Source organism: Gouania willdenowi, chromosome 12, assembly GCF_900634775.1.
Source record: "Gouania willdenowi chromosome 12, fGouWil2.1, whole genome shotgun sequence".
NCBI lineage: Eukaryota > Metazoa > Chordata > Actinopteri > Blenniiformes > Gobiesocidae > Gouania > Gouania willdenowi.
Genome location: NC_041055.1, coordinates 10,502,209 through 10,574,297, shown reverse-complemented (window position 1 = coordinate 10,574,297; position 72,089 = coordinate 10,502,209). Strand labels below are relative to the sequence as shown.

The following is a 72,089-nucleotide window of genomic DNA, read 5'->3' as shown; positions in this document are numbered from 1 at the left end:
CAGTATGTTTTAAAATAAGTAATTTATTACTTTTCTGCCAACAGTTACTGAGTATTTTTTTATTTTAAAATGATCAACAGACTTTGTAAAACTACAAAAAATGAAATGACCAGACAACAATCAAATGCATCACACCATAGTCGACCAATCAGATTAAAGGTAATGCACGGCAACAAAACAGCATTGAATCCTGGTTCTTTTCTTAGTTTCAGAGTTCATAAATGTAGTTATATTTTTTTTATTATTATTTTGAATTGAATTAATTTGTGTTATTTAATTTAAAAAAATAATTGTTCATTTTGGCAGAACATTTATTTCATACAGATGCCTTTGTGTAAAAATAAATTAAGTTACAATTGCAATATTTCATCTCTTCCTTTTTAAGTTTATGTTTACTGTATGCAAGGTAATCATGGCAAGATTTATTACGGATCAGGTCTGTGAAAGGATAGGGCACTGCATGAGTACCTCACATAATGGTCTAATTTGTGTTTTTTGCAAGTTTATTATTACTTTACTAATGGTAAAGTAAAAAAGTACATGCTACTAAATGTACTGTACTGTAATTAAAAAGTAAAACAAATGTTCCTTCAATTATAAGACAGGGTTTTTAAACCAGCAAATTCTATATTCTTTATTTTTTTTAAGAACTTGTAGAATACTGGTTTATGAAAACAAGTAAAATCTGTTACCCTTGAACACCTGGAGAATTTAGCACTCATAATGAACACAATTTGTAAATAAAATGTGTCAAGAAATAAAATGTTCAATAAAACACAGAGCAGCTTTGAGTTTAACGTCCTTAAGAACTTGTGTTAAACTGGTACATGGACATAAATTAAATCTGTTACCCTATATGAACACCTGGAGAATTTAGCACTAATTATAGATTAAAATAAATGTGTAAATAAAATGTTTCAAGCTTCTCCTCCAGCTTCACGGTTGTTGGTTGTGGAAGATGACGTCACGATGTAAAAAGAAGCAATTGTGACGTCATCTTTAATGGTCATAAAATTAAGGCCGTAGCTATGGATACGTTAAAACCACTCGGCCATCCTGGCACGGTGAAAACATAGGCATATTACACTTATGTAGTGTTGGAATGGATTATTATTCATGGTTTCTTTTTGTGTGTAATATTATAATTATATATCTTTATAATCAATAATCCTGTTAATAAAATACATTCTCAGTCAATCCAACTTTTTTTAAAGCCCCACAGGACAAGGACAAACAATTTCAGAACATCTGATTTTGACTTAATCTAAATCTAACAATAACAACCATGTACGTACAAATCAGATATAAATTACTAGGAAACTCAGATTAACACTAAAATGTCAGTTTGATCCAAAATGCACAAAGTCTAAATCATTAACAAATACGAATAATTATATTTTAAAAATTAAACTTATTACACATTAAACATCTCATACATACCTAATAAATCAAATAAACAGACACAATAAACCACTAAATGCTAAATAATATTAATAATAATATTGTTTTAAATCACCAGTAAATAACATCTTTAACTAACTAAAATAACTGATTGTTTAATTTCTAAATGTAAAACATCTTCTTTTTAAAATAAATATTGTAAGATTTTAATTTTTGAAAACTGTGCATTGACATACATTTCTTCCTGCATGTACAGTGGGCCATAAAAGTGTTTATTCAGCCACCAAATGTGATTTTACCCAGTTAATATCAAAATTAAACATAGAGATGAAAAATTTAGTTGCTGTATATGTTCATCAGAAGGTATTGATCATTCAGGGGACAAATTGAGTCAAAACTTTTGCTTCAAAACATCCTATTTATTATTTATTATTAATGTTTTTGCACATTTTAACTTAAATAAAGAAAATACAGTATTACACACTGCCATCATAAAATAAAGTGCAACACGTTTCTTTTCACTCAAACTACTGTGTAGAAGTCTCAAAGTAACCATGACAACATAATGATGGCATTGGAACAACTGTAAGTGAGAACATTAAGGATAAAACACCCTGAGTTACTGATAATGCACAAAAATAAGAAAAAATTATCCTATTGTATCAGTTTAAACACTGATCTGAACAGATTATATGAAAATAAAATGCCTGTGCATACATAAATATTGCAGGAATTACACACTGCCATCATTAAATCATGTGCATCAAGTAACCATTGCACACATTGTAATCCATGAAATATTGCAAAAATACACAAAAATATTGATCAATGACCTGTGCCTCGGTTTGACTAGAGGAAAAATAAAAAAGATTAGTACAAAATTCAAAAGAAAAACAAGTTGATCTCTATGTGCGTGATTGGTTTCACAGTGCAGTTACTCACTGTTCTTTGTTGTCTGGCTCCTGGCTCAGGTATGACCCCGTAATGTACGGATGCTGAAGAGCATCAATGGGAGAGATTCTCTCTTCCCCATCCAGAGTTCTTTCAGGAACTCAATGAAGGCCTTCCTGTCTTCCATTGTCTCATTATCCTCTAGTAACAGTGAGTAAATTCATCTTATAAACATGTCTAAAGTAGGTTATATTTTAAAGAAGAGATCTCTAAGTATTTGAACTCAAATATCATAGAGAACACTTACATAGAGCAGGTCATCCAATGATGACAAATGTGGACGATATTCAGGCCACTCCTCAGCTTTTCTTCTGTTCCTAGAGGTGTACTGTTCTGGTGTCGGAGGAAACACAATGACAATGAAAGGGGTTTAAGATAAGTTTAGGGCAACAATCAAGGTTCAACAACAATAAAAACTATGTTTTACCAGCATCCTCCATCTTGTGGCCAATTCATCCACCTCATGACAAAAAAACCTCTTGTTGTATAAGCCAAAGCGGAGCTGGTATTTTGATGGCATTCCCAGCATCTCCATGCTCTTCATCTGCAGAAACAACATACAATCATAAACATTAGGGGCATTTCTTCAAGACTTTCTATACCTGTGAAAAAGAGCATGTGGGTAATTAAATGAATGGAGGGATGATGTATAAAAAAGACAACCTACCATGAGGTATTCACAGTGGACAGGAAAGAGGTTGTCATTTAGGAAGAGGAAATGCAGCAAAATGAATGAAATACACTTTAGAAATCTATATCTTAGCATTAAGTACCTACACTATAATAACACACGTTTGTTAAAAAAACCCAAAAGTCATTCAGAGTGACACCCTCATACCTGTAGCCGATGGGCTGATGTATGAGACCGGGCATGGCAGCAGAGATGGGAGAAGCCGCTCCAAAATCAATGAGCTTTACGCTGAATGGACTTTCATCAACGTTGACCATCATGATGTCTGGCTTGATGTCAGTGTGCATTACTCTTACAGCTTTGAGTCCCTGTAATGCCACCATCAGCTGCAGGGACACAATGAGAAAAGACAGGATGAGAATGGAGTTCCTCTTATGGAGCTGTTTAAGCTCAGCTTTGAACTCAAGGCTTTCTTCATCATTCAGCAAGCAATAAAAAGATTCATACCTGCTTTACAATAGGACGGATGTGGCTGACGTTTATTGAACGGACCAGGTGGAGCAAATTCACGTCCAACAGCTCAAAGACAAGGCACTTATAGCCCAGGTATTCAAACTGCTCATAGAATGTCCCCAGATTGAAGTGATCAGCATTCAGAGAGCTGATGATCTTCAACACTGACAGCTAGAGGGAAAAAAGGACAATTAAATAACCTTTACTGTATATCACTTTACCACAAAAATTCATAGTTAAAGTTCTGTTGAAGGTACTAAACACTTACTTCGTCCTCCACATCTTGAAAATATTCCTTTTTTATGATTTTTACTTTCACCAATTTGCCACCTTTATATATTTTTGGCAGGGGAGTTTATATCATCTGTGTTTTGAATATGAACCAAAAATTTACTATAACTTTTTCCCATTTTGAGTGAGCCTTTAGGCTAATTTCTCTGGGCGTCATACTATTTTTCTCTGTCATATTACCTTTGTCTTCAGTTGAAAGTGTTCACCAGTAAATGTAAAATGTATATTATACAGGTACAGATAAAAGATAGATAGATAGTGGTGGGTTGGCTCATCAAGTATTCTCCTTAGTTTAAATACTTGTGACTAAAGTGTTTTACTATTGACGTTCACATTTTGTGAAAAGATACAAAAGTTCCAGATTTAACATAACAATACTGGAATTGTAACAATGAACACACATCAATTTAAACAGTTGCAGTTAACAGAGGTATTGCACAAAGAAACTATTTAGTAAAAGTCATTTTCTGGTGGTGCTTTATAAAGCATCTTTAACCAACACAAGCTAAAAAAAAAGCCCCATCCATTCTATGGGGAAAGATTTGTCTAAAAAATATTCACAAATACATCCACAATTTACATGTGTTTTATCATGTATGTGTGTGTATTTATCGTGAAGTATCATGTGTAAATCTTCAATTGTGCTTGTGAATTGTGTAAAGTACGTTTGTGGATCGACCGGTGTGTGCATTTATTTTTGAGACAAACGTATCGCAGCTTTGCTCAGATTCACACACAGTCAAAATGTTGTAGTTTGATCAATAGGAGACAGTGGAAGGCTACAGTGATTTTGGTGACAAATACCAGTGACTTTATTAGATATTCTTGTTGCTTGTATCGGTAAATGAAATTAATATACACCAGACTTCAATACTGCCCTATAGTGGAGGGTGGGGCTGCGTGTGTGTGAATCTGAGCAAAGCTGTTACGTTTGTCTCAAAAATAAACGCACACGGCAAAAATTGTGGATGCATTTGTAGATTTTAAAAAACACGTGAAAGTCTAAAAAACACATGTAAAAATTGAGAATCTATTTCTGAATATGTTTGAGAAAAATCTCTCCCCATACCATTCATCCTTCCATCCAGCCTTACAAGTTTATTCTAGTGGTTTTTCTGCCAGTGAAGTCATCGACGACATCGTCACATTTCCTCAGTGAATCAGAAGGGGGAAAAAAAAGAATGTGAACCCACTCGCTAGTCTATCAAGCAAACCAATTCATGGGATATGCATGATGTGATTAGAAATTGATAAATAAAAAAAAAAAATATATATATATATATATATATATATATATATATATATATATATATATATATATATATAAATAGAAAAAAAAGCTGTACAAATTTTAAAATTAGATGAAAGTTATTTATTATTTTGACAATTGAGTCAAAAGTTTTATAAAAATCTAAGAAAAGAACAAATGAATCATCGCACACCAGATCAGAATAGTCGAGAATATCAAGGACCATTAGAAATATGTCTGTTGAAGTTGTCTTAGTATTAATTTATCATCTTTTGTGACTGACTCTGGTGGTTGTTGATAGTATGTGGTGATTTTATTTATCAAATATTCCTCCTCTGCAGATCTAGATTGAGTCAATTTAGCGCCATATTGTCTTAGAAATGTACTTGCTTCAAATATAAGAAGCTCCCAATTTGGACCAAAACAAATCTCATTCTTAGCCTTAGTGTAAAAATGACTAATCAAATTTGAAATCTCAAATTTTACAGAAGAGTGCTCTAAGAGAGCTATTTAGTTTTCAGTACGAGAGCCTGTGCGGATTATTTTCAGAAGTAAAAAGCTGCAACTTAATATAAATTGCTCTGTGGTCAGTAAGAGGTGTTGTAAGGATATCGACAGTGACCCTATCCGCCAACATATTATTGGAAATCAACCAAAAATCAATACGTGACTTGTGAGAACCTGATCGGTTACTCCATGTAAATGAACTAACAGTAGGGAACTTTTCCCTCCAAATATCAATAAGATTAAATTTATCCATAAATTTTTAAATTTGGTGATGAATTTTGTCTAGAAGGCCATCTGTCCAGTGTATTGTTTAAAGTGAGATTAAAATCTCCTCCTATAATTAAGATAGAATTTGGATATTTAGTGTTAATTTAGTCATATATATTGACATTGATAAAGGTTAAATATACACACTCAATAATTAGACAAATATAGTGACTCAGAGAGTCACATTCTGAATGTAAAAGGTTTCCACCAAAAGTACCTTGAGAAAACCATGAGAACCATGTGAAAACCAGCCATCATTGCCCCATTGGGATTTCCAGAAGTATACTGCAACTGTAGAGTGAAACAGAAATCAGCTTTAAATTTTTTGGCAAATAAAAACAAGGCTTTACGTTTACAAAGTTGTCTTAACCCCCTGGCATTAAATGGTAAATGGTAAATGAACTTGATTTATATAGCGCTTTATCACCACACTGAAGCAGTCTCAAAGCGCTTTACGTATCAGCTCATTCACCCAATCACGCTCACATTCACACACCAGTGGGACAGGACTGCCATGCAAGGCGCTAGTCGACCACTGGGAGCAACTTAGGGTTCAGTGTCTTGCCCAAGGACACTACGACACATAGTCAGGCACTGGGATCGAACCCCCAATCTTTCGATCAGAAGACAACCCTCTACCACCTGAGCCACGGTCGCCCATTAAGGGAAACTAGTGACAGTGAAATTCAAACAAAAAAAGAAAAAACACAGTTTAGAACACAAATAGAAATAAGCAGTTGGATCAGTAAGGGACCAAGCACTGCAACATTCACAAATAAATGTAGCAAGAATTTCATAAGCAAGCTGCAACTGGCCATTAATGGTTTGGAGATAAAATATAAGATTAAAACTGAATAATGATAAAAGTAAAAATTTTAGCAGCATAAAACAGAACACCACAAATATTAAAACTTGGTTTTAAACAGAACAGTCTAAGAGATATTGAATGAACCCTCTTTATGTTGACATCAGGGAAATCTCCAAGCCCTCGACAAATCCATGCAAACCCACGAAGTACGCCTTCTTGCCCTCCTTACGGGCCTTCTCGATGATGGGTTAACCCAGCTTACTGCGACGTTCTAGATCTTCCTTCGAAAGGTCCTCAGCAAATTGCAGGTGTCTCTCCTTGAGGAATGTTGAAGATTTTGCTGCTCTCCAACTGGAATCTCTAAAGAACCGTGAGGTGAACTGGATGATGATTGCTCTTGGTCTGTTGTCGTTTTGGTGCTTGGGGCCAATACGGTGCACAGTATCCACCACAGTGAAAGGGAGGCTCTCTCCATCTCTTTCACTCCAAAGATCCGGAGGTTTTATCTCCGTAAATATCTCTCCACCTCAGTGACTCTCTGTTGACACACTTCTCTACGGTCTTCCTCTTTAGTGACTATAGCTTCCAGCTTGGTCACTCTTCCTTTTACGTCTCTGATCTCCTCATATACAAAGTCCAAAGTCTTTTTAAGCCCTTCAAGTGCCATAGCAAGAGAGTCGGAGCTTGCATTAAATAGCTCAGACAAGCTAGCAACAATGTCCACTTGCTCTGCTTCAGGACTACTGTGCATTGGTTTCTTTGTTACTGGAGACTTAGGGTGATTTCACACATGCCTCTTTGCTCCGCACAATGCTTTGCTTCCTCAGATACTCCAGTCTTTATACGATATGTGAAAGGTCACTGGAACTCTGGTGCGGAGCAAACAAGCAAACTCTTGTCCTCTGAAAAATGTAGGTCTCGGTTCGGCTCAAGCGAAGCATGGTGCAGATTATATTTTATTGTGTCTTTTATTGAGTTGAAATCACTGGAAATTTCATTGTACACACAAAACTGAATGTAAAAACTGAGTGCAAGTGAAGAAGAGAGGGGAAAGTCAGGCCACGCCCACTTTACATCTAAAGAGTGATTTTGTGCAAAAGTAGTTTTTCTGTCAGCTTGGGAGATGGTAGAAAATGGCGTACAACAAGGCAGTTGGATTTAAAGAGCTTTGTAAGCAAATAAGTGAAGCTAAGACTGAGGTAAAGAAGGCTACGTTTGTTTCTGTGGAAATCGCGGAAAGCAGCACGGCAGTAGTTAGTGTAGCGAGTAGCAGCACCTGTAGCGATGACGCTAATGCAGGAGAACCTGCCTCCAGGGAGCATGAGAAGGACTCAGGGACAGAGAGAAGAAAAGGAAACATGGTGAAAATTCTGATATGGACATTGAGACATAGGCTTAGTTCTAAGCCAAGATGAGCTGCTACTCTTGGCTTATCAAAGACAAGGCAGGCTTCGGCGGTCAAATATGTAAAAAAGTTGCAAGGGTACAAAGGGCTCCATGGCTATTTTTTTTGGCTGTTTACAAATAAATGGTATTTTATTTTCATTTTCTGCTGTGCTGCTGATTCATTAGAGGGGTCATGGCCTTATGGGTGTACCTTTATGATGAGTGGATAAATTAGCGTTGATTTTGCACTGTCCTTGGTGCTGAAACATGGCAGATTTGACAGCGAGAGAGACGGATGCACTCCGTAACGGGTGATTGTCTGTGCTTCTTCAACCACGTTCAGATTAATTGGTTGGTGTTCACGTAATATTATTGGCCCATTAAGTTAAGACAGGCTATATGCAGAAATCCTGAGGTTAATTTCAATACTTTTTCAAGACTTTTTTTTTTAAAAATCTTTAAAAAAAAAAATTTAGGACCTTGTCGCCATTTTAAGCTGTTGTTAGCAACACATCTTTAACAGTTGTAGTTTGCAATTTAACATAAATGATGTACGCTGAGAAGGAATAAAACTAAAGTCAGGTTTATAGACATTCACAAACAAGCCAACTGGCAGAAAACAAAAACTTATTACAACATGATAAAAATTTAGGGCATGTGCCTGAGATTGTGTGATTTGATTTCCATCAGCTTCTCTATGTCCATCAGCTCTTTGACAAATTCGGCAATTTAACATTGGGACCACCCATACTGAGACAACCTGCCTCACATTTGGTTTTGCAACACACTCCTGTGAATTGTCATGGCAGTGTGTTAATTTATGACATTATGCCTTGAATTTCTTTTGTTTGTTCTTGAAATACACAGGCATTCAAATCAAATGTATCTATGTAGCATGTTTCAAACATAAAATTGCACCATAAATGCTTGTTCAATTTTCAAACCAACACACACACACACGCACGCACGCACGCACGCACGCACGCACACACACACACACACACACACACACACACACACACACACACACACACACACAGTGTACTTAGCTCTTTTAGCATTAGCTCTTTTAGCATTAGCTCCTTTAGCAAGCCCCATGTATCAGAAATGCCTTCGTTTGAGTTCAATGGGTGGTGATTCACCGCTGTGTGGAGACACCAGATAAACCTCTGCACGCAGCGTTGGCGTGCCGCCCATAGCCACCCCTATGTCAGCAGTCAATAAAGCAGAAGTCGTGGTCGTAGCTGTGTTGGCTAGCTCACCAGTCACGTTACCAGATGATTGTGTTGCTGGTGGACAGAAGGTGGACAGAAAGATGCTATCGACAGCTACCGCTGTCTGCGGCCAACAGCAGTCATCTTCCCATTTTTGTTTTCTTCTCGTCTGTTTTAGCACCAGAACATTCACGTAACGTTGCAACCATACGCGTGCGGTCCAGAGGTAATCTGTTTTAATTAAATACCTCATAAAATCGCGATTAAGACTTTTTAATACTTTTTAAGGGCCTTAATTTTTCTACAATTGATTTATCAACTTTTAATACTTTTTAAGCCCCCGAGGACACCCTGTACTAAAAGGTGCTTTACAAAATGTATTCCATGACATTTCTGTCTCTCTTACTGCCAGAACAACACACGGCCGGTGTTCCGGGACCGGATGATTTACAAAATAAGCAATGAGTAAAACTATTTTGTCTCTCCTCCTTGCAGCAACAACAGTTTTACACTGATAAAACCCTTTGGTATCAAAAATATCCAGAGACAAAATACCTAATATAGAAAAGCTAATCAAGATCTGCTCCCAGACATGAAATTACATTCATGAAAACTACCATAGGATCGATTTTATTTAATTGGAAACCTGTTTAACTTCATGCATGGAAGAAAAAAGACGATCATGCCAAGCTTAATAGTAATTAAATTAACAATTTACAAATAAAAAGGTTATCAAAAAAGAATGAATGTAGTGCCCTATCCCTCCCCCTGCACCACGCCATTAGTCTATCTGACATCATATCCCAACAGACAGTATCTAATGTTCAGTGGTGAATGGGGTCAAGCTGTTGTACATACTGTTCTCCTGCCACATGCTGTCATGTGGCAGAAGGAGGTCAGCATGACTATACATACATTACATACAACTGTGTGCATTTGTGTGCCACTGATTGTCCGTCTGAAAGCCCTTGGATAGACCTGAGATGCCAAAAAATTACTGCAGAGGTGCTTCCTTAACCACTCTAACCTGTATCTGTCTCCATTTGAGCAATCCCAAACCCCACAGTCATCTTTGCAGGATTCATCCTCCAGTTTGTCTTCTTATTCCCTCACCTAGCTTCAGAAATATTGACTTTCATGTTTAGGCAGTAACCACAGTATTTGAAGTGAGTTATCTAACCAAGACAACTAACATGCAAAACCCAGGACAATGTGTTTGGATTATATTCCTTTGACCTCTGCTTTGAGTGTCTGTGGAGTTACTTTTGACCTCGAACTTGACCTCAAAGGTCCATATTATATCATTTACGAAGACCAACTTGTTTTAACTGTAATATTTTCAATGTGCTGAAAGATTAATACATTGGATGCTAACAGCTAAACTAGTACTGACAGGAACTCTTTCTATCCTGATTACTGCCCTGTAAAAGCTCCGAACAAGCTGTGGTCAGAGTGCTGGTTTACTGGAGTGTGTCAGAGTTTCTAAAAGGAGATTGTAAGCAGAACCTAGAGCGATCAGGTTCCTTGCTTAGCACTAGCATCAGGTTTCAATTTAAGAGGCTGACTTTTCTGCACTTTTAAGACTCATGCAGCTGATCTCTGCATTCACAAAGAAAATTGTGTTTTCCTGCTGCAATAAGACACGGACGGACACAAACTTGTTGTCTATTTGTGTCTGCTGTCTGTAGCCATGTTGTCTCACTCTCTGCAAAACTTGTAAGTCAAAGTGTTTGATATGTAATTATTACAGAACTCTCTCCTGGTCAGTGCTGGTCAGACTGCCCTTGGCAGTCCAGATACCATTGTACACTGATAGGACACACCAAGGCCTCTGCCACAATCAGCAACATACATAACCCTGAGAGCAATGAACAGCAGACAGATTCACAAAGGCGCACCTGCTTGAGGGACATTATTTGCGCACTCACAAACACGTGCATACACATACAATTACAGGATTACATATGGTTTCGAAACACTGCGTCTCACACACCATCTCCATCGCATGGGCTACTGACACATATTTGGTCAGTATATAGAGCAGCATGCCTTCAAGGTGGAGGGAGGTTTATTTCACATACAATTGCAGACTGCAGCGCACTCCTTTGCTCCACAAGGAGAAGTAGAATCTTAACTTCAGTCGGAGTTTTCCAAAAGCCTCGTTACTCACTCAGTGCCATTGACGAGATAACTCGTCATTTCAAATCCAAACGCTCAGTGCCATTGACGAGATAACTCGTCATTTGCGTTTTTTCACGGGGATTACTAGAAAACACCCTGGCGGAGGTTCCTCATCAATATCTAAGCTGTAGGGTGTTGTAGTGACCAACTGTGCCCTGAAAATGGCAGTGGTGCACCTTTAGATGAGAGATTAGCCACTGATGCTACCATTAGCTGGGGGGGAGAAGCAGGGACGAGTGAGATTATGGCGCTACGGAGTGATATTGTGATGTATCCAGCAGCTCACAGCACCACATACTAACAGAGAACATGTATGGACCTTTGTGGATTATTGATAATGTCGCGATGGTGAGATAAAACCATCAACTAACCGGGCTAAACAGGTCATTGCTGCATGTCGGGAGGAAGAGGAAGTTGCGTGTGTGCAGACTGACGGGAGAGAAACTTGAAGGAATGCCAAAATACAGTAAGAAATCCATTCAACTCTGACAAAGATAGGAAAATGTCTGTTTTTTTTTTTGTTTTTGTTTTATATAGGGAAACAATGTTCAGATGTTAGAGTTGTCACTAAAGCAAAACATAGCTTTAAAGTCACTCACTAAAAAAGCCTGTTTTCTCAGCTTTTTGCTCTGAAACTGAAGATTTGTGTAAAACTTGCTCTATTCAACGGCTGATTACAAATGAAGGAAACGAGCCAGAAACAAATTCTTTATTTTAGAAAGTATAGGCTTCAATCTTTCAGAATCTGGTGTCATATTTCAGATAGTCATAGTAGAAAATATTATGTGGGTCTTTAAAAATCAGTCAAAATGCTAAAAAAAGGGCTGGCACTGAGGGGGGCAGAAAATTTGAAAATGGCTGGCACTGAATGAGTTAATGACATAATCCTGCATTTCGTGTAGATGACAGGCCAAACCGTAAAAATATATATTTGTTTTAGCAGATACCCAGCTACGTGTGGACAGGGCCTAAGTGGTTAAAAAAACAAGCGACTGTACAGAAGTTACACAGTGTTCTGCATATAGCAGCTGTATTTCCAGTCTTGACCTTTCAGTTAAATAGGTCACTTCCTCAGTACTTTAATAGGACATAAAGATGGTTAAGGAAGTGGGCTTGTTATCAGAGGGTCACCGGTTTGAATGCAACTTGGGCCATCACTGTAGGATGTTGAGAAAATCTCTTAATCCTAACTGCTCATGTTGTACGCCACTTTGGAGAAAAAGTGTCTGCTAAATGAAATTGTAGAATTGTAATATAAAGATCATGACCAATATTTTCAGGGTACAGAACACATGGCATAGCTATGGCTGAGGAAGCAGCTGAGCACACACTATCAGATGTCATATAAGTTAGCAGGGCTATATATGACCGACTGACTGTACATTCATCATATCTTGGCTCTCATGGACAACAGAGAACGAAGTAAAAGCACTTCAGTCTGATAGAGTTGTGTTTAAGTGCTTTTAGATATATTTAGAAAATGTTAGAGTTAAGAAATAAGCAATTATAGTATGTCCACCTCAGAGCAACAGGGTCCTGTTTTTGAGATGAAAATTCTGATATTATATGATCTACGACTCCAAGCTTCTGTCATTTTTTAATGATTTTTCTTTATAAATCAAAAATCTGTGTGGATCATTTGTGTTGGATAGTCTGAAGATGTGCTGTCATGTGGCAAGTTCTTTTTTCCCAATTGAGCAATTTGTGTGGGAAGAAATAGGTTTAATAAGTTTTACAGTGTTTAAAAAAAATAAATAACTGAATATTGGGCTTTATAATTTTCAATAGGTTTGAGTGTAGAAAAGTTTCTTTTGTGTTGGGGCTACATTTTGCTGAAAGTTGCAAATATGTAGCTCATATGGTTGGTTTGTTAAGATATTTCAAAATTCTGAACTTTAGAGGCTTGCTGTTGCACCACCTTTAAAATGAATGGCCTGTTTTTGCAGCTGAGGAAGCATGGGAAGTAGGATGTAGGACTTCTTGGAGAAAGAAAGAAAGAAAGAAAGAAAGAAAGAAAGAAAGAAAGAAAGAAAGAAAGAAGAGCATGCAGGTTCTGCTGCCTGGCCCCTAACAAGACAGCAACCCATCATATGGAAACCACAGACACTTGCACTTATTCAGTCCATCACAAAAAGGAGAGAAACTTCAAAAACAATCTTTGCTTTGGGCAAACATAGAAACCTTGATTGATTAGTCTAATAATATTTAAGCGAGAAACTATAACTTTCTAGCTCCGAGGCAGTGTTACCAACCACTACACCAATAGCAGCTCTTTGATAAGTTCCGCTGTCTCTAAATGAGACGATGCGCACTGAGAGAAAACATGCAACTCTAGAAAGTCAGGAGAGCAAACCAGTCCCTTTGTTTGTGGTGTTTCTAGTGTAACAATACATCTTCATCTAAGTTGAAGAACATAAAGTATTTGTGGTACTTGTGGTTGGATGTATACAGTATGTAGCATAGATAGCCATGCTATTCTTAGTGTGTATGTGTATGTGTGTGGAATGAGGAGTGCTATCTTTGGAATGACCCTCCCCTCAACAGCAGGTTAATGACTGTCCTCTGACAGTATATAGGCGCAGACTAGTCTGCAGCTTCCATGCAAAAGTTCCACTCATCACTATAAGGTACGGCAGCTTGGAAGCACCACATAATTTATCTGCCTTCAGAAGTAGAGAACTTTGACAAGTATTTTTTTTCCTCTTCATGCAGGAATTGGGAGGCCAATTGATGATGTCAAGTGAGAAGAACCCCGAGGTGGTTGGCTGCGATGCCTTCATCATGAAGAATGTGTGGGAGATCAGAGGGCGGGAGTATAAGTTCAAGATGCAGCAGGAGAGAGAAAGGCTGGAGAAGAGCGCCCTACCCGCGTAAGGACTGCCAACAAAACCTGCATTTTCACCTGTGTCAGTTTCACCATCAATACTTTTCTCATTAGGTAGATAGCAGCTGTTCCTAAACAAATGTAATGTATTTTCACCACCTGCATATCAAACTATGATTAAACGAGCTTGACAGCTATTATTTTTATTGCTTAAATAAAAGTACCCATTAATTACATTTTAAAAATAATTCTACAAAGCTCCAATTTATTGTTGGCTCAGACCTATTTTTGGTAAAACTTGTGATCTGGCTTTTTAGACTTTGTGAGGTTTTCTTCAAGCTATTCACAATTACAATTCTCTTTATGAATCTAAATTGATTCACATGTCAGTTCCACAATTCCGTCCTGCACCATGAGACCTTAAACAGGTGCTCATGAAACCATTAACTTGGAGATCTTTGTGCCAACACTCTATCAAACCTTCATCAACTCTGCAGGCACGCAAGTAAAAATTTGCTCATGTAAGACTTATCAGCCCTTTATAACATTACAAGTTACTGCCTTAAGTGTTTCTTACATCTACTCAAAGTGCAATGCACTGTGTTCTAACACAAGCAGGTACAGCATTGACCTACAGCAGCAATGGGCAACTTTTATCACAGCAAGGGCAACAAAAATGTGATTGTATCTAATCAGAGGGCAACATTAACAACATTCATGTCAGCATTTAGAATCATGACCAATCTGAGCATTAATACAGAAAAAAACAAAGGGTTTGTATATTGTGGTTTTTGATTTGTTGTGTATTTTTCTGTAATTTTTGTAAACTTCATTTTTGTCTTCTTGTGTATTTTTGTTATTTTGTATATTTTTGTAGTCATTTTGTGTATTTCTCTGTCATTGTGTGTATTTCTCTGTCATTGCGTGTATTTCTCTGTCATTTTGTGGATTTTTGGAGTCATTTTATGTATTTTTGTAGTCATCTTGTAGTTATTTTCTGTTTTCTAGTTGTTCTGTATATTTCTGTGAGTCATTTCTTGCACATGTGTGGCCTACAGTTTTTCATCTTTTTGATCTGACCCTACAAGCCAGTTTTTGCAATTTTTTTAGTTTTTTCTTATTGGACCGACTATTTAAAGTGATCACTGCAGACCTCACATATGCAGGTATATCGACTGAATTAATGGTAATTGTTTAAAAAGACTATAACCCTATCAGTGACTTGCCGTGAGCACTAGGGTTGGGTAGGCACGTTGCAAATCGAGACCACCAATGACAATTTCATATGTTTTTGCTGGCAAGTGTTAATTCAATTCAAATCAACTTTATTTGTATAAAGCAATTTTCAACAAAGTCATCTCAATGCGCTTATCAAAATATAAAATTCATATTAAGAAAGAAAAAACCCAACAAGATCCACATGAACAAGCATTTAGCCATCTAACAAAATCAACACCATAAAACACCATTAAAGAAACAATAATTTAATATAGCCTCCATACTCTCCCAACAAGATATATCTCATGAAACGGCAGCACATCTGTTGTTTGTGTTGGAAATACAGAGAAAATGACAAAAACAACAACTCGGAACAGCCTCAGTGAGACACATCCACAAAGCCAATCCTTCCTTTTGTACCATTCACTGTGAAAAGTATGAAACATTTTCTGACCTTACCTTTGCTGAAGGTCTGGTAGCTCAGGTGTTGGTCTCCATCTTTTAAAAGCTGTCGTTTTTCCTCAAAAAAAAGTTTCTCTATCGTCTCTAGCTCTGTCATCCTGCCTGTAGTGTTATCCCGTCCACTCGCTAGAGCGAGAGAGAACATAGCAGCAGCGGTCACATGGATGAATTCACTAATGCACTGTGAACTTACGTATAGCATTTACCATAGCGCGGTTACGTCCAAAGGCAGCCTAGAGAGCTGCCTTTGGACGTAAAAGGTTGTCATCTGGGGGAACTGACTGCGCATGCGCAAACACATAAAAACACGCTATGGAAACAGAGGCAGAGCAGCCGTGTGCTTTTGGAAGGGGGCGTGGCCTCCTCCTGCCTTACAGTGGAGTGAGACTGTGCAGCCGTTCCAGGAAATAGCGATGTTTAGTAATTTGGGCTATGAAACGCACGAAATGTGGACACTTTCAAACTTATAGGTACTGTAGGCTATTGGATTTGGAAAAATTAATAATTTATAATTACATTATAATTCAAACAAATAATCAAAATATCAATTCACCCTTGGGTAGGCACTGCCTACCTTGCCTACCCTGACTGCACGTCACTGAATCCTAATGTGTTGGCAGCTTAAATTCCATTAATTGGACTTTTCTCTAACTTTTATGCAATACATATATAATTTGTTTATTTCTTTGATGAAAGTTTGTTCCAGTTTTTGAACTTTTAGGAAAGACGTAGCATATATGTTTAACACAATGATACCCATACCTTTTTTTTTTTTTTTTTACCTTAAACTGTGTTGAGATCTGAAACTAAAAATGCATTGTTTGACACTAAAAATAGCACCAATGTTTCTGTAACATTAGCTCAGCCTCAGCATTGCCTTACTCCATACCTAGTTATAAAATGAAAAGCCTTATTGTATAGAATGCACTGGTGCCAAAAGAGTGTTAGACTCGGTGATGGTTATTAATTAAATCCCATAAGAACGTTTTTCACTTAATGCTAACTATGTTCCAGGCCCTTTGTAAATGTTTCAATGATGCATTTTCTCAATTAGTTTCCTGGCAAGTACAAATAAATGATCATAGATAATATCCAGTTTATGTTACCATTATTAATGTTGGTTCTGACAGATTTTTGTTCACATGTTTTCACAGCATTAATCTGGACTGGGAAGGTCGTTTATCTTCCAGGCAAGGTGGATACAAAAGAGCTGAGACAAGACCCCGTAAACGGGTAGAGATTAAGACAGAAGATATCTGGAGGAACAAGGAACCACTGGTTGCCAATGCTCCTTCTCGTCCTCTGGGTTCTGGTCCAGTAGGCAGACCGGGATACCAGAGCAAAAGCTTCACTACTCCCGCTTCAAAGAACAAGAAGCCAAAAGACAATAAAGTTGCCATGCTGCAGTCACTGATGTTTATCAACCAAGGTCAACCATCATCCATGATGTGGGGAAAGTCATGGAAGTATAATAAATGCTTGCCATTACAGGCAGAGGGCTCCACACTTGGGTGGGGTCAGAACTGGTTGTTTGCTGTCCAGCAGCCATTCACTGAGGCAGGTAAACCTTGGCCAAATGGGCCGAGCAAGGGTAATCCTAACAGTCTTAAGATATATAGAAAACCTGATGACAAGATGGTGGAGTCACAACAGCTGGCCTCGAGTCCTCTCAGTGAAATGTGGAAGATGTCGTGGAAAAAATATGACAAACAACACAAGCAAACATCTCAAAGGGAAGAAAATGACCCACAATTTGGGCTCAACATCTCATTAGCAGAGTCTCAACACCGTAATGAAGCTTTATCTTCATCAGAATGGAGGGAGTCATGGAAAGCCACTAAACCATTTGAAGTGCATTGCACTTTTCCAGTTGATAGTTTGACTAATGATTCCACTATCATCCAACAAAATAAGAAAAGAGAAATTATGTCAAAATGGGAAGAAAGTTGGAAGTTTTCAAACCAACAGAGTTGCAACAAAAGCCCGACTCCCAGTCCCGAGTGGACCAATTCATGGAGTGCAGCCATGGGGGCTCTCAACAACCACAAAAACATGGATTTTTCTCTGAAGCACAGTACCAACCATGTTAAAAGTGACTTATTTTACCATAATTATGAGCCTCTGGCATGTGAGCCCAGGTACAAAGGTCTGTATAGTCAGCTTGGCAGTGAATTAAATTATCTCTCTGAGTGGAAGATGTCATGGCAGGTGGCCAAAAACAATTCAAAACCAAGTGAGGAAATTGAGAAAGTCCTAAAGGTATCATCGCCCAGTATGGAGATTAATATCAGTGCTAAGAAAGTAGAAAAGAACTACCAAAAATCAGAGGCAGCAGATCTGCGCTATGAAGTTCTCAAGCATAACATATTATATCAGCTCAAAAGGGAATTCAGTCAATCTAAACTATTTTTACTGAAATACCTTGACAAAAGAATGCCATCACCAGACTGGAATGACTCCTGGAAGATAATAAAACATCAAATGAGGTCGGAAAGACGAAGAATAAGACCCAACACTTTGGAGCATTTCAGAAGCTCAGAAGAACGTCACAATATGAGGTCTGCTGCCTCAGAGTGGAAAGACTCATGGAAATCCCCCAGACACTCCCATTGTCAGGTGCCCGACATGTGGCACCAGGAATGGCCCACCATTGCCCAAATCCGTGTTAACAGGGCAAGAGATCAGGGGCATTTTGAACCAGTGGAACGTCCAAAGAACGGGCCTTCAGGAGAACCAGGTTGGGAACAGTCGTGGAGGTTCTCTAGGCGGCAGCCTGGATCACAGTCTCAGCAACCGGCCGAACAAATGAGACAAGGAATGTTGAGAATGACTCGCCGGAATTTTGAAATACCAAATAGGTATGACATGAGGTCTGCTACTGACTGGCAGCCAGCGTGGATGGTCTCAGAAACGCAGTTTCACCATGACAATCCTGCTTTTATCCAGTGGAGGGAAGCCTGGAGGTACTCTATCTATCGCACAGAGCACTGGAGCGAGCTGGAAATGACAGAAAACTGGATTAATGAACAAATGGTTATCCAACCTACACAAGAGAGATTGCCCATGCAAAGTGCTAAGGCCAGAATGAGCCGGTCATTTGAGCAACAGACGTTCAGGGAAAGATACCCTGAGAAAGAGTGGCACCGCTCTTGGAGTGCAAGGTCACTCCTTCTCCACCAACAGAATAATTCTGGATTTTCATGTGTCACTGGCCAAAATATGAGCTGCAGCATTGGTGAAAAGGAGAATGATTCTAAGTGGGGAAGATCCTTCAGGCTGGCTAACCCCATGCCTTATATGGAGCAGCAATGGGTTACATCATCCTGTCCTAACACTGCTCACTATTCAATCATGTGGGCAAAAGTAAAGAAAACACAATTCAATGTCACACTCAATTTCAGTAACAACCCAGCTACTTTCAGGCTTTGGGTGAACTCCTGTTGCTTTTTACCTTGTTCCCGATCCCGAACAAGTAAACCCAGTGATACAAGAGTGATTATACCAAAAATGACCAAAAATAGAGAGCATTTATACTCACCTACTCTGAATGAGAAACAAACAGAGAGAAAGTATGCTGGAAGCCACCTCTTGGGCAAAACCCAACCAAAGAAAAAACCCAATTCAGAAAAAAGGTTTATATGTGAGGATAGCAATGAAGACAAGTTCTTTGAAGAATGGGTAGAATCATGGAAGTTATTGGTGTCATCAAATGGTTTAAAAAGGCAGAAAGTCAAGTCACTCTCAGTTTGGAACGATTCTTGGAAGTTCCTTATTCCACAGTACCAACTAATGAAAAACCAGAGAGCTTGAGGCCACTGAGTCATTTTAGAAGTATTCAAATAAAATATACTTTTATTCTGTCTGAGTAAGCACTACCCTTATTTCCAGACACCATGCTTGCCGAAAAAAACAAATCAAAGATTGAAAATTGAATGCTGATTTCATTAAAAGCATACAGACAATTTCAATGTGTTGTTGCCATATTTCTATTTCTATGTATGTAAAGAAAAAGTATACCACTGAGTTAAGTTGAAAAGTACCAAACACATACTTGAGTTAAAGTGAACGTTTCTGAAAAACTAAAAAAAGCCCCAATGAGAATAACTTTAGTGACTGTCCAAAGATGGCTCTTATTTTTTGTAAAATTTGTAAAAATAAATAAATAAATAAATAAATCTTGATGAAAATGTAGTTTGATTTGAGAAAAAGCTCATTGCTTTTTGAAGCTAATATCATATTCAGATTGAACAGATAATTCTTACCGCATGAATGAGTATATTAGAAATGTCCAATTTAATAGACTACAATCAATGCTACTTTTCACCCAATCAGCCAAACTGTCATTCTGATGCAACAATATTGGCTGCTCAAACAAAACAAAAAGTAACACGTACTTCAGGTGCTAATCAGAAATGATATGCACTAGTATAGGTAAAAGTCGACAGAATAACTAATAACTCCTGAGCAAGTTGGATCTTGAAGAAAGTCAGAAATTATGCATATATCAGCATACATGTCATTCTATGTGTTATATTCGCTTGAATTAAGAATGTGTGTTGTAATAGGAACCAAACTAGTAGCAATTTTAATCATAAACAGTGTGCTTGTTATAAAGGGAAACAGTAACTAAAATCACTGAAGTCGAAATAGGTCACATCCTCAATGTAAGGATGTTTTTTTTAAATAATTAAAGCAGTTGTTACATAATAGTTGCTACATACAAACACACCTACTTCCCAAACAGCAACTATAATTATTGATCTGACAAAGTTCTCCACCTATTATTCATATACACTTATAATGGAATTTACCTGGATGACTAAGAGTATTCAGAGTGGAAGCAACTTAGGTTTAAACATTGTCACATTGGTGATCACATACCCGACTAACATCTCACTGATGGTTTCTGAACTAAACCCATTCAGAGATTCATACACCAGCAGCAGAACTTTAAAGTCTACCCTGAGGGTGACTGGGAGTGGAAAGACATCTTCACACTGGCCTAATGTGTTCTGACTGGAACTGTCTTCTTATTTTCACTTCACTTGTAACAGCCACAAGAGAAAGCTGAAAATCAAGTAACCTGTTGATTTAAAGAGTTGACCACAAATAACTGATATATTACACTGCACGTGTGTCCATGCTTTTATTAATAGCTGCACTGCTTCTTAATTGTTTTTATTTGTATGACTCTTTAATGAAGTAAGTGTGCTTTCATTGCAATGAATGAGAGAGATTTAGTATGAACACGGAGCAGTTAGCGCGGACTCTCGGACAGTGCTCGCTGCTACATGCTCCGAGCACGACGTGTCTCCAATCCACACTTGACAAAATGACAGGGTTCAGAGCCAAAATGACCATGACTGACAAATGAACAAAGTCACTGTATAAATTTGCAGTGGATAGTCGACCACTCACGGTGGTGGAGGATGTGAGGCTAGGAATGGTACTAAGAATATGGGGCGCCAATTGTAAAGTTGCACATGCTAAAATAAAGAGCAACTTTTTGCAACATTTAGTAACAAACCATGTTTAAAAAACGTATGTGATTTTTTTACATTACTTTTGTATGGAGGTATGTGTCTTTATTATTCAATCAAAAAATTATATAATTTTTGATTAAACAAAAAAATAAATACCGTATTTTCAATCAAAGAAAAAATTGTCCAATTCGTCGTACTAGCAAGCTAACAAAGCTTCACTTTATCCTGTTGTGTTTCTGTGTGTTTCGGCAAATTTATCTTTAGATGTTTCTTCAGATTGAACGTGGAATCCCTGGATGACGACAACATTTTCATTGTACTGCGATAGTCTTTCCTTTTTCCGCTCAAAGGCTGTATGCCTTATTATTTGCAAAAAAAAAACGTTGTGGTTTTACACCCACCATCACTTTTCCTCCAAGCATGCTAATTATGCTATTAACCATTATTAACAAATTATGTTGGTGGGTTATTTCATGCAAATACTTTTTATTTAACTGGGCTACTTATACTTATACTTATACTTATATATGGTCAAACGGGATCGGTTGACTTTTATTTCTCTCAACCATATTCACATCACTATTTTATATCAGTACTAATATACCAAAATAATTTTATGATGTTCTGCTTTGTTATTGCTATGCATTTTGCAAGATAGGAGACCCAGGCCTTCACTGAAATGTCCCTAAAAATGTATGCGATGGTCTCTGGTGAGTAGGGGGGTGATTACACATCAAACGTTTTTCCCTTTATTTTGAAAGCCTGGGTTTAGATTTATTAGGTATTAATTGAAAAAGCATTATATTATGTCATGATTACTGTGAATGGTATTTTCATATTTTTGTTGTTGTTTGGCGTATTTTTCTGTAATGTATGTTTTTTGGAGTCATTTTGTGTGTTTTTGGAGCCTTTTTGTTCATTTTTGTGCATTTCTGTGTCATTTTGTGTACTTTATGTATAAATATTGTTTAGTTTTTTGTTTTATTTTACTCATTTAGTATGTTTTTATTATAAATACCTTATGTTTAGTGAGGGCGTGTTTTGAGGTGTGTGTGTGTGGGTGCGTGTATGTGTATGGGGGGTGTGAATCCATTCTAAATTAATGCGCACCAGTCCATTGCACGTGTACCTGCCTGAAGCTACAGTAGTCAGGCGTGCTTCTTAAATCCATTATATTCTATGGATCCAGCCCCCATACTCAACGCTCACACAAGCTTACGGACCTGCACGCGCGTACACGCCTAAGCGCTGAGCAATTTTTTTCAAAGTGCTTACATGTCACGCAGACGGTGCTAAGAGTGAGGAGCGCCTGACCACTGTTGCTTCATTCATGCCACACCTGCCACAACACTTAACTACTATAATTAGGTAAGTTTAGTACGTGTTGTCGCAAGAACAGAGCTGCGAGACTGCCAATGGGTCAGAGGCAGGGAAAGTTGCAAGTGCTGTTTTCTGGCCAGAGACAGCAGGGAGGGATAAAAGACCCCCGATCACCCCTTAAACACTTGTATTACCCTCAGAGGGATACAGAAGAATTTATTAAGGTGAAAAACTTAGTTCTGCTTTAAGGCACATCAAACACACATGCGGATGTGACTTGTGCATTGTGCCCAAGTACCCATTCTAAGTCTATGAAAAATGTAGATGTAGTGTCAGATGTTGGTTAGATCGCAGGCGCAGGGTATGTGTTCGATGGACTGGTGCGCTTTAATTTAGAATGGATCTACCCCCATATGTTAAGGCACATTAAACCACAGTTGTGGTCTATATAAAGCGGAACTGCAATGCTTGGGTCTGAATTCCTCATTATTATAGCTCCACAGGCACCTTTTCTACCCCTTTTCTGATGTGCTTCTGAGAGCCACTCGTTTTGGTGCGGTCTCTTTAAATGCAAATGAGACACTTCATACCCCGTCCCCTCTCCAGGTTGCAGAGGTGACACTCAGTTCAACTCCACCCTGTTCGGCCATTTTTGTAGTTTGATAGAGGAGATACAATTATGTAGCGGCGCAGAAACTTTTTATTAACACGTTATTTACAAAATGTCAACAACGGAAGACTTGTCCATCCAGCCTTACATGTTCGAGCCAGAGTCGGACCCGGAAAAGCGAGATGAAAATGAAGATGAACCTGCAGAACAACATCTTAACAAGTGAGCTAACACAAGCGCCGAGCTAACGCTAGCGCCAAGCTAACGTCACAAAATGCATTTTAATACAGTCTTTTCGGAGACAAAAACGGAAAAATGAAATGACTAATGAAAACTTTAGACTTAAATTAAATCACGTAGGCCATATCATCAAGGCTCTAAAACGAGCACACAGCGCTAACATATGAAGACGGTGCAACTGCTAATGCAAACAAAACAATGACAGGGACGTCTTATCATCACACTTTTTAGCGTTATTTACAGCTTATATACTGGCGAAGCAGTCATCCTTGAAGTGCTTCGCGCGCACAAAAATGACCTTACCCACAGATGTGGGTACATTTCCGTGAAAAATAAAACTCAACCAGGCACTTTGAAAAGGTTCTGATGCTGGGAGACGTTGTAATGAAGCGTGTGGGTTACTACATCCAACAACCGAACATTTTGACTTATCCTCTCGTAACTTCGGCATCCTTGAGCTTGGACTACAAAATATAAGCGAGAAATAAAAATGGCGGATTACTCGAAGTGTTGGGCCTGGAGTCGATGTCCTAATTTGGCAGTTCCGCTGCAAATACTGTGACGTTATTGTTAAAAAAACGTAATAGAGAATTGAAAAATCGAAACAGATTGAAAAATATGACCAAAACAGAATATAAAGATATCAACGGAGCACCTGAAGAGACTAATTTGAACTTTTCTGTACTTCTAAACACTCTAAATATACAACAAAATGCATTTAAGGGCTAAAACAGTGGATTTAGCATGATATGTCCCCTTTAAATAATGGTTTTTTTTTTTTTTTTTTTAAAGCAACATATTTGCTTTTGTCTAATATGGATGAAGCAGTGGTTCCCAACCTTTATGGGGTTGTAACCCATATTTTGAAACCACAAATTTTTGGTGACCCCAGAGACATTTTTCCCCCTAGAATTACATTTTGATAATGGTTGCTATCAGGGCTTTAAATTAACACTCGCCAACCCACCAAATGCGGGTAAAAATTAACTTTGGCGGGTAACATTGTAGCATTACAAGGCATTTTGGCTGGTGAAGAACAAAACAAATACCACTGCGTCTGTTTGAATTGGCAGGCTGCAGAAACGAGGGCCAGATTGGGCTGTTTTCCACCAAGAAATTTGAGGGGTTTTGTGTGTGTTTAGATTTTAAAACGTAAAGTATATCTGCAACACTGCTGGTTGTACTTTGGTCTTACGTGCGGGTTGCGTATACTCACGTGACTCTGCTCGACCAATGAGAAAGTCTATCTTGCGCTACCCGGAAGCGGCGAACACACGCAAGAGACGCTTTGGATGTTGAGGTAGGTAGATAGGTCTTAAATAAATAAACTATAAATAATATTTAGTATAGTATATAGTTTATATAATAAATAATCCTATTCGTATTGACATTGCTGCACCAGGGACCTGAGAGAGACCACACATAAGAAAAGATTTTCAAATGTAATGTGTGTAGTAAATATTTTCTTATTAGTTGTACATTGTTTTTTTAGCCAAATATGTTTAGATATAGTTGAAGTGTAGTTAGAGTTTTGTAAGTTAGTTCTTGCAGTAAGTTAACATAACAGATTTTGGCAGATGTTTTAGAGTTGGGCAGTTTGTTTTTACAATTTATTTATTTTGTGTAATTGTTTACCTTCTATACTGTAAGTATAACTGTAAACATTTTGTGATAATTGTTTACCTTTGAATATTAAAGCCTCATCTGTGTTACATTAAAAACGTTTCTTCTTTATTAAATTATTTACACTTCTGCAGTTATTATGATTTTTTTTCAGATTGCACAAAGGCAGATATTTCTTGAATCTGCAGTTAACTTTTCATAGTGAATATTGGTTGGTGAACTAATTATTAACTAGTAGACATCTCAGCCTGGGATCTTGGGGGCGTCTGGGGGGCTGGCCTGGGGCTCCCTGGCCCCCACTCTTTCTGCTGGCCTGGCTGCATCTGCGGGCCCTGGGCTGCTCCTGGGTTTGCAGTAGCAGTTTTTTGTACATATACTGGTATACGATACACTGGCACGCCTTAAGATGTGGGATAAAACTCATACTCGGCTTAACTTTAGACACGTTAATCCCAAATACCTGCTTTAGGTACTACCACTCACTCATTCTCCCTGTTCACAGCCACCACCATTATAGCTAAGCTCCACACTTGTCACTATACTGGCTTGATTACACAACATAATAAGCACAATATATTCTACAACTTCACATCTCACCCTCACTGTAAAACAATCTATTCTCTAATTTTTTATGAAAAAAAAAAAAATAATAATAATAAATAATAAATAATAAAAAAAATTTTTAATGTTTCTCTTTGGCAACAGTTTTTTTTTTTTTTTAAGTAAAATACATTCATTTATTTAAGAAATTAATAACATGACTTTTTTTTATAAAAAGTCCGGTTAAAGACTGGACAATCCACTTTGGAAGTGGCCAAGGTTCACCAAGCAGTCTTCTATAAAGTGACTGTCACAGACTAACGGATGCTGGATGGTGTGTCGCGTGCTCCCAGAGACGAGAAAAAAATTTCAACCACTTTTGGCGAGTAGAGTCTTCTTTCAGAAGTTTGAACAAATTCCGAGGACACACGTTTTCGGTTATCAGACAATATCGTTGGGTACAGAAACAAAGTCCGTTTCTTTTCCCTGTGCAGACTTGATAAGAAACGGCAATGACCATCCAAACAGATGCTTTTCGGCCGCTCGCATTACTCTAGTCTAGCACCAGAGAGAATGGCCGTGTATGTTCACTGTGGAGGTGCGGCATCAACAGGAGGCACTTCCCGGAGGGGACAGGGACGTCAACAGCATTTGAGCCGCTCGTTTTTCAGAAGAGGGCAGAGTAGCCACTCATAGCAGGATTAATGAGGATATCTCAGAGATGCAGGAAGGAACTCCAATAATACTTTGGGAGTGTTTATGATAAGGAATTAACATTGTAACTAGGTTAAAAAAACGCATAAAAGTTTATTTGCATGATATAGGACCTTTAAAGTCAAATGAGTAGAAACATTTTGTGAGTTTTCTTGTAATATTGTGTTTTATGTCTACCTTCAGGTTCCCAATCTGTTCCAAATATGGATCAAAGTGAAAAACTTGTGCTGGCTGCCTTCATGCCCAAACTTTATCTGCACAGATTACAGCTCCAGCAACCATCAGTCACTGATTGTGTTTTCAGTGAGAAGAAGAATGTGGAGCAGCTGCTCCCAGAGCGTCTCCACATAAAGGAGGAACCAGAGATGCTCAGTGAAGGTCAGGAGAAAAACCAGCTTTGTGTGCAGCAGGAGACAAACAGTGCTGCTTGTCCTGTTAAATGTGAAGATGAAGAGGAGAAGCTTCAGGCCTCCCAGCTACACTGGAGACAACTAACAGAAATGAACATGAAGGAGGAACCTTCAACCTGGAGTTTGAATGAATTAATAAAAAGACAAATTGTGGGAATTCACAGCAAAGAACCAGAAGCAGCTCAGAACCCAGATCCAAGCAGTTTAAAACTACAAGGTCCTGATGGAACGGAAACAGACTCGTCATAGACTGAGGGTAGTACTGAGGATGATGATGATGATGATGATGATGAAGAATGTTGGCAGAAACCTCTGTCAGAGACTGAAACTGAAGCTGACTGTGACTCCACCAGGAAAAATAGAAAGATGTCTGACTCAAGTAAAAATGCTGTAATGGGATGTAAAGCTTCCAAAACACAGATTAGTTCATTTCAACAGATTTGTTCAAAGAAGAAGGTTCAGGTAAAAATTACATCTGAATGTGTGGGTGGTGAGAAAGCATCACTCAGTGCAGCTTCAAAACTGAGAATGCACTCAGGAGAAATGTGATTGATTTGTGATTATATAATCTCTCCTGGTTAGTTCTGGTCACACTGCCCTAAGCAATATTTTCTGATAAGTTGTACATTGTTTTTTTTAGCTACATATGTTTAGGTATAGAAGAAGTTTAAAGTGTATGTAGAGTTTTGTGAGTTAGTTCTTTCAGAAAGTTGGGTAGTTTGTTTTTACAGTTGATTCATTTTGTTACTTGTTTTACCTTTGATTATTAAAGCCTCATCTGTGTTACATTAAAAAAGTTGTTAATTCATTGAATAATTTACACTTTTTCAGTTTATGTTTTGTTATACAGATTGCACAAAAGCTGATATTTCTTGAATTAGCATTTAATTTTTCATAGTGAATATTGGTTAGTGAACTAATTATTAAATAGTAGACATCTTGGGATCTATTTGAAAGCAGCGAGCAAACTCAACAGGGGTCCAGTGGGCTACTGCTCACACTTTATGACTCATTATTATTATTATACAAGTGTTTGACCTAACCAATCTGTGGGAAAATGTTTCCTCCTTAGTGAGAATGAATAAGATCTAACACAGAGAAGAGCAGCTTTTATCACAGCGTGGCCACAAAACTGTGAGTGTATAGCATCTCATCTAAGGGTCACATGATCAACATTCATGTCAGCATTAAAATAATGACCAATCTGAGCATTAACACAAGAAACAGCAGTGTGTGCTTTTTTGTGTGTTTTTGGAGTCCTTTTGTGTATTTTAATATAATTTTGTCTATTTCTTGTTAGTCATTATGTGTGTTTTATTGTAATTTAATGTGTTCATGGAGCCCTTTTGTGCCTTTTTTTGTGTATTTAACAAAAAAATAATAATTTTTTTTTTTTTTTTTAATGTGTTTTTGAGTTTTTCTGTGTGTTTTAATTGTCAATTTTGGAATCCTTATGTGTATTTGTGTAATTTATTGCATTTTTCTGTAATTTTTTGTGGTATTCCTGGGCCATTTTATTTTTGTTGTCATTTTGTACATTTTTGAAAGATTTTCTATCCACACAGAACTACTGTATAGAGGGTTTTCACGGCGCGTCATGTTTACAAATTACACACAAACGACTAAATCCCGAATTTTGAGAGGAAATGGTGAACTATTGCCGTGTTTTTGGCTGTACTAATTGGTCAGACCGTGAAAAACGTGGCGTTTTATAGACCGCCAAAAGTTCTAACAGATCAGGAAGAACAATGTCAACATTTTATAGCCAGTAATTCTACATCAGGAGAGCAGTGACATGAGACTAGCTCACTGTTGTTGCACCAGTTGTTATTGGTGTATATGCAAACACCAGTTCACCATCTCCTCTCAAAATTCGGGATTTGCTCGGTTGTGTGCTGTTTATAAACCGTCTGCTTACCTCCAAAATTGTGACTTCCGGGTTGATGACGCGCTGTGAAAACCTTCTATACACCTGACGTCAGCACTTGACTTAGCAACATGCGCCGCCATTTTAAGAGTGGTAATCATTTGCCTGATAACCGCTATTTACCGCTGATTTTGCAGTCTGGCTGATATTTATCGTATAATGCCCAAATCCTGCGTAGTATTTGGCTGTCATAAGCACGCCTGGCTGAAGGAAAAGATATTCTTTTACAGAATACCGACAGAACAGGCCAGAAATGGAAATTATGCATCCAATCACTGAGGCGAACAAAAGTAGATGGAACTACATGGAGCCCAAAATCAAAGTGGTCACATATTTGCAGTAGACATTACATTAATGGTAGGTTGTGTATTTTGGGGATCTAATTTCTTTCTGACTGATTTTATGACATTGATTATAAATTAGCCGACATTTAAATTGTAATTTATTCAGTAATGACTGAAACGTTTATGGCTAGTATGTCTAACTTGAAGACAAGCAACGTGAAATAACAGTAAATATTAATTCGTTGACTTGTATATGAACTGTAAGTATATTAAATAAACAAATGTGCTTCATATGCCCATTTATGTTTTAATTTAGGCTGTATTATTATTATATTATTAGCGGCGCTAGGCTAGCATAGCCACATCGTGTAATGAGCCAATTATCATGATGACACAGGCCTCTATAGACACAAAAACACTTACATAAGCCTACCTTAAATATATATATATATATATATATATATATATATATATATATATATATATATATATATATATATATCAACATTGAGTAAAACCTTTGTGTTGTCCGCGGTAAATAGTGTAAATATCAGTTGTCAGGCAAACGTAAACCCCTCTTAAAATGGCAAAGGGCGTTGCTAAGGCAAATGTCCCGGATGATGATGTCACCGCGAAAAGGTGTATCGATGTAATGCACTGTAGGAGCGATTGCCACCGGTCCAAAATGGCCGCCGTGTTGACGCACCGCCGAAGGGGCGGCAGCAGTCGATGCGGCGACTACGTATGATAATGTCTATGGTCCTCTACACACGCCAGGCTTCGTGCACCGAGAGCTCACACATATTAGCATTGTGAGAACCTGACTCATCATCCCTGTGGCGAGGCAAATCAACAATAAAAGGTTTGTGCACACTACATATCTAATTCAGATTGTATGTGTTACATTACCGAGTAGGGTAGTATCTTTATGTAGTCGAGGCTAGTTGCTTGGTTTGGCTAACCATTTAGCCGCTATCGTGGAAGCACACACGGATACAGCTTTTCTGTTTGGTCTCCGCCGTTTATCGACTGAAATAATGAAACTAAGTTAGTTCATAATGCCCATGGACGTATGGACATGTTTATTTTGAGTTCGCCAGCTAACGAGCAGACTAGTGTTTTTTTTCTTTTGTTTTGCTAGCAGGCTAATTAGTTTGCTAGCCGTGTGTCATGTCACATACATGCTTTGTGTGGGGTTGCTCAAACAGAGCGAAGCCAGGGGAAAATAAGACAGTTTTATTGCATTCCTAAAATAACTAGTCAAGGAGAACAAACAGAACGTCTGTCCACGGACCGGAGGTTGTTTATGATGTTTACATCACACTGCATCAGCCAATAATATTTTTGTGAAGTAAAAACATAGTAATTGTTATAGTGATATAAAGTTAGCTCAATTTACATGTATGCATTTTATTACATATTGAAAGAGGGAGGTTTCTCTATATTTTGTGATGCTAAATAAAATGGCTGTGTTCACCCACAAACAAGCTTGTTATCTTCACATTGGATTACATCCTGCTGCTTGTCTGCATTGCTGTTGGCATTGTGATATCTGGAAATGTAATACAATAGATGTTTTATTTTTGCTTAATATCTTTTTGTTTGTTTAAGATCAGTGGATGGCTTTCAACACTTTGACAGAGTGGCAGCTGGCAGATCTTGTAGAAAGAGTTAAAGGTAAGAAATATTTTTTTCTCCATCCACAAATGTGAAGTCCGCATTGCTACTCATAGTTGTTAATTTGGATAGTCATGGAGTTTACTGCATTCCTTTTTTTTTTTTGTATAAATACTTACGAAATGTAAGTTCCTCTTTTTTTCAATAGCTTCCATGAAGGGCTGCACAATTTTGACAAAAAACCTAATTGTGATTTTTCTGACAGATATTGCAATTCAATTTACGATTTAAAAAAAAAAAAAAAAAAAAAATATATATATATATATACATTTAAATGCATTTTTTTTTCCCCCCCAAATTTCTTGTTTTCCACATCAATTTTTTAAAGTGTAATTTTTTTAAAGAAATATTAGTCTTTTTTTTTTTTTTTTTTTTTTAGAAAATTTTAACTCCTGTGAGGAAACAAAAATACTAATAATAAAAAAACTCGTGCTTAAGCAAAAATGTATGTCTAAAATAAAAATTTTATTTAAAATAATGACTAAGATACAGTTAAAAGTTAAATATAAGTTGTACTGACATGGATTATTCTGACTGCTTCTCTGCTGTTTGTTGCCCGGTGTTACGCACTAAGCAGCAGGAACTGACGTACAGACAGACCCTGTTCTAACTGTAGCCCATGCTGTCAAAATCAAAAATGTGATTAATCTCTATTCATCAAAGATTTTGATTTCTTGGCAGGATATATGGTACACCCCAGGCCTGAACCACCGACCAGCCACTGGATTCTTGGAGGAAAGGCTGCGGTACATCAGGAAGAGGCTAAGATCAACCAGCAGGTCGCGGAGCACAGCACAGACACAGCCTCAAACACCAGTTGATGGCGCTCTTACAAGGGTTCTCATACTAGGTAATTATTAAACTTAACTTAAAAATTATTTGATGAAGCAAAACATCCATATTTTGGTGACTCACAACATTCTTGTGTTCTGTTTTACAGAATGTAACATATTAGATGAATGTGCATCACAGCTTAAAGAATAGTTGAGAAACAATCCTCAGCCAGGTAAAAATATACAGTGGGGCAAATAAAGTATTTAGTCAGCCACCAATTGTGCAAGTTGTCCCACTTTAAAAGATGATAAACCTGTAATTTTCATCATAAATATACCTCAACTATGAGAGACAAAATGAGAAAAAAAATCCAGAAAATCACATTGTAGGATTTTTAATAAATATATTGGTAAATCCCTCTGTAAAATAAATATTTGGTCACCTACAAACAAGCCAGATTTCTGTCTCTCACAGACCTGTAACTTCTTCTTTAAGAGGCTCCTCTGTCCTCCACTCGCTACCTGTATTAATGGCACCTGTTTGAACTCGTTATCAGTATAAAAGACACCTGTCCACAACCTCAGACAGTCACACTCCAAACTCTACTATGGCCAAGACCAAAGAGCTGTCAGAGGACACCAGAAACAAAATTGTTGTCCTGCACCAGGCTGGGAAGACTGAATCTGCAATAGGTAAACAGCTTGGTGTGAAGAAATCAACTGTGGGAGCAATTATTAGAAAATGGAAGACACACAAGACCACTGATAATCTCCCTCGATCTGGGGCTCCACGCAAGATCTCACCCTGTGGGGTCAAAATGATCACAAGAACCGTGAGCAAAAATCCCAGAACCACACGGGGGGACCTAGTGAATGACCTACAGAGAGCTGGGACCAAAGTAACAAAGGCTACCATCAGTAACACACTACGCCGACAGGGATTTAAATCCTGCAGTGCCAGACGTGTCCGGGCCCGTCTGAAGTTTGCTAGAGAGCATTTGGATGACCAGAAGAGGATTGGGCAAATGTCATATGGTCAGATGAAACCAAAATAGAACTTTTTGGTAAAAACTCTATTGTTGTGTTTAGAGGAGAAAAAATGCAGAGTTGCATCCAAAGAACACCATGCCTTCTGTAAAGCATGGGGGTGGTAACATCATGCTTTGGGGCTGCAAATGGACCAGGACGACTGATCCGCGTAAAGGAAATAATTAATGATGATTATAATTCATTGGATTTTATATATTGCTTTTTTAAAGACACTCAAAGCACTTTACATTGATAACTAATTTTAGCATTTAACACTAGTGAAATATGTATGGTTCCTTGACCCTAAGCTTGTATGTTTCATGATTGACTATACTGTTTCATTATTCTTGTTTTTTTTTTTTTTTTTTTCTGTCCTATTGTGTTTTTAAGGATGCATTTTTTCTCTCTGTAATTACTCCTCCTGCTCATACTTGCCATTAAGTCAAACTGTTTTACTTGTTACTGTTTTATTGATTTTTTTTTAATCTTATGTTGCTGACATCAACCTGTCGAAGGGGTTAAAGATGGAAATTAGCTGTTGGCTATAATCTTGCATATTTACATGTATGTTATTTGTTATGTATTATCCCTGTTTTAAATAAAAAAATAAACTCAAAATTTGCTCTATTCTTTCACTCCACACACATTGGTGGTCAGCTACTTTTGTAGCCACAGCTGCCCTGGGGCAGACTGACAGAAGTGAGGCTGCACGTGAGTTAACCATCGGCCCCTCCGACCAACACTCACTCGCCACATTCATACTAGGCAATGTGGGTAAGGTGCCTTGCCCAAGGACACAATGACTTGGCTGGAGCAGGACTCGAACCTCCACTTGGTTATTGGACTATTGTTTATATATATATAATTGTAGCTTACACATTTTAAATTACATTTTTATATTTGTTTTTTTCCTATTTATTTTTTTCCTCACAGCAGTTAAAAACTAGTATTTTCAGAATAAATTTATATGTATATATATATATGTATATATAAATGTATTAGGGCCCTATATGGTACTTCCTAACCTCTTATTTTATCCCCTTGTTCCACATGAGCTTTCATGGCTTTCACCAAAAACACGTGTAAAACTCTAGGCCTGGGGGCCAAATCTGGCCCTTTAGAGCATCCAATTTGGCCTGCAGGAGAACATAAAAATGACAGATATCTCATATTCACCAATTTGATGGAACTACAATATTTTTTGGGGCTTTGATTTTTTTTTTTTTAATATCACATGAATGCAGTCATTCTTTTCCACAAGTCTTGTAATTTCTCACAGTTTAACAAAAATTCTCTAAATTACACAAAAATGGGTAAAATCAAGAATTTTCTGAAGTGAATTGAACTGATATTGAAAACTAGGGCACAATGATGTTAAAATTATTTTTTTCCCGCCTAAAACCTGTGGCTCACTACAGGTCAAATAGCTCCATATTTGGGCCCTGAACTAAAATGAGTGCAAAAAGTTCCAGTGGAAAGTGAAATGAAAATGATCCTTCCTGGTAAGAGTCTCCACCATAACACCAGTAGACAATTCTGTTCCCAAGCTTTTCCAAATACAGATGAAACGGAAACATTTAAGATGGCTGCCTTCATGCCCACAATCCACCTGCACAGATTACAGCTCCAGCAACCATCAGTCACTGTGTTTTCAGTGAGAAGAAGAATGTGGAGCAGCTGCTCCCAGAGCGTCTCCACATAAAGGAGGAACCAGAGATGCTCAGTGAAGGTCAGGAGGAAAACAGTGCTGCTTGTCCTGTTAAATGTGAAGATGAAGAGGAGAAGCTTCAGGCCTCCCAGCTACACTGGAGACAACTAACAGAAATGAACATAAAGGAGGAACCTTCAACCTGGAGTTTAAATGAAGTAATAAAAAAAAATAGAAAGACGTCTGACTCAAGTAAAAATGCTGAAATGGGATGTAAAGCTTCCAAAACACAGATTAGTTCATTTCAACAGATTTGTTCAAAGAAGAAGGTTCATTCATTTAAATGTGATGTTTGTAGTAAATGTTTTACCCATATAGATTCCTTGCAGTCACACATGAGAATTCACACACGTGAGAAACCATTTAAATGTAATATTTATTGTAAATGTTTTACCTATAAGCTCACCCTTAAGAAACACATGAGAATCCACACAGGAGAGAAACCATTTAAATGTGATGTTTGAGTTGAAAATGTTGTGAAAAAAAGTCTCCCAAGAGAGTCCACACACAAAAGATTTTCAAATGTAATGTGTAGTGAATATTTTCTTATTAGTTGTACATTGTTTTTTGTTTTAGTGACATAAGTTTTGGTATAGTTGAAGTTTAAAGTGTAGTTAGAGTTTTCTAATTTAGTTCTCTCAGTAAGTTAACACAACAGATTTTGGCAGAAGTTGTTTAGAGTTGGGCAGTTTGTTTTTACAGTTTTTTTTTTTTTTTTTGTAGTTTACCTTCTGAAAGTATAACTTCAAAAATGTTGTGTTCCTTGTTTTACCTTTGAATATTAAATCCCTAAACACAGCGTGGCCAGAAAACTGATTTAATCTCATCTGAGAGTCACATGATCAACATTCATGTCAGCATTAGAATAATGACCAATATGAGCATAAACATTAGAAACAAAGTGTATGTTTTTTTTAAAGTCATTTTGTGTATTTTCTTGTATATTTTGATGGCATATTGTGTTTTTTTTGTATTTATGTGTTTTTGGGGACCTTTTGTGTCATTTCTGGTCATTTTGTATATTTTTGCTGTCATGTTATTTTGAGTTTTTTGTGTTTTTTATTGTCATTTTTGGAATTCTTTTGTGTATTTTCATGTAATTTTGTGTATTATTTTTTTTTGAGGCATTTTGTAGTCATGTTGTGTTTTATTGTAAATGTATGTGTTTATGGAGCCCTTTTGTTTTTTTGTATTTTTTGTTTTTGTTTTTTTTATCATTTTGTGTATTTTTTCTGTCATTTTGTGTATTTTCTCTGTCATTTTGTATGTGGTTTTGAGTCACTATTTGTCTTTTTATTGTCATTTTTTGAATCCTTGTCTGTATTTTTGTTTAGTGTATTTTTCCCTAATTCTGCGTGGGGTTCTTGGGCCATTTTGTGTATTTTTGTTTGAGTGCGTTTTTTAAAGCCTCTTGTGCGTTTGCTTTGGATCTACACAGAATTAAACCAAGGGCAGTAAGTGATAAATTCAAAAGTTAATATTTATTGTATTGTTTGTTTTCAGCCCCTTACAATAAGTAGATTGACCGAGTCAGAGTCTAACTGTAAAAGAATGAACTCAGCTTATATTTAGGAAATTAATTGACGTCAGAGAAGTAGTAAAGAACTTCCAAATTCATTATTTAATCTTCTGTCATATCATTATGTCTTTCATTATGTCTCTCTCTCTCTCTCCTTGTAATGAAAAATCAGTGCAGGAAACAGAGCTCTTGTGCGCCAATGTGTAGAGTCAGTGTTACTATGACATTTTAGGGTCTTTTTGTTTTTTTTTTGGATTAAATTCAATATTCAAGTTAACCCCATTAAAATATTAAAAATATTAAAATACCAGTACTTACATAAAATTTCATTGGTAATAAATAAATACATTGTTTTATTTCTTTGGAATGAACGCACATGGAGAGGTTTTAAGCAAGTTACAAGCTCCAATGGTAGATTTGTGTATTCTTTTTCCCCTGTCAGAACAAAAGAAGTGTACAAAGGGTCATTTTGGAGTGAAGAGTGAGCGTTACCTCTCTCTAAAGCAGCATCATCCTTGGTTCCATGTCTTTAAAGAGTCTGATGACCTCACTATGATTTACCTGGATGTCTTTCTGTATGGCAAACTGTTGGATGTCGCATAGCTGCTATCTTTTTAATTGTGTCATCTCTTTCACATGCAGCTGCTCCATCATGCCTTTCTTGTTCTCCCTCATTTTGGTCATCAGACAGCACTTCTGATTCTGTAACTGTGCATAGACTTGGTGCTGCTATAAACTCTGCTTTATCAGTAGTTGAATCTGGTGGTTCATCTATCTCAACTTTGATGATGGCCTACTGCTTCCCTGCTGTAGCTGCCTAGAATAGATTCATAATAGTTTTAGTAATAGCCTATTTTTTAAGGTTGAACATAGCCTCTTAAGGTAAATACAAGATTACTGCAAGTCTTGTAACACAGAAATAACTTGCTGGTCCAAAATAATATAATTAGCTAAAATAGCTTAATGCTTAATTTAGTACAACCAAACCACTTTGTGTAGTTAAAAAAAAATGTGGAGAGCTTTTAAGATATTTCAGTAAAATTAGAGGAACAGTTCAACTTTAAAAACGGAGCTTTAAAATGCCCTAAACAGTGAACATGACTCTTGACTTTGCTTTCGCTCCCTTTCTTTTTCCTTTCTTGTCCTCTCTTTTCTAGACATTATACTGATATTGGTAAATAAAAAGACCAACAGTATGAATAAGACTGTTTGGTTATATTTCAACAAGGCAAAGGGCTACTTTTTCTACAGTCAATTGGGAATTGTCTGTCATTTAGCAAATAATTTACTGCAAGTGTTAATTATGTAGCCTAATGTAAACCTACACACTAGCCTACTAAATATTAATCTTAAGAAAGTATACTAATAGATTCACATGCTGTAGGATAACAATGACAAACTCTACCGGTGGTCATCATCACATCATATATATTATAGGGGGTTTTCATGGGGCGTCATTAACCTGGAGGTCGCCATTTTGGAGGTAAGCAGAACTGGTGCAACAACGTTGAGCTAGTCTCATGTCACTGCTCTCCTGATGTAGAACTACTGACTATAAAATGCAGACATTGTTCTTCCTGATTTGTTAGAACTTTTGGCAGTCTATAAAACAAAACGTTTTTCACGGTCTGACAGATTTAGTACAGCCAAAAACACTGTAATAGTTCACCATTTCCTCTCAAAATTCGAGATTTGCTCATTTGTGTGCTGTTTGTAAACCAGCTGCTTACCTCCAAAATGGCGACTTCCGGGTTGATGACGTGCCATGAAAAACCCTCTATTGATTTTGGGTAGCGTCTAGCTTGTTAAGCACGTGAGCAGTAGGGTCATTTATGCCCAGCTGTGTAGCGTTGAGACAGGCTACTTCACAACAGAGACAAATAAATGTGAGTTATAGCTTATTGGCAACTGAGGCTTAGAGGGAAAACAACACACTCGACTCGGCTCATTTATGTGTTACCTGGCTGGTGGGCAACGGAGGAGGTGTGTTTCGGGCTGCAGCTGTGCACTCTCTGCTGCTACATCGCGCGTCCGTTTGTGTTCACATTGCCAGAGGTGTGTGTGGGTCGGGTGGAGAGATTATTAATTGGGGCATTGTTATCACACCCTTTTAATCGATGAGCACTTACAGAAGAGTGCAAAGGGCAGATGCTTTAGCACCACCTAGTGTCTACCTGTGCACGCCACTGGCTGCAGGCCTGCTAAAACTGTCCTTGTGACTAATTAGAATAAACACATCTGATAAATAGTATTACTCTTGTCATCTGTCCTTGGAGCTGTTCAAATAAAATATCCGGGAAGAAGGTAGAGAAAACCTTACAGGTACATTAAAAAAAAAAAAAAAAACATGCAGATGAGCAGCGAGCACATCACAATGTTAATAAAAGGCCTCATTTTAAAAATTTATTTAATTTGTCAGCATTTTACTTTTTAATGCTTTAACCCTTTAAGGGGTTTCTGGTAGGACCAGATAATGAGTGAATGAGTGAATGAGGGTGTGATTGGGTGTAGGCCTTGTTGTCTGACCCACACTCCAGAGCAGAAGGTGGCGGTAATGCTCCATAAGCTGGATACCAACCACCGGAAAACAAGAAGAAGAAGAATAATCGCTGAATCAGTACAGCAGAAGAAGAAAGTGGAGACACAACAACAACAACAACAATCTAATTTCCAGCCTACAGACGGAGTCAGGTCACACTATAATAGCGCTTTAAATTCCAGTGGAAAGTAAGAGCACAACACGGTGTCAGAAGACGGAGTTGCAGACACAGAGAATGTGGAACAGAATGCTAACCGAGCTAGCACCGGAGCAGTAGAAATAATATGTAGAGCAACAGAGCAAGAAAAGACTCCGTTACAAACCATCAAGACTGAACATGGAGTGCAAGAAGTTCCAGTGGATGGTGAAATGAAAATGAGTCTCCACCATAATACCAGTAAACAATTAGGTAAGTGTTTTCAGTGGAAAGTTAGAGAGCACAACATAATGAAGGGAAACTGGTTCAAATCCCACAGAGTCACAGAAATGAATGCTGTCCTTTGGACAAACCTCATAGTGGTTATTATTATATGGTTAAGTAATGAAACTTTGAAGTTCCAAATCATTTAACATAAATTATAGAGTAATTAATTGTTTCAGTGTGTATTTATTTAATATTTCTATTTCACATCCAAAAATGTTTTAAGTAAAATACATTTATTTATTTAATAAATTAATAATACATGATCATACGTATAAGTCATGAAATATATTTGTTACGGCAGAATTTACGGTTGACCTCATTTGAGACATGATTCATTGCTCTGGTTGAATGATAGAATCCAGGAGAAGCATTGATGATTTAATAAAAAATGATTTTATTCTAAACTAAATAAAAGAATACAAAGTGGAACAAAGTGAAACAAAATTAGCGTCCGTCCAGGCGGACGTCCAAAGGAAGTGCCGCGCCCCGCCCCGACAGTTTCAAAGCTTAAGCTTTTTATACAGATAAGAAAAGGTCCCAACAGTGAGAGACAAAAGGGAGGGAGTCAGATGCCCATAGTGGCAATGTTGGAGGATGATGAAGATGTTATGAGAAGGTTTGGCTCCAGTCTTTATCTGTCTTGATAAGTGTGTACGTCAGTGTATGTCCTTGGCAGAGACTGTGCTGCACTGAGAATAATACGATCTGTACTGTTTAATCATGATTCAGCTGTTCAAAAGTGTAAAGATTAATGGAGTCGTCATGTATTAAAACATGACAAATTGTACACATGAACATACATTTGAGGATATGATGATGAATATAAAATTTGCCATGACATTCCCCACTTTTGGTCGCCTCAACGACCAAATCAAGAAACAAAATTATTATATTCCACCTTTGCTGTCTGTCAGGGTTAACCATTAGCATCGTTATTGTCATACATTGGATATATTCTTCTTTTGTGAGGCACAGATATATCAAGAAAAATGTGGAAATAAACTTCTTCATCATTATTATTAATGGCATGAATCATCAAAAATCATCCTTTATTGCATCTAGATAAGCAAAAATCATCATTTGCATCAAGGACATCATTCGTCTTCATCGGCTGAGTTCAGTGGTAACTGGGGTAACCAATAGCATCATGAGTGAAGAACCTTGAGTATTTTCCTCAATCGTAGCAGAAGGGTTTATGACTGTATTCCTGCAGCTAGGTGTGAGCTTGTCCTCCCTCAACCTAGCTATGAGCATTTGGTGTGGCTTATAAACAAAGCTAGGCCCTTGTTCTAGAGAGTTTTCTTGTGTGTGTGTCTCAGTGGCCTTGTCGGTTCCCCCTTCATTGTTCGGTCAGCCTCCGTCTCAGCATCAGCTGGTGTCGGCAATCATCTTGGATCCATGTTGCCTGCTCCGCGACCTTCACTGCCGTGTGGGTCGTTCCGGTCGGCGTTGTAGATGATTGGTTGTTGTCTGAGGAAGGGTAGTCTCCACACACCTGGCAACCTCTCTTGGGATCGGAAGGTACCTGAACAGAAGAGGGGGAAAAACACCAAAACAAAACTCTTGGGATTGGCTGGTACCTGAACACATGCGCGATCCCACTACTGAGGCTTTAGCTGGTACCTGGTACCTGGTAGGCTTTAGCTGGTACCTGGACAGAAAAAAAAAGGGGGTGGGGGGGGAAAACACTCACCCAAAATAAAATAAAATAAAATAAAATAAAATAAAATAAAATAAAATAAAATAAAATAAAATAAAATAAAATAAAAGAAAATAAAAGAAAATAAAAAAAAATAAAATAGAATAGAATAGAATAGAATAGAATAGAATAAAAGTTTAGGGGTGTTAGGTTTAGTTAACTAACTAAATGAATAGTTAGTATGGCCAGGAAGGCAGAGACAGGTCAGAGGTCAGGATCTGAGAGCTTTTCAGATCCTAAAAGGTGCTGCTGCACAATCACACAATGGTTAGGTGTGGGTTAGTGAGCTTTTAGCCATGCTAGCTCTGTAGCCCATTCGCACGCGAGTGGGAAAATATGAGGCTGAAAGAAAAGCAGGAAGTATTAATTCGATTTTCTTTTCCTGGAGTAAGAAGAAGCATAGCTGGAGTTGCAGTGATTATCTGTGGTACATCTACTTACCTGGTGAGAAGCAATTTGAGAACCACTGTTTACAAGGACATGCAAGTCGGACGGAGAAGGACATGCAAGTCAGACGGAGAAGTGTGGAGTGTGATTACATGTCTTCTCAAGATGAATACATACAATTGGGAGACATGGAGATGTGAGAAAGCTAAATGAGTTTAACCAAATAAATAAATAATGTTATTTATTTATTTAAATTGTTTGTTTCATTTTTCGTTGCTATCTCTTATTTGTGAAGGAGAAATCTTATTCTATCCTTTATTTATTCTGAATAATGTTAAAACTCCACACCTATTCACATAGCCTAATTCTTTTATAGAGCTGAATTTGTCAGTTCATTTATTTCATTCATTTCCCTCATAATTATTATTTGAGATGTAATTTACTTAATTTTGAAGGTCAATTGGTGGCAAAAGTGTCTCCTATTCTGTGTCTGAACCAGAGTTCAGCGAGATTATTGGCCCTTTAAGGTTAGACAGAATTAAAGTTAAGTTGAGTCGAACAATCATATTGTCTTTTGCTCTCTGTATTTATCCCATTCGTAGGGGTGACGAGCCCCAGCACGGTTTGGAGAGCTTCCTTAAATGCTTGGAAGTTACTCAACTTTAAACTTATTTCAATCAATTATCAAGAATTTCAGGAGGACCCTTTTTTAAATCTCAGGCGACCCAGATTGGGCCACCAACCCAATGTTGAGAACACTTAATTTTTCCCTTAAAAGTGTCTAAACCCAGTGAAGGTGTTTTATGGTCTTGCACGCTAAGTGCTGGTGGAACAAGAAGAAAATAGTTGGAGGGTTTGGTGTATATTTTCCTATGATAAAATATAAATAAAAAATCAGAGGGACGTTGGCCCCTCCCTTCCCTTTTTTTACATAAGAATACATTTGGATTCTTAAAACCATATGATAAATATCATTGGAAAATCACTTATCTGATCATTTTGGATCTGTCTCCGTTTTCCTCTTTCTTGTGTCCGCCTGCCTTTGTGCCCTCCAACCTCCTCGACCTCCCTCTCCTCAGCCATAAAGGTCAAAGCCAGGGTCAACTGTACGCTCCTTTTGGAAATTTGAAGATCTGTCCCCACTTTCGCAGTTGGATTGGAAGTCGCTGTAGTCTCTGGAATAGATATTATGTTAGAACATCCACAATATGTCATATTGTCACGTGTCTATTTCAATCTATTTCCCCTTTGCTTCCCAGTTACAGTTATGGACAATACTTCCCTTTAATTCTCATCCTTCATCATAACAAGCAGTGACCAGGCATGGCGGCTGGAGGAAGGATCGGAGTCGAGAAGGCGGTGGCATTCTGTTAGGAAACACTCAGAAACAGAAAGAGAGGAAACCATTAAGACTTAACTGATTAATTTAAAATATCTCTTTTCTTTAGTTGGATCTGATTCGTCTCCTTACAGCGACCTGTATTTTGGAAAAAGCTACATAATAACAACAACTAAGACGAAGACGTAGACAAGTGCACACCACAACGAGTATACACATATAACAACAACAAACATGGACACTGAACATGTAAGGTCAGTCAAGGTCAAAGCCAGTCATTCCACTGAAAGTGGTATCATATATAAAAAAAACGTCGTTTGGTGTTTTTAAACACCCAGAAAAAACCTTTAAAACCTGGTAACTTTTTAGAAGGCCCAAGGCCTAAAACCTTAATTTTTAACAAGCAGCAGTGTTTTCTGAACACCCCACTACATAATTGGCAAAAACAGGGAGAAGATCTAGTGCATCAGAACCCAGGAGGAAAAGAAGGTGAAACAGAGGAACATGTGTAGTCAAGCAGCCATTCATCGGTCAATCACTCAATGACACGTCCACGGCACATTCGCACTCACAACGCTCTCAGGCATACGTAACGTGTCATCATTCAGTCATTCATGCACCGCACACGTTCATGCCTCAATTTTCACGTCCATTCATTCACAAGGTTTTGTTGCATAGTGTCTAAGTAAAATATAGGTCTCATCTAACCCACCAGTGGCGATAGCCAGTCCACCTCCTCTCTCGGGGTCAATGAGCTCTTATTGCCCCCTCATGCTTGGCAACCTTTTAGTGTTAATTAATTGCTTTTTACTGGTATCGTCTGATTACTAAGAGGTACGCTCCTTTTTACTTCCGCCTTGGCGGAGTCTTAGATTATCGCCCGTGGTACTGACAGTCTGCTCATCTGCTGATCAGGCAGGAATCGCACGGCCGTGTCTAACTCAACAAACTCAACAACTCTCGACCTCCGGCTTTGTAAAAGATAAAGCTGGGGAGAACTCTCAACCTCCGGCTAAAGCTCAACAACTAAAGCTGGGGAGAACTATGGGGGGGGATCTCTCAACCTCCGGCTAAAGCTCAACAACGACCTCCGGCTAAAGCTGGGGAGAACAACAACTCTCGACCTCCGGCTAACTGGGGAGAACAACTCTCTAACCTCCGGCTAACTGGGGAGAACAACAATAACAAACAACTCTCGACCTCCGGCTAACTGGGGAGAACTAACCTCCGGCTAACTGGGGAGAACTCTCGACCTCCGGCTAACTGGGGAGAACAACTCTCTAACCTCCGGCTAACTGGGGAGAACAACAATAACAAACACCAACGCAGACTGTCAGGACTTTATTGGGCACCTCTAAGATTGAACGGAGCACGCAACCTCTAATAACCCTCACTCTAAGGGAACGTAGAAATTTGTTCAGAACGGTCTTCGGTTACCAAGCATGTATCAAATCAGGTGGACCACTATCCCCCGAAGAGCGCTTTCCCTAGCAAGGTTTATCCTTTTTCTGCACATTAAACCAGGACTTCTTGTTTGAAAAGTAATTGCCTATGTACTCATAGCAACTAATGGGACATTTTTTCTCAGGAAAAATTTGGTACCCCCCCCCCTGCTGTCGAGTGGCTTTGGGCCGGCCAGACAGTCCGACGCGGTAAGGGGGAAGCGCGCAAAATGAAAACAATGAATGTTGAACTAGGCTGTCTGTCGCAAGCAGCTTTAAAAAGGGTAAGGTACAGATTGTTTACGAGGGTATCGGTCAAAAAAAATGTCAAAATTTAAACTTGTTGAGGCTGCAGTCCTCAATCTCTGTCTCAATTTTCCTGAAATTGAGTAAAAACAAAAGAGAAAAAGAAGAATCGTTCAGAAATAACAAAGGAGAAAAACGTGTGAGCTCAAAAAAAATCATGGCCAATAAAAATTAAAACTTCAGCTCCAAAAGCTGAGGCAACAGAGGGCTCTGTCTTCAGCGGATGTAACCATATCTTGCATTGTGGGGGCCCTCCCCTCAATCAAGAAAATAAATGAAAGAAAAGCCTTATCAGTAACACTATTTTCTTCCCCTTTGTTTGTTGTTTTCTCATAAAGGCCAAAGCAGTGTAAATAAATGAGCAACATAATGAATAAAAGCAAAGATAAATGATGGGCACACTTGATCTCATGTGGCAAACAGAAGGGTTCTGTGTGAAGTTCTGTGTTTCTCATAGTTATGAATGTGGGTGTGTGACTGTATGTCTGGTCTGTCTGCGTGTGAGAGAATAAATGAAAACAAAATAATCTAGTGCACAGTCAGAAGATAGAGGGGTTAGTATTGTGCGAAGGAGAAGCTTGTTGGCTATTTGCTAGTTGTCCCCCTCCATGCCAAAGTTCAAGGCTAAAGTGATTTAGCTCTACCACCAAAGGCTGTGGTGGACTTCTTGTTGCTTGGTATCCTTGTGGCTTTTGAAACAGTGTCTTTTTGGTGAAGATTTCCAGCAGACGTGTGACCAGTCTGCAGTTGCTGCCCATCATTCAGGCAGTAGTCGTGGCATTTAACTCGCAACTCATTGGTGGGGGAGTGTCCAACCACTCCGACGCCCACAGGTTCTCAGTCTTTGATGATGGGGCAGGATGTGTTAATCCAGCATTGGCATGCGGCCCATTCATAGACGATGAAGAGTTGACTTGGGACTGAGCGAGTTATTTCAGCATTGCTTTGCTGAATGGGAGTTGAGTCCTTGAGTCCTGAAAGGTCACACACCTTTGATTGTCCATTTCCTTCTGATGCTTGGTCCTTTGAATGATGTTGACATTCCATTAGCGTAAGAGTTGAAGGTGATTTCATTCTTTCATTGAAGATGTCGTTTCTTCAGGGGACAACCACAAAGCCAACAGAAACTAACAATTTAAATAATAAAAAATGATAATGATGGTAACAGTAATATTAAAATAAAATAAAATGAAATACTGTATTCATCTGTGTGTGTGTGTGTGTGTTGCCCATCAAACATGAAATCAAAATAAAATTTAAAATAAAAATAAAAATAGTGTCTGTGTGTAATGGCACTATTCTATCGGCAGGGGAGAAGTGAGAAATCACAATGTTGTGTCACAAGTGTGTAGTGCACTAAACTGGCCAGTGAGGGGCGCCACCTCTCTCTTGGGATGGGTGTGGCGTGTGCGTGCGCCCGTGCGCGTGCCTGTGTGTGTGCTCTCTCTCTCTCCCTTTCTCTCTCTGTACGTGTGTGTGGGTGTGTGTGTGTGGGTGTGTGGGTGTGTGTGTGTGTGTGTGTGTGTGTGTGTGTGTGTGTGTGTGTGTGTGTGTGTGTGTGTGTGTGTTCACACGTCAAAAAAAAAAAAAAGAAAAAACACAGCAGCGACGTGTGTGTGTGTTTGGCTCTCTGTATTTCTCTCCCTTTCTCAAAAGCTGACACTCGTCAAATGAAAGCATTAAAGCCAAGCCAAAGGGAGAAATCTGATTCCACGTTTAAACAAAATAAAAACAAAGATAAAAAAAAGTAAAACTCGCCTGAAAGCATGATCTGAGTTCACATCATACCAAGATTGTATATGCGTATGCATATATTATTTGTTTATTGGGTTGTTCATCTGTTTGATTCACAGAAACACAATTTAGGTTAGGTTCGGGGTTTTAATCTTTCGGTACAGAGGTGAACTCAGATCATGGCACCGCTGGGATGTTTTGGAAACTTTGGTTGCCCGTCTATCTATGGTCAGGACCTCACAGGCTGTGGGTGTCCGAACAAAACAAAGTAAATAATGACCAGCCGTATTTTATGCCTAAACAAAATATCCGAGCCCGAAGAAAACCAGAGAGAACCTACAGCATTAAAAAGCACAGAACCTCAACCATTTGAGCCTTTCTCATGGCAGTTCACTGCGTCAAAACACAGAACAGCTGAGGATCAAAATCAAAGCTCAAAGCTGAAAATCAATACAATGCTTGACTGGTTCCAAAAAAAAAAAAAAAAAAAAAAAAATCAACACAGAGCGAATATATATACATATATGTAAATGAAAATTTACATATATATATATATATATATATATTTATAAAGGCAGCTTTACCTTAGTCCGAATTGGTGTTTGAGGTTCAACCGATGGTTCGTGATCCAGTCTCTGTCCGAGGGGTGGACAGAAGATGGTCCTGTTCGTGATCGCCAATTGTTACGGCAGAATTTACGGTTGACCTCATTTGAGACATGATTCATTGCTCTGGTTGAATGATAGAATCCAGGAGAAGCATTGATGATTTAATAAAAAATGATTTTATTCTAAACTAAATAAAAGAATACAAAGTGGAACAAAGTGAAACAAAATTAGCGTCCGTCCAGGCGGACGTCCAAAGGAAGTGCCGCGCCCCGCCCCGACAGTTTCAAAGCTTAAGCTTTTATACAGATAAGAAAAGGTCCCAACAGTGAGAGACAAAAGGGAGGGAGTCAGATGCCCATAGTGGCAATGTTGGAGGATGATGAAGATGTTATGAGAAGGTTTGGCTCCAGTCTTTATCTGTCTTGATAAGTGTGTACGTCAGTGTATGTCCTTGGCAGAGACTGTGCTGCACTGAGAATAATACGATCTGTACTGTTTAATCATGATTCAGCTGTTCAAAAGTGTAAAGATTAATGGAGTCGTCATGTATTAAAACATGACAAATTGTACACATGAACATACATTTGAGGATATGATGATGAATATAAAATTTGCCATGACATATTAAACACAGGTTAAGATTTTCCTGTTAAAATTAAATGAGTAGAAACATTGTGAGTTTTCTTGTGTTTATCTTCAGATTCCCAATCTTTTCCAAATACAAATGAAATGGAAACATTTAAGATGTCTGCCTTCATGCACAAAATCCACCTGCACAGATTACAGCTCCAGCAACCATCAGTCACTGACTGTGTTTTCAGTGAGAAGAAGAATGTGGAGCAGCTGCTCCCAGAGCGTCTCCACATAAAGGAGGAACCAGAGATGCTCAGTGAAGGTCAGGAGGAAAACCAGCTTTGTGTGCAGCAGGAGACAAACAGTGCTGCTTGTCCTGTTAAATGTGAAGATGAAGAGGAGAAGCTTCAGGCCTCCCAGCTACACTGGAGACAACTAACAGAAATGAACATAAAGGAGGAACCTTCAACCTGGAGTTTGAATGAATTAATAAAAAGACAAACTGTGGGAATTCACAGCAAAGAACCAGAAGCAGCTCAGAACCCAGATCCAAACAGTTTAATACTACAAGGTCCTGATGGAACGGAAACAGAATCGTCTCAGACTGAGGGTAGTACTGAGGATGATGATGAGGATCATGATAATGAAGACATTTGGCAGAAACCTCTGTCAGAGACTGAATCTGAAGCTGAAACTGACTGTGATTCCACCATGAATAATAGAAAGACGTCTGACTCAAGTAAAAATGCTGAAATGGGATGTAAAGCTTCCAAAACACAGATTAGTTCATTTCAACAGATTTGTTCAAAGAAGAAGGTTCAGGTAAAAATGACATCTGAATGTGTGGGTGGTGAGAAAGCATCACTCACTGGAGAGAAACCATTTAAATGTGATGTTTGTAGTAAACGTTTTACCCGTAAGGATTCCTTTCAGTCACACATGAGAATCCACACAGGAGAGAAACCATTTAAATGTGATGTTTGTAGTATTTTTTTTATTCGAAGGGATTACCTTAAGTCACACATGAGAATCCACACAGGAGATAAACCATTCAAATGTGATGTTTGTAGTAAATGTTTTACTCGTAAGGATTCCCTGCAGTCACACATGGGGATCCATACTGGAGAGAAACTATTTAAATGTGATGTTTGTAGTAAATGTTTTACCCGTAAGAATTCCTTGCAGTCACACATGACAATCCACACAGGAGAGAAACTATTTAAATGTGATGTTTGTAGTAAATGTTTTACCCGTAAGGGTTCCTTGCAGTCACACATGATAACTCACATCGGTGGGAAACCATTTCGATGTGATGTTTGTTGTAAATTTTTTACCTATAAGCCCACCCTTAAGAAACACATGAGAATCCACGCATGTGAGAAACTATTTAAATGTGATGTTTGTAGTAAATGTTTTACCCGTAAGAATTCCTTGCAATCACACATGAGAATCCACACAGGAGAGAAACTATTTAAATGTGTTGTTTGTAGTAAATGTTTTACCCGTAAGGATTCCTTGCAGTCACACATGATAACTCACATAGGTGGGAAACCATTGAGATGTGATGTTTGTTGTAATTTTTTTACCTCTAAGCCCACCCTTAAGAAACACATGAGAATTCACACAGGTGAGAAACCATTTGAATGTGATGTTTGACTTGAAAACATTATATATGTATAAAAAAAAGTCTGAACTGAAGGTCCCCAAGACAGTCCTCACACAAAAGATTTTAAATTGTAATGTTTGTAGTAAATATTTTCTTATTAGTTGTACTTTGGTTTTTTTAGCTACATAAGTTTGAAGTGTAGTTAGAGTTTTTGGCAAATGTTTTAGAGTTGTTTTTTACAGTTTTTTTTTTTTTGTGTGTGTGTGTTTGTTTACATTCTATAATTAAACTGTAAACATTTTGTGTTACTTGTTTTACCTTTGAATATTAAAGCTCTATCTGTGTTACATTAAAAAAAACTGTCTCTTTATAGAATAATTAACACTTATGCACTTTATTTGTTGTTTTTTTTACAAATTGCACAAAGGCAGATATTTTTTGATTCTGCAGTTAATTTTTCAGGTAATTTTGTGTTTTTTTTTGAAGGCATTTTGTTTGTCATATTGTGTGTTTTATTGCAAATGTATGTGTTTTTGGAGCCCTTTTGTTTTTTGGGGTTTTATTTTTGTCATTTTGTATGTGGTTTTGAGTCATTATGTCATTTTTTGAATCCTTGTCTGTATTTTTGTTCAGTGTATTTTTTAAAGCCTTTTGTGCGTTTGCTTTGGATCTACATAGAATTAGACCAAGGGCAGTAAGTGATGAAATTCAAAAGTTAATATTTATAGTATTGTTTATTTTCAGCCCTTTACAATGAGTAAGGGGCTGAAAATCAATAGGGGCTGTGAGTCAAAAGCAAAATCTAACTGTAAAAGAATGAAATCAGCTGTGAAGTCTTACATTTAGGAAATGATTGACGTTAGAGAAGTAGTAAAGAACTTCCAGAGTCCTTTATTATCTCGTGTTCTCTGACATCATCAAAGCTTGTTCATGCATGATGTCTCATTTGTCAGATCTCTCTTATTTCTCTCTCCTTATAATGAAAAATCAGTGCAGTGCATAATAATAAGATTATAGTGTAGTGATGAGTAGTGCAGGTGAACATTTAAATTAAATAGTATACGTTTATGTACATGAACATTCACAGTGATTGTTCCAGGGTTGTTATGTTTAGTTCCAGGATTATTACACAGCAACAGGTCTGACACTTTTTGACTGTTTATCATTAATCAGAGTGACAGCCTGGGGGAAGAAACTGTTTTGGTGGGTTGTTTTGGCGCACATTGATCTGTAACTTCTGCCGGAGGGGAGGAGTTTGAATAGATTATGTGCAGGGTGTGAGGGTTCTGCATCCCTCATTGTGTCACCCGAGGAGGCCTTGTGCCAGGATGTTGGGTATCCTCGGCCCCAATGCAGTGTTACTGATGACCTTCTCAGCAGAGCGTATTACTCTGGTGGGCGCACTGGTCGCCTAGGCAACTCACTGGAGCACCTTATGTTTGCAACATTTGCCTCCCTGGAAGATGCTACTGGTGCACCCGCTGCTAGTGGGTTTAATGACGCAGCCCTGAAGGCTTTTGCTCTTTTGACAAGGGAGCTTGGACTGGTTATGTCTTACCTTGTTCAGGCTCGTAGGCAGGTTTGGCTTGCTCCGTCAGCCTTGTCTGAGGCGTATAGATTGCAATTCCGATGCCGGCCACACATCTCCAGCCGGGTCAAAATGACCCAGCAAAGGCTCTAGCACTGGACGAGGAGCTATCTGCCCTCCTGGCGAAGGGTGCAGTCGAGGCAGTAGATCCTCTGCTGCAACCCAGAGGCTACTATTCCACGTACTTCTCGTACCCCAAAAAAATGGCGCATTACGTCCCATTCTGAACGTGCGGGGGCTCAATTGTTACATGAAGGTTCTGGGGAGAGGTCCCTCCACTCACAGGTGGTGCACACTATTTGGTGCTTGTTTGGTCGGACGGAGGTGGATTTGTTTGCCGCAGTGGAGTCCACTCATTGCCCTCTGTGGTTCTCCCTCGAGGGGGTACCTGGTCCTCTGGGCTGGGATGTGTTGGCACATCCGTGGCCTCAGTCCCTCATGTATGTTTTTCCCCCTCTTCCTCTGATTTGGCCAACTCTTCAGAGGGTTCTCCAGGAGGGTCACCGTTTGTTGTTGGTGGCTCCGTACTGGCTGGGGCAGCTATGGTTCCCGTTGCTGCACAGTCTCTGCCGCGGCACACCATGACGGCTCCCAGCCAGGACATATCTGCTGCTACAATTGAGAGGTCGGATTTGGCACCCCACTCCCCACCGCCTTGAGCTGTGGTTCCGTTGGTCAGACCATCTTGAATGCCAAGGCGGTCTCTACTCGCCACCAATATGAGAATTGGTGGAAGCTGTTTTGACATTTGTGCTCTGCCCGCAAGGATCCAATCTCCTGTTCGATTCTCATCGTTCTGGAGTTCCTTCAGTTTCTCCTGGATGGTGGTCGGTCTCCCTCCACCCTAAAGGTGTATGTTGCACCTATATCATGCTCTCATGGTATGGTCAACAATTGTTGGCAATTGGCAGTCATAATTTGGTCTCTCTTTTTTTGCAGGGCGCTTGTCGGTTGTGTCCGCAGACGGCACCACGGGCTCCAGTGTGGGACTTGTCTTTAGTTCTCGAGTCCCTATGCAGCCCCCCTTTTGAGCCTTTGGGGCAGGTGGAGCTTAAGTGGCTTTCATGTAAGACTGCTTTTTTGTTGGCTATTGTTTCTGCCAGAAGGGTTGATGAGTTACAGGCCTTCTCTGTCAGTCCCTCATGTCTCAGATGGTGTCCGGATGGTTCTGGTGTCACTTTGTGGCCTAACAGTGTTTGTGCCCAAGGTGTTGTCCCAATCGGCCATTGCACTTGGCCCGGTTTCATCTCCCTCTGGGAGAGGGTGGAGACAGGTCGGCATTGTGTCCTGTGCCGACACTGCAGGCATACATTGAGGCTACAGATGGTATGCGCCGCACAGACCAGCTTTTTTTATGTTATGGTGGCCCTAAGATTGGATGTCCTCTTTCCAAACAGTGTCTGTCTCATTGGATTGTGGAGATCATTCGCAACACCTATCGGTCAGGAGGTCATGCTCCACCGTCAAAGCCCATTCTACCAGCAGCGTCTCCACTTCATGAGCGGTTTTGAGGGGGGTTCCTTTGGAGGATATCTGTGCTGCTGCATTGTGGGCTTCGAAATGCACATTCACCAGATACTACAACATCAATGTGGCCACTCCTTCTCCTCTTGGCCGAGTTCTGCTGCAAGGAACTCCTGGGTCGTCTCAGTGAGGTATGTACTAAGGATTCTTGGTGACATCGTTGATATTAATCATTCAGTGCTTTCAGCACCACCCTCTGACAGTCAGTAGGGATGAAATAGAACAAGAGTATGTAACTATGGTTCTATGAATCCCGGATGACCGCCAGAGTTTGTCACTCAGAATCCTTGTGTTTCCGCGAGAAAATTCTGTAGAAACAGAGTCACGGGTGATGCGGGGATATATTACTTCCGGGGCATCATCCCGGGTCACAGGTGTGACTTTGTTTGTATAACTACTCGAACTGTGTACATGCGCGAAGGGAACATTCAGTGCTTTCAGCACCGCCCTCTGGTGGTCATCCGGGATTCATAGAACTGTAGTTATATACGTAAATCCAAAGCTCAGAAGGTACTCGTGAATTAAACCTAATGGGGCTATAAGATCTAGAATTGACTTGTGGTTGGCTGCTCCAGAATTGGTTAACCATGTCTCAGATGTCACTATCTCCAATGCACCATTAACCTACCACTGCCTGTTGTACCTTAACTTAAAACCAGATGTAAGTACTAACAAAAAGAATGTGTATTGGAAATTTAATGCAGACTTGCTGAAAAAACAGGAATATTGCAACACAATAAGGACTTAATTTCAGAAATCAGATATGATGTAACTTTTGGTAACTACCATATGGGAATTTTTTCAGAGAGGTTTCAATACGTTTTGGAAAGGAAAGAAGCAAGACTCTGAGGGAACATCCAAAATGAATGAATTAAGCTCTCGAAGAGCCAGAGGAGTTTTTGTTTGATCGAGAGCCAAATGGATCAAAGAAGGTGAACATAACACAGCATATTTTTGTGGCCTTGAAAAGATGAGACAGGAGAGGATTGACTCATGATTAATGATGTTGAATGCATGGATCCCATAGTCATTGCTGAGGAAGTTTATCAATTATATAAGGATCTTTATTCATCGACCTCTGATAAAGACTCATCTCTCCTGGACAGTATAAAACACAACATTCCTACCATCAGCCTGGATTTTAAGGAAATGTGTGATGTAGACATTGATATGTTTGAGTTAGATACTGCAGTTAAACAGCTCTCCCTAAGGAAATCCCCTGTTCAGGATGGCCTCTCATCAGACTTTTACAAACACTTCTTGGAGGATATAAAATACCTTTTTTTTCCTTTGCCATACAAGAATGTATCAAAGCTAAATCTCTTATGAACACCATGAAACAAGGACTTATTTCACTGATCCCCAAAAGTGGTAATGATAAAAAAGTACTTGAACAATTTAAGACCGATAACCTTACGCAATGTGGATTATAAACATTTTGCTTATGTTGTTGCTAACAGACTTAAAACAAGGTATTTCACAAATTATCAGTGAATCACAATCTGGTTTTTTCAGAGGTCGCTCTATCATAACATTAGGATGGTGCTAGATTTATTAGATTATCGGGACAAAACTGAGGATGATGGTTTTATTCTTTTTTTGGACTTTTGTAAGGCATTTGACTGGGTTGATACATTGCATCAATTTAGTTTTGGAGATGCCTTTTGTGAAATTATCAAAATATTATACAGTGATATCAATAGTTCTGTGTTGCTCCCTTTTGGTACCTGTAAACGATTTGATGTTAAAAGAGCTATTTGACAAGGATGCCCTGCATCCCCTTTACTTAATGGTTGTAGAAATTCTTAGCATTATGTTCAAAAACTGTGAAGAGGTCAAAATATTAGATGTTTTAGGCAACCCATTAGCTATAATTCAGCTTGCAGATGATACCATCCTTTTCCTTAAAAATTAGACACAAATACCTATAGCTCTGCAAGTAGTCAGTTATTTTTCCAAAGCCTCTGGACTTCACTTAAATATTGATAAATGTGAATTAATGGCAATTCATGACCACCCTCAAATACCCCTGTATGATATACCTGTTAAAGACCAAGTGAAATACTTGGGGATTACCATCTCAAAAAACTCAGAAGTCTGATTAAAAAGTAATTTCATAATACAATTAAAAAGAGTAAATCTATATTAAATACATGGTTACAGAGAGATCTCTCCATATTTGGTAGGTTATTGCTCTCTAAAATGGAAGGTCTCAAGAATCATTTACCCTGCATATTCTCTGGACATTCCACAAACTGTTATTAAACAAATCAATCAAAACAACTTCAATTTCATCTGGAAAAATAGACGTCATTATATAAGGAAGAATGACATTGTCAAGTCTTTAGAGGAAGGTGGTCTTAATGCTATCGACTGTGATCCGATAAATGGCGTTTTAAAACTAAGATGGTTACAAAACTTTATGACTCATATGAATACTTTATGGTTTAATCTTTCTGCTAAAATATTCTCCAATGTAGGCGGCATTCAATTGCTTTTACACTGTGATTTTGAACTGTCCAAACTACCCATAATAATATCAAAATTCCATGAACAAGTCCTACAATACTGGAAATTAATATATAAACATAGTTTCATACCCCATAACGCGCCAATATGGAACAATCGGTATATCCTTATTACAATAAAAGTCATTTTACTTTAAAGACTGGGATGATATGGTCAGTTTTGCATTCAATGGATAAGAGAGCGAATTTACTTAATTTTGATGATTTCAAGCGTAAATACAATATTGCTTGTACAATCCAACAATTTTCTGATGTTATTAATGCAATACCACAAGCTATTATTTGCACTCTGAAAGGTTCTCTAATATACCTGCACCTTGTTCCTCATGCGCCTTCCTTACTGGTCCAGGACTGTCCCTTTGTGGACAAGAAATGTAACAACAAGTTTCTCAGAACAGTGCCAACCAATGCATACTTCTCCTTATCTTTTAGAAAACGAAATTTAGTACAAAGATTCACCAGTCAAAACGTTAAGAAATATTAGATGCCATTATCTTAAATTTCCTACTCCACCTAAAGCTAAAGAAGTTCATTTTAAAAATATGAACAATATTTATCCCTGTAAAGATTTTTTACACTCAAAATTTAATATTGGTGAAAATGACTGTGTTTTTTTTGACATTATGAAATAAAAGGGCCATTGTGGAAATAGATATTTAAGAATAATAAAACGTATTTCATAATTTAACAATTTAATGGCCATATTATATATTTGTCTGTTAAATATCAAAATAGTATTTATTTAAAAAGATTGTTTGTATTTATTTAATTATGACTCTTTTGGGCTTCCATAGTAAGCTTCATTTGTTAATTAAAAAAAAAAAAAAAAAAAAGGTGATTGGGCCTTGTTGTCTGACCCACACTCCAGAGCAGAAGGTGGCGGTAATGCTCCATAAGCCATGGATGCCAACCGCCGGAAAACAAGAAGAAGAAGAAGAAAAAGAACCGCTGAGTTTGAGCAGCAGAAGAAGAAAAAGCGGAAAGTACAATGAAGTATCTCTTTAAATCTTATTAATTTCCAGCCTACAGACGGAGTCAGGTCACACTATAATAGCGCTTTAAATTCCAGTGGAAAGTAAGAGAGCACAACACGGTGTCAGAAGACGGAGTTGCAGACAGAGAATATGGAATAGAATGCTATCCGAGCTAGCAGAGGAGCTAGCACCGGATCAGTAGAAATAATATGCAGAGCAAGAAAAGACTCCGTTACAAACCATCAAGACTGAACATGGAGTGCAAGAAGTTCCAGTGGAAGGTGAAATGAAAATGAGTCTCCACCGTAATACCAGTAAACAATTAGGTAAGTGTTTTCACTGGAAAGTTAGAGAGCACAACATAATGAAGGGAAACTGGTTCAAATCCCACAGAGTCACAGAAATGAATGCTGTCCTTTGGACAAACCTCATAGTGGTTATTATTATATGGTTAAGTAATGAAACTTTTCAGTTCCAAATCCATCCATCCATCCACCCATTTCCATACCCGCTTATTCCCGTTTAACAGGGTCGCGGGGGTCTGCCGGTGCCAATCTCCGGCTCTCATAGGGCGCTTGGCGGGGGTACACCCTGGACAGGGCGCCAGTCCATCACAGGGCCAGTTCCAAATCATATAACATAAATTATAGTAATTAATTGTTTCAGTGTGTATATACTTTTTCTATTTAGCATCCAATTTTTTATTTTTTTAAGTAAAATACGTTTATTTATTTAAAAAAAAAAAAAAAAAATATATATATATATATATATATATATATATATATATATATATATATATATATATATATATAATGCATCTATCTAATAAATCAAAGATTGTCTGCCTGTGTGTGGCCCGAATATCCCCCTGAGGGGGTATCTGTTTGACCTGAAACTTTTTTCACAGCCTGCCCGAGGGTGTGCATCTGTTATTTTGGACTTATTTGGTGATTTCAAAACATTTATTTTCATTTTAGTTTGACCGCTGACCCGGACAGACGGGACCCGGAAGCAGCGACTGTGCTCAAAGCGAAACATGCACATTTCTTAGTCAACACACATTTTTTTGTCAACATGGCATTATAAATGCTGACATTTTCATCACGTGCTATAAAACCTAATGTGCACATTGTATATACATGCTGAACACACACAGAGCCGTTTAGAGAGAGAGTTGCAACAACAGAAGAGTGCCCGGAAGTTTCAAATAGTTCCCGGAAGTTGTTGATGGCCAATTGCCGATCATTTCACAAACTATCTGGTTCTTCAGACAGAGGACACATTTCAACTTGAAGTGAGGAGTGGTTGCACGCGTGCCACTGGGCACATTTGGCGAATGTTTCCATTTGTATAGGGGTGGGACTTATATACATGAATGTATATGAATGACCACCTGCAGTAGACTATAGTAAGACTAGTAATTTTTTTTTTGCATTTCAGAAGAATCATACATAAACAGATATCTATCAGCTTTAAGTTCCTACATGAATTCATACTTCCGACGGGCACTGTACTAGTGATCATAAATATAAAAGAAGTCACAAAATATATTAAACACAGGCTGAACAACAGTTAAGATTTTCCTGTTAAAATCAAATGAGTGGAAATATTGTGAGTTTTCTTGTAATGTTGTGTTTTGTGTCTACCTTCAGATTCCCAATCTTTTCCAAATACAAATGAAATGGAAACATTTAAGATGGCTGCCTTCATGCCCACAATCCACCTGCACAGATTACAGCTCCAGCAACCATCAGTCACTGACTGTGTTTTCAGTGAGAAGAAGAATGTGGAGCAGCTGCTCCCAGAGCATCTCCACATAAAGGAGGAACCAGAGATGCTCAGTGAAGGTCAGGAGAAAAACCAGCTTTGTGTGCAGCAGGAGACAAACAGTGCTGCTTGTCCTGTTAAATGTGAAGATGAAGAGGAGAAGCTTCAGGCCTCCCAGCTACACTGGAGACAACTAACAGAAATGAACATAAAGGAGGAACCTTCAACCTGGAGTTTGAATGAATTAATAAAAAGACAAACTGTGGGAATTCACAGCAAAGAACCAGAAGCAGCTCAGAACCCAGATCCAAGCAGTTTAATACTACAAGGTCCTGATGGAACGGAAACAAACTCGTCTCAGACTGAATATAGTAGCAAGGATGATGACAATGATAATGAAGAATGTTGGCAGAAACCTCTGTCAGAGACTGAAACTGAAGCTGACTGTGACTCCACCATAAAAAAGAGAAAGACGTCTGACTCATGTAAAAATGCTGAAATGGGATGTAAAGCTTCCAAAATACAGTTTAGTTTATTTCGACAGATTTGTTCAAAGAAGAAGGTTCAGGTAAAAATGACATCTGAATGTGTGGGTGGTGAGAAAGCATCACTCACTGGAGAGAAACCATTTAAATGTGATATTTGTAATAAATGTTTTAGTCAAAAGGTTTACCTTAAGTCACACATGAGAATCCACACAGGAGAAAAACCATTTAAATGTGATGTTTGTAGTAAATGTTTTATTCTAAAGTCTGACCTTAAGAAACACATAAGAGTCCATTCAGGAGAGAAACCATTTAAATGTGATGTTTGTAGTAAACAATTAACTCAAAAGTATTACCTGCAGTCACACATGAGAATGCACACTGGAGAGAAACCATTTAAATGTGATGTCTGTAGTAATTGTTTCACTCGAAAGCATCACCTTCAGTCACACATGAGAATTCACACTGGAGAGAAATCGTTTAAATGTGTTGTGTGTAGTAAATGCTTTATTAAAAAGTGTAACCTTAAGTTGCACATGAGAATCCACACAGGAGAGAAACCATTTAAATGTGATGTTTGTAGTCAATTTTTTCATCAAAAGGGCAACCTTAAGTCACACATGAGAGTTCACATAGGAGAGAAACCGTTGAAATGTGATGTTTGACATGGAAATGTTAGGAACAAAAGTCTAAACTGAAGGTCCACAAGAGAGTACACACATACTGTTGGTAAATACTTTCAAAAGTTGTGTGTAGTAAATATTTTCTCATTATATTCATTGTTTTTTTAGCTACACTCGTGCAGTGCCAGTAGAAAGTATGTCTTGCTATTGAACAGTTGGAGGTTAAGTAGCTTTTCATGACTGGTTTATATGGGAGCAGAATAAAAGTCAATTCCTCTTTAAACTGACCTTGTAAATACTTAATTCCTAATGAAAATGTAATTCTGAATTAAACACGCAGACAGCGCCCCGGGCCACCGCAGTGCCTCCGGCCGTACACTGTCATATTTTGGCAGACATTTTTGAGTTGGTCAGCTTGTTTTTACAGTTGATTTATTTTGTGTAATTGTTTATCTTCTATAAGTATAACTGTAAACATTGTTACTTGTTTTACATTTGAATGTTAAAGCCTCATCTGTGTTACATTAAAAAATATCTCTTTATTGAGTAATTTACACTTCTGCAGTTTATTTATTTTGGGATTTTTTTTTTCCAGATTGCATAAAAGCAGATATTTCTTGAATTTGTGTTGAATTTTTCATCGTGAATATTGGTTAGTGAACTAATTATTAACTAGTAGACATCTTGGGATCTATTTGAAAGCAGGGAACAAACTCCACATGGGTCCAGTTGTCTACTGCTCACACTTTGACTCATTATTATTATACAAGTGTTGTACCTCACCAATCTGTGGGAAAATGTGTCTTCCTAAGTAAGAAGGAATACGATCTAACCCAGAGATGAGCTGCTTTTATCACAGCGTGGCCACAAAACTGATTGTATCTCATCTGAGGCTCACATGATCAATCATGTTAGCATTAGAATAATAACCAATCTGAGCATTAACACAAGAAACGGCTTTTTTTGTAGGCATTTTTGTTAGTCATATTGTGTTTTTATTGTAATTTTATATGTTTATCAGAATCGGAAAAACTTCATTCGCACAATTAGCACAGTTTCATCCCATTCAAGAACATCAGAATACATTTTAATGCTAGGCACAGTAAAACAGGGCACAAGGAATTTAACAAGGCAGTTGGTGCGAGAAACAAAAGCAACCCAGAAACACAATAGCGATAGACATAAAGGGTGAGGTATAGATAAAGGATGAACAATAATAACAATCTCCTTCCATAGGAGAGATTTTGAAACAGTTTGTGGATGGGGTCGGTCACAGTCTTTCCTGCACTCCTTAGAGTCCTGGAGGTGTACAGGTCCTGGAAGGAGGGCAGATTGCAGCCGATGACCTCCGCAGAGTGGATGACACACTGCAGTCAGGCCTTTTCCTTGGCTGTAGCTGCAGCTTACTAGGTAATGATGGAGGAGCAAAGGATGAACTGGATGATGGAGCTGTGGAAAATGAATAAAAAGACAATAACATATAGCATGGGGGGGTCGCCACAAGGGCAGCAACCCATGTTTAGATTCTGAGAGTCAGTAGAAAAGTCTATGTAAAATAATGAACTCAGCTGTGAAGTATTACATTTAGGAAATTAATTGACTTCAGAGAAGTAGTGAAGAACTTCCTAAGTCTTTTGTTATCTCATTTTCTCTCACATCGTCAACGCTCTTTCATTATTCTTCACCTCTCTCTCTCTCCCTCCCTCCCTCCCTGTAATGAAAAATCAGTGCAGGAAACAGAGATCTTGTGTGTCAATGTGTAGAGTCAGTGTTACTATGATATTTTAGGGTCTTTTGTCGTTCGATTTTCTTTGGATTAAATTCAATATTCAAGTTAACACTATTAAAATAGTAAAAAGGTTGAACAAATGTGCTTTCATATTATTATAGTGATTTTTACATCATTAAATAAGTACTAAATAATGCAATAACTGTACTTTAACATGTTGTTGTGTCATCAAACTCAGAGCACACATAGATAAACTCTTCTTCATTACATGACAACAATTAGTTTCAATAAATGTGCTTTCATAAAATGTTAGTGATTTTTGTTACCCTGCAGCCTATAATAGTGACTTTATTGATAAGTATAAAGAAAACCCTGCAATTATATGAAATCAAGTCATAATACTGCAACGACGAGATGACATTACTTATGAACTGTTAAAGGTTACATTGTGATAACATACTGGCAGTGCTTAATGACTTTCATAACACATTTTGTTATATTGGTTTAATGAGGTTGTTCAAATTGTGTTGTATTGATGAGACATGAGACAGTTGGTGAAGCACATGGTTTAGGTCACATGATTTCAGCATTTCATCTAATGTTAAAAAACGAAAATACATTTTAGTATAAATGACAAATAACTTACCCATGACATGAAATATAAAACAGCTAAATATCTTCTGTTACTGTGAGTGTGATTGAGATGTCATTTTTAACAAGCGTACTGTGTATGTTCTCTTAAAAAAAGAGCTCACCTATGTGTGCTGTGAGTTAAAAAAAAAAAAAAAAAAAACTACAACATGTCATAGTACAGTTATTGCATATTTTAGTGCTCATTTAATGATTAAAAAATCACTAAAATTATATGAAAGCAATTTTGTTGGAACTAAGTGTTGTAGTATAACCAGGGGAGTTAGTCTATGTGTGCTGTGAGTTTGATGACACTACCACTCTCCTGTGTGAAGTTATTGGTTTTTATTTTTGTATCTTTTTTTCCGGTGTTGCAATTTGCAGACGGTCCCTGCGCATCCCAGCCACAGTCGAGACCAAGACCAGAGGACGGCTCGTTTTGAGGAAAATCAGGTTGTAGCTTCCAACGAGGTATTTGTTTTGTAAAATCAATGTTCCGTTGATGAGTTGTTGCCGAATCTGTTCATATCTTTCTAAGTTAGTGAATGTTATTACTATTTAGCCTATAATAGCGCCATAAAGCTCCAGTAGAAAGTAAAAAGAGCACAACACGGTTGCAGACACACAGAGAGGCTGGAGCGTAATGCTAACCGAGGAGCTAGCAGAGGAGCTAACCGAGGAGCTAGCAGAGGAGCTAGCACCGCCGAGACGGATAGAAAAGTAAAAAGAGAAGAAAAAAAGGGAGGAAATGGAGCAGTTCAAAGCACCGTCATCACAGTCTCTCACCGCTGACAACTGGTGCAGCTGGGAACAAAGCTTTCGGCGGTATATAGCGGCCTCAGGGGAGAACGATGAAAAAGGAAAGATTGACATTTTACTCCACGCCATCGGCGAGGATGCACTGGACGTGTTCAACACACTGACGGTTAGAGATGAGCTGACAATGGAGGATGTTCTTCAAGCCTTTAAAGATCACTGCAGTCCACAGAGAAATGTTGTCTTTAAACGAAATCAACATTGTTCCCACCAGAGGACAGCAGGAACATCATTAAACACATCCTCTCCGTTACAAGCCATCAAGACTGAACATGGAGTGCAAGAAGTTCCAGTGGAAAGTGAAATGAAAATGATCCTTCCTGGTAAGAGTCTCCACCATAACACCAGTAGACAATTCTGTTCCCAATCCCAATTTTTTTTTTGCATTTCAGAAGAATCATACATAAACAGATATCTATCAGCTTTAAGTTCCTACATGAATTCATACTTCCGACGGGCACTGTACTAGTGATCATAAATATAAAAGAAGTCACAAAATATATTAAACACAGGCTGAACAACAGTTAAGATTTTCCTGTTAAAATCAAATGAGTGGAAATATTGTGAGTTTTCTTGTAATGTTGTGTTTTGTGTCTACCTTCAGATTCCCAATCTTTTCCAAATACAAATGAAATGGAAACATTTAAGATGGCTGCCTTCATGCCCACAATCCACCTGCACAGATTACAGCTCCAGCAACCATCAGTCACTGACTGTGTTTTCAGTGAGAAGAAGAATGTGGAGCAGCTGCTCCCAGAGCGTCTCCACATAAAGGAGGAACCAGAGATGCTCAGTGAAGGTCAGGAGGAAAACCAGCTTTGTGTGCAGCAGGAGACAAACAGTGCTGCTTGTCCTGTTAAATGTGAAGATGAAGAGGAGAAGCTTCAGGCCTCCCAGCTACACTGGAGACAACTAACAGAAATGAACATAAAGGAGGAACCTTCAACCTGGAGTTTGAATGAATTCATGAAAAGACAAACTGTGGGAATTCACAGCAAAGAACCAGAAGCAGCTCAGAACCCAGATCCAAGCAGTTTAATACTACAAGGTCCTGATGGAACGGAAACAGAATCGTCTCAGACTGAGGGTAGTAGCGAGGAGGATGATGATGATCATGATGATGAGGAAGACAGTTGGCAGAAACCTCTGTCAGAGATTGAATCTGAAACTGAAGCTGACTGTGACTCCACCATGAAAAAGAGAAAGACGTCTGACTCAAGTAAAAATGCTGAAATGGGATGTAAAGCTTCCAAAACACAGATTAGTTCATTTCAACAGATTTGTTCAAAGAAGAAGGTTCAGGTAAAAATGACATCTGAATGTGTGGGTGGAGAGAAACCATTTAAATGTGATGTTTGTAGTAAATGTTTTATTCGAAAGTATCACTTGCAGTCACACATGAGAATCCACTCAGGAGAGAAATCATTTAAATGCGATGTTTGTTGTAAATGTTTTACCCATAAGCTCACCCTTAAGAATCACATGAGAATCCACACAGGAGAGAAACCATTTAAATGTGACGTTTGTGGTAAATGTTTTATTCAAAAGCCTCACCTTGAGTCACACAGGAGAATCCACACAGGAGAGAAACTATTTAAATGTGATCTTTGTTGTAAATGTTTTACCCGTAAGGATTCCTTGCAGTCACACATGAGAATTCACACACGTGAGAAACCATTTAAATGTGATGTTTGTTGTAAGTCTTTTCCCTATAAGCTCACCCTTAAGAAACACATGAGAATCCACACAGGTGAGAAACCGTTCAAATGTGATATTTGTAGTAAATGTTTTATTCAAAAGCCTCATCTAAAGTCACACATGAGAATCCACACAGGAGAGAAACTATTTAAATGTGATGTTTGTAGTAAATGTTTTACCCGTAAGGATTCTTTGCAGTTACACATGATAATTCACACAGGTGATAAACCATTTAAATGTGATGTTTGTAGTAAATGTTTTACCCGTAAGGATTCTTTGCAGTCACACGTGATAATTCACACAGGTGAGAAACCATTTAAATGCGATGTTTGTTGTAAATGTTTTACCTATAGGCTCACCCTTAAGTCACACAGGAGAATCCACACAGGAGAGAATCTATTGAAATGTGATGTTTGTAGTAAATGTTTTTCTCGTAAGGATTCCTTGCAGTCACACATGAAAATCCACACAGGAGAGAAACTATTTAAATGTGACGTTTGTCGTAAATGTTTTACCCGTAAGGATTTTTTGCAGTCACACATGAGAATTCACACAGGTGAGAAACCATTTAAATGTGACGTTTGTAGTAAATGTTTTACCCATAAGCTCACCCTTAAGAAACACATGAGAATCCACACAGGAGAGAAACCATTTGAATGTGATGTTTGACCTGAAAATGTTATGGAAAAAAAAGTCTGAACTGAAGGTCCACAGAGTCAACACATAAAATATTTTCAAATGTAATGTGTGTAGTAAATATTTTTTTTTTTAGCTACATACGTTTAGGTATAGTTGAACTTTGAAGTGTGGTTAGAGTTTTGTAAGTTAGTTCTTCCGGAGTTAACACAACAGATTTTGGCAGAAGTTTTATAGTTTGTTTTACAGTTTGTTTATTTTGTAAGTATGTAAGTAAAATTTATTTATATAGTGCTTTTCACAGACCAGGGTCACAAAGTGCTTCACATTTTACAGTTTAAAACAACAATAATAACAGAGTACATATGCCAGTACAGTGCAGTGTGGGTAGAATGCAAGAAATAAAAGGGTACATACTGTACAAAGTCTACATTGGGCAGATACAAAAGTGTGGCTAGAAAGCCTCCCTAAAAAAATACGTCTTTAGTTGATTGTTGAAATCATCCACGGAGTCTTGAATATTAAAACCTCATCTGTGTTACATTAAAAATGTTGTCTCTTTATAGAATAATAAGTAGTTTTGCAGTTGTTTTTTTTACAGATTGCACAAAATCAGATATTTCTTGATTCTGCAGTTAATTTTTCATAGTGAATATTGGTTAGTGAACTAATTATTAACATCTTGGGATCTAATTGAAAGCAGCGAGCAAACTCATCATGGGTCCAGTGGTCTACATGCTCACACTGTAATCGCTCATTATTATTACTATACAAGTGTTTGACCTAACCAACCTGTGGGAAAATGTGTCTTCCCTAGTGAGAAGGAATATGATCTAACCCAGAAATGAGCAGCTCTTATCACAGCGCAGCCACTAAACTGATTTTATCTCATGTGAGGGTGACATGGTCAACATTCATATCAGCATTAGAATAATGACCAATGTCAGCATTAACACAAGAAACTGTGTGTGTTTTTGGAGTCCTTTTGTGTATTTTCATGTAGTTTTGTGTATATTTTGAAGGCATATAGTGCTTTTTTGTCATGTGTTTTTGGGGACTTTTTGTGTAATCTTTGCTCATTTTGTGTATTTTTGCTGTCATGTTATTTTTAGTCTGTGTGTTTTTAATGTCATTTTTGGAATCCTTTGGTGTATTTTCATGTATTTTTTGTAAGGAATTTTGTTAGTCATATTGTGTGTTTTATTGTAAATGTTTGTGTTTATAGAGCCCTATTGTTTTTTTTTTTTTTGTATATTTTGTGTGTAATTTTGTGTATTTTTTCTGTTATTTTGTATGTGGTTTTGAGTCATGTGTCTTTTTATTGTCATTTTTTGAATCCTTGTCTGTATTTTTGTAATTTTGTGTATTTTTTTTGTATTTTTGTGTATTTTTTTGTAATTTTGTGTATTTTTTTTTTTTGTGTATTTTTGTTTCGTGCTTTTTTTTTTTTTTTTCAAGCACTTAGTGCATTTGTTTTGGATCTACACAGAATTACACCATGGGCAGTAAGTGATAAATTCAAACGTTAATATTTATAGTATTGTTTATTTCCAGCCCTTTACAATAAGATTCTGTGAGTCAATAGTAGTAAAGAAGGAGAAGTAGTAAAGAACTTCCCAAAGTCCTTTGTTATTTCATTTTCTCTCACATCATCAACGCTCTTTCATTATTCTTCACTTGTCAGACCACTCTTATTTCTCTCTCCTTGTAATGAAAAATCAGTGCAGGAAGATGTGTGTCAATGTGTAGAGTCAGTGTTACTATGATATTTTAGGGTCTTTTGGCGTTCGATTTTCTTTGGATTAAATTCAATATTCAAGTTAACACTTAAAATACTAAAAAAAAGTTAAAATACCAGTAAAAGCTAAGTGCTTCAATAACAACATTTCATTGGTAATAAATACAGGGACGAGAGATATTTATTTTATTTCTGTATTCTTCAGTGTTAGTCTATTCTAGGCTCTGACACTCTGAACTCTGTTGCTTCAGCTGCATGCTGGTCTCCATCAGACACACTTCACACACTCTTTACATAACCCCAAGGTCATGATGCAGTCAGCTGGACTGGATCAAGGTGATAAAATCAGCCAAAACTCGTTTGCTCCAGCCTGCCACATTGTACGCACCCCTTCCCAGAGCCCAAAGACTCACACAAATCTCTGCAGACACTCACTGTTACTTGTGGTTCTCACCTGCGTGGAAGCTGTTGGCAGGAGCTGCAGGCCTGTGAAAACTGTCCTTGTGACTAATTAGAATAAACACACATCTGAGAAATAGTATTACTCTTGTCATCTGTGCTTGGAGCTGTTCAAATAAAAGATTTGTGAAAAATGTAGAGAAAACCTTACAAGGACAAAAAAAAATGAAAAAAAATATGCAGATGAGCAGCGAGCACATCACAATGTTAATAAAAGGCTTCATTTAAAAAAATCTATTTAATTTGTCAGCATTTTACTTTATTAATGCTTTAACCCTTTAAGGGGTTTCTGGTAGGACCAGATAATGAGTGAATGAGGGTGTGATTGGGTGTAGGCCTTGTTGTCTGACCCACACTCCAGAGCAGAAGGTGGCGGTAATGCTCCATAAGCTGGATGCCAACCACCGGAAAACAAGAAGAAGAAGAAGAACCGCTGAGTTTGAGCAGCAGAAGAAGAAAAAGCGGAAAGTACAATGAAGTATCTCTTGAAATCTTATTAATTTCCAGCCTACAGACGGAGTCAGGTCACACTATAATAGCGCTTTAAAGCTCCAGTGGAAAGTAAGAGAGCACAACACGGTGTCAGAAGACGGAGTTGCAGACACAGAGAATATGGAACAGAATGCTAACCGAGCTAGCAGAGGAGCTAGCACCGGAGCAGTAGAAATAATATGTAGAGCAACAGAGCAAGAAAAGACTCCGTTACAAACCATCAAGACTGAACATGGAATGAAAGAAGTTCCAGTGGAAGGTGAAATGAAAATGAGTCTCCACCATAATACCAGTAAACAATTAGGTAAGTGTTTTCACTGGAAAGTTAGAGAGCACAACATAATGAAGGGAAACTGGTTCAAATCTCACAGAGTCACAGAAATGAATGCTGTCCTTTGGACAAACCTCATAGTGGTTATTATTATTGGGTTAAGTAATGAAACTTTTTAGTTCCAAATAATTTAACATAAATTACAGAGTAAATAATTGTTGCAGTGTTTATATATTTATTTCTGAGCATCCACATTTTTTAAAATACATTTATTTATTTAATAAATTAATAATACATGATCATAAATATAAAATAAGTCATAAAATATATTAAACACAGGTTGAACAACAGTTAAGATTTTCCTGTTAAAATTAAATGAGTGGAAATATTGTGAGTTTTCTTGTAATATTGTGTTTTGTGTCTACCTTCAGATTCCCAATCTTTTCCAAATACAGATGAAATGGAAACATTTAAGATGGCTGCCTTCATGCCCACAATCCACCTGCACAGATTACAGCTCCAGCAACCATCAGTCACTGACTGTGTTTTCAGTGAGAAGAAGAATGTGGAGCAGCTGCTCCCAGAGCATCTCCACATAAAGGAGGAACCAGAGATGCTCAGTGAAGGTCAGGAGGAAAACCAGCTTTGTGTGCAGCAGGAGACAAACAGTGCTGCTTGTCCTGTTAAATGTGAAGATGAAGAGGAGAAGCTTCAGGCCTCCCAGCTACACTGGAGACAACTAACAGAAATGAACATAAAGGAGGAACCTTCAACCTGGAGTTTGAATGAATTAATGAAAAGACAAACTGTGGGAATTAACAGCAAAGAACCAGAAGCGGCTCAGAACCCAGATCCAAGAAGTTTAATACTACAAGGTCCTGATGGAACGGAAACAGAATCGTCTCAGACTGAGGGTAGTACTGAGGATGATGAGGATTATGATAATGAAGACAGTTGGCAGAAACCTCTGTCAGAGATTGAATCTGAAACTGAAACTGACTGTGATTCCACCATGAAAAAGAGAAAGACGTCTGACTCAAGTAAAAATGCTGAAATGGGATGTAAAGCTTCCAAAACACAGATTAGTTCAAAGAAGAAGGTTCAGGTAAAAATGACATCTGAATGTGTGGGTGGTGAGAAAGCATCACTCAGTGCAGTTTCAAAACTGAGAATGCACTCAGGAGAGACACCATTTAAATGTGACGTTTGTAGTCATTTTTTTATTCGAAGGGATTACCTTAAGTCACACATGAGAATCCACACAGGAGAGAAACCATTTAAATGTGACGTTTGTAGTAAATGTTTTACCCGTAAGGATTCCTTGCAGTTACACATGATAATTCACACTGGTGAGAAATCATTTAAATGTGATGTTTGTTGTAAATGTTTTACCTATAAACTAACCCTTAAGAAACACATGATAATCCACACAGGAGAGAAATCATTTAAATGTGATGTTTGTAGCAAAAGTTTTTTTCAAAAGCCTCACCTTAAGTCACACATGAGAATCCACACAGGTGAGAAACTGTTTAAATGTGATGTTTGTAGTAAATGTTTTTCTCGTAAGGATACCTTGCAGTCACACATGAGAATCCACACGGGAGAGAACCTATTTAAATGTGATGTTTGTTGTAAATGTTTTACCCGTAAGGATTCCTTGCAGTCACACATGACAATTCACACAGGTGAGAAACCATTTAAATGTGATGTTTGTCATAAATGTTTTACCCGTAAGGATTCCTTGCAGTCACACATGAGAATTCACACACACGAGAAACCATTTACATGTGATGTTTGTCGTAAATGTTTTCCCCGTAAGGATTCTTTGCAGTCTCACATGATAATGCACACAGGCGAGAAACCATTTAAATGTGACGTTTGCAGTAAATATTTTACCCATAAGCTCACCCTTAAGAAACACATGAGAATCCATGCAGGAGAGAAACCATTTGAATGTGATGTTTGACATGAAAATGTTCTGAAAAAAAAAGTCTGAACTGAAGGTCCACAAGAGTCCACAAATAAAAGATTTTTAAATGTAATGTGTGTAGTAAATATTTTTTTATTAGTTATTCATTGTTTTTTAGCGACATCAGTTTAGGTATCGTTGAAGTTTGAAGTGTAGTTAGAGTTTTGTATGTTAATGTAACAGATTTTGGCATTTTATTTTACAGTTTATTTATTTTGTGTAAATGTTTACCTTCTTTAAGTATAACTAAACACATTGTGTTTTTTGTTTTACCTTTGCATATTAAAGCCTTATATGTGTTATATATGTATTTAATACTTCTGCAGTTTATTTGTTTTTTTTCTTCTGTATTTTCATGTAATTTGGTGTATTTTTTTGAGGCATTTTGTTAGTCATATTGTGTTTTATTGTAAATGTATGTTTGTTTTTTTTTTGTCTTTTTATTGTCATTTTTTGAATCCTTGTTTGTATTTTTGTAATTTAGTGTATTTTTCTGTAATTTTGTGTAGGATTCTTGGGCCATTTGGTGTCGGAGTACAACTCCGCATGTTCACTGTGGAGGCGCGGCACTGGCAGCAGTCAAGTTCTGATTTCAGCAGCCATCACTCCTTCGATAGCGAGAAACACAATGGCGGACTTTCACAAAAGTTTTCATCAGGTTGGGGGTGGAGTTACCAGTGGAGGGAAGTGCATTTTCTTTCTCAATTTAGCTTGTGACATCACAAACTTAAAAAATGTGAAACGGAGCAATTTTCTCTGTGTTGTAACACTTACACAGACCACAAACAAATGACTGGGTGGTTTTATTTCACATTTTGTGTGCCGGTGGTCATTCAAGTTACCTCATATGTGATCAAAAAAACTGCAAAAGTGGATTTTTCATCTGTCCCTTTTAATTTGCCGATCCGATCAATGACGTCATTGTCGTGATGAAACTTTCTGTAGATGCTCCCATTGCATTGTTTTATCATCTCATTTACAACAAAGAGTTCTTTGCTTTACGTGACACGGCTTTATTTCACTCACATCTGTGCACAGGTGAAAACCTATGAGAAAACGGCAAGAATGTCGATCAAGTGAAGCGACGACTTCGTCAGTCCACTGGCTCTAAAAGAAATAGCAGGTTTTGCGATGCCACAGTCACCAAATATGCATTTGCTCCTAATGCTAGTGCTAATGCTAGAAGAGGCTTCGCATAGTTATAGTATGGTCTGTCTCCGCAGCTTCATCTCCAACTCTTTTGTAGTTGCTTCACAGCAGTCATTGAGCATGTGACTCTGGTTTAATTCAACAGCTGCAACGTTTATTTTGCCAATCACTAAAAACAGCATACATTGTCCCCGTTAACCGAGTTAAAGGGGACAACTTTTCTCAGAAAATGTTTAAGATATGATAACCAAATTCAGTGTGTGGCTTCAGGGTATCAATACCTTGATGAATTTCGAAAATGAGAAGCGCGCTATTATTTTTTCCGGAGTTATTGCCCTTTTTCCGTTTTTTTACTCTGTTTGAGGTTTCTTCAATGGGGACTGCTTTTCTTAGAAACTGTTTAAGGTAGTTAGTAGTTTTTTTTTTTTATTCTGATGTAATAATATTTTGTATATGCATACATTTAAGTTCTTAGATTTAGGACATTTAGGAAAAGGTTATGTGTTATAATGAGAAACAATCTGGCGGGTGATGTTGATGACTGTCTTCTTGTTTGTATTGTCTTATCTGGATATTAAAATGTAATTCTTGCATTATAACTAACATTTTTTTGAAAACACTTTATAGGACATGCTTCTGCACCGTTTAGTTAGTTTCTAACACTGACTGAATGGAAATGTGTTTTTACCTTTTATTGAACAAATGTCTGTTTCCCTTCGACAAAAAAAAACTAAATCCCATAGCAAAGGCGACTCATTTTCTTTGTATCTGCAGATACATTTAAGCTCAAAGTTTTTTAAACAAGTTTATTTAAAAAAGTTATACAGTATAATGTATGATGATGTTAAGTAACCAATGGGGATAGTACGTAAAAGTGAGTTTTTGGATTGAGACATTTATTAATTTGTTCCACATACATGCATATGTGTATACAAAAATACTGTGTACATGCAAAAATTAGAGAAACTTTATCAGTCATTTTATAAGAAAAATACTGCTGACATTCCTGGAGCCAAATATGCTGACAGAAGCATGCTACTTTGAAAGCTTTATTTGTATCTGCAGACATGGCCATGGCAGCACTTATACTGGTCTGCCCCTGTGGAGATTTGATTAGAAAGTTAATTTGAATGAAAAAAAAAAACTAACTCTTCGGAGGCTCACTGAAAACATCAATCATGGTTTGTTCAGACAAGCCCAATATATCGTCACCCTGTTAAAATAATCGCCTAACTACGTTTTTCAGGAAACACGAAAAACTTAACCCTAACCCACAAAGCTTTTATTGGCTCAGTTTAAATCAGGAAATAGTTGAAATGTATCTTCGCCCTTATTAGCCTGATGGTAATTTGACCCCATTCAGTATTAATCATTCAAAAAAATATGGTGATTTTTTTTTTTCATATTTTATATTTGCTTCATATTTCATGACTTTTCCTAATTTGATTGGTACAATTGATTTAGCATGATGATATTTTTACAATGTGCTTAACACATATTGCACGTGTTGGTGTACCTGTGCGAACCCAAAGCTGGATAACAAAAGAGGAGGGGTAAGTGAAACTTTATAGTGAATAACCCCAAAAATAATGATTGATTGATTGTCTTGTCTTGTCTTGTCTTGGACTAGCCGGACTCCGGATTTTCCATCAAGACCAGTCGAATCTAACACTGATTCATGTGGTAATTTGACTTCAGACATTTAGCGTTAGCTCACTGATTGTTCTGTCAACTTGGCAATCTTTTCTAGGGCCTTATGTGTCAGACACATGTGAAAACTTTTGTCCTCATTCACCTGACAAATAAACATCTTATTTTAATATATTTAAAACAATTCTGGACTTATCAGTGACTTAAATACGCATTTATTTTTTGCATAAATGTAGTTGGAACAAATTTGTCAGGATTTGAGATTTTTGCATGTTGTGCTTTGAAGAATTTGCAGACACCTTGTTTTTGTCTAATGTATTTAAAGAAAAATTAAATTGAAGAGAGAATTTGATCAGGTTTCTAAAGAGGTAATCATTTGTTTTTCACCAACATACTCACCCTAGTTGCCAGGCACGAGGAGCCATGGCTCGGGCCTTTCGTCAGACTAATGAATGTGTTCCAATCAGTGAGAGTGATGTGGAAGCAGCCTGGTTTTGAACCATTTCACATGTGATTTTAACCATTTGAGGTCAGTCACAGTCATTTGTTGTTTTTCATGCTTGTTTAACACTGCCTCACCCTAACACTAAATTTAGGCCAGCATCTCTGGTTCTGTTGAGTCACGATGTAAAAATAGCAGGTGGTGGGGGGGGGGGGGGGGGTTCCTCAGAGCACATTTCTTGAGTGTAAGCGGGTAAAGGTTTACGGCAGAAACCTCCAGAGGACTGACGAGCAGACAGACAAAGTGTTACTTCCTCTCTCATTCAGAGAGACTTGGATCAGTGTTGGTGCAGGAATCACCCACAGGCAGGTGAGATTCATTTGATTATAAATTATTATTGTATGCTACATCAGGCAGTTTGGATAAAGAGGCAGATTACAATATAAAACCTTTGGTAAACTAGAGGGAGTTACAATAAACTGTTTACCTCTTTAATTACTCATC

The 72,089-nt window shown here is 37.9% G+C and overlaps 2 protein-coding genes and 1 long non-coding RNA gene across 5 annotated transcripts in view; all 3 read left to right on the top strand.

The window, feature by feature from the left end:
- Positions 1–29,783: 29,783 nt before the first annotated feature.
- LOC114472809 (uncharacterized) lies at positions 29,784–31,738 on the top strand. 2 transcript variants are annotated; one of them, XR_003675199.1, is made up of 4 exons: positions 29,784–29,916; positions 30,666–30,731; positions 31,413–31,581; positions 31,672–31,738. It is a non-coding gene; the product is annotated as an uncharacterized LOC114472809 (long non-coding RNA). The 2 variants fall into 2 exon arrangements; XR_003675200.1 differs by having other exon boundaries at positions 29,792–29,916; positions 30,671–30,731.
- A 15,800-nt stretch (positions 31,739–47,538) lies between these two features.
- On the top strand, positions 47,539–63,483 carry LOC114472807 (gastrula zinc finger protein XlCGF8.2DB-like). The gene is made up of 3 exons (XM_028462060.1): positions 47,539–47,782; positions 47,951–48,438; positions 63,252–63,483. Exons 1-3 carry the CDS (start codon positions 47,565–47,567, stop codon positions 63,446–63,448), a joined length of 903 nt encoding a protein of 300 aa, XP_028317861.1. The 5' UTR covers positions 47,539–47,564; the 3' UTR covers positions 63,449–63,483.
- An 8,331-nt stretch (positions 63,484–71,814) lies between these two features.
- LOC114472803 (golgin subfamily A member 6-like protein 22) overlaps positions 71,815–72,089 on the top strand; it is a 20,833-nt gene continuing 20,558 nt past the window's right edge. The window contains exon 1 of one of the 2 annotated variants that reach the window (XM_028462051.1): positions 71,815–71,954. The gene's annotated coding sequence lies outside the window, so the exon portion shown is untranslated. The remainder of the gene's footprint in view (positions 71,955–72,089) is intronic. The other variant, XM_028462052.1, reaches the window with a different exon arrangement.

Excerpts from the sequence above, each read along its gene's own strand:
- LOC114472807 (XM_028462060.1), top strand. The coding sequence starts at position 47,565 with ATGGGATGTAAAGCTTCCAAAACACAGATTAGTTCATTTCAACAGATT. Across the intron at positions 47,783-47,950 it reads ACAGGAGAGAAACCATTTAA|ATGTGATGTTTGTAGTAAAT; the intron begins ATGTGATGTTTG and ends GAAACTATTTAA. Across the intron at positions 48,439-63,251 it reads ACACATGAGAATTCACACAG|GAGAGAAACTATTTAAATGT; the intron begins GTGAGAAACCAT and ends AAATCCACACAG.